Genomic DNA, 71,918 nt, shown 5'->3' with positions numbered 1-71,918 from the left:
TCTTTGTGCTTTTAACATACAAAAACTATAAAATAAAAATGTGATGACCTCAAATTACTAGGGATGGGTATCGAAAACCGGTTCTTGTTGAGAACCGGTTCCCACTGTTTCAATTCCTTGGAATCGTTTGCCATTTTTGCAAACGATTCCCTTATCGATTCCAGTCGCCCGAAAGACGTCACCACGCTTGGAGGCGTCATTTACCTGGCAGGGCGCGAAGCGGCTCAAACGCTCAAAAGTTTGGTTATACTTTACGAGAACGGATGACAACGGGGCAACTTGGAATACATGTAAAGTAGATATTTCATTTAAAGGAGGAAACACTACGAATATGCAAAAGCATTTGCTCACAAAACACGCGATGACCTTAAATGAATGTCGTGTTTTAATTCCACTCGGACTCGTGAATCTCAACCCAGCAGCAGCGGTAACGTTTACACGCCCTCTCCCGTTACGCGGCAGGTAAATAATCAACTAACAGTGCATATTATGTTAGCGCGGTCTGCCTTATTACAAAACCTGCCATTACTGTGCGCTGCATTTAGATGACCATGATGAGAGAGGCAGAATCTGGCTGGCAGTTCTCGCTGCAGTCTACCGGTAGCGTCTCCTTTCAGGTCAGGATAGACGAATGTCACCGAGCAGTGACTAAGTTTGTGGTCAAAGGCTTGCACCCATTTGCCACAGCAGATGCCCCCGATTTTCGGTAAGTGAATGTGTTTAATTGTAGGCAGGGACATTACTGGATATTCTTGTGTAATTGCTACAGAATAATTTATGTTATACTTTGTTATTGCTACAGAAGAATATTTATTTTATTATTTTACATTTACAATTTTTTTTCCTGGGGACCCTGTGACACCCCATTGAAGAGCCGTAGGCTGTGGATCTCTGAAGGATCTCACTGTTGGGTTTGTAAGGCCATGTTACTCCTAAATTTCTATCTTGTTCAAAGAGAAGATATAAAACAAAGTTCTAAGCTAATCGACCTTAGTGTTCTCCTTTTTTAAAAATAAGAATCGATAAAGAATCGAATCGTTAAACAGAATCGAAAATGGAATCAGAATCGTGAAAATCTTATCAATACCCATCCCTACAAATTAAAGAAACATTCAGAAACAACAGTCGCAGATATCAGAGCTGGTTTATTTAATGTTTTCTTTGCTGTGTGGGGAGACGCTGATATGCCGCGTTTAAAACAGGCTTCATTTTGCAGTGGATGACTTTTCAGCTGGTTGAATAAATTACTGTTACTGCTACTTTTTGCAGCAATAGTCTTTAAGGCATGTTTTGGTAATTATCGCATTTTGTTTAACATCCTCCTAGTGAAATCCAAACGACAGCAAGTGTCATTCTCTCACGCATGCTCAGCGCAGCATGCAGGGTAGAAGATTTTCCGGTTGGGAAGCGGGGTGGTTAATGTTGCATTCGCAGTATGTGGGATGGTAAATGGTTAATGGACTGATTCTTATATAGCGCTTTTCTACTCTCCTGGAGTACTCAAAGCACTCTAAACAACATGCCACATTCACCCAATCACAGCCATTGACGCAAGCACTTTCTTTCTATACTTAGTGCTTCCTAACTTCATTCATACACATTCAGATTCCGATGGATGCATCGGAGAGCAACTTGGGGTTAGTATCTTGCCCAAGGATACTTGACATGCAGACTGGACGAGCCTAGGATTGAACCACTAACCCTGCGATCAGTAGGTGACCTGCTCTAAACGATGTGAGGTGCTGCATGATTCATTACTGAAGAATGGGATTAATGGGTTCAAATATCTTTGTTGTTGGTTTTTGACACTGTCCATTAAACAGTTCTCAAATTTAACGTAATATCTGAGTGTTTCTTAGTTTTAGACAAGTCAACTAAAAAAATTTTTTTCTCTAAACTAAACATTTTTTTAGTCGACTGGGAAATTAGTTGCCGGAAGTATCGATAATTATTAATAATTACATATTAACATGTACAGCATTATAACTTGTTGTTTTCAGCAGCACAAAATTTTGCATCAACACAAAAGGCAAACTTCCAAATGCTGATTTGGTTCCTTTTGTTTATTGCAGCCACAACATACTCCTTTAAAGGCTTACAGACACACAAAATATACACTAAATGACTTAAACACGGAGACACACACACACACACACACACACACACACATACACACACATACATATAAACAGACACAAAATCCACCTCATCCAGGTGATATAATACTGTCAGAATGATTTTTGCCTTCTATTAATGTAAGAAAGCCTAATAAAGCCAAATTTAATTTATGCCTTAGTCTAGATTGGTGTGTACCTTATTTTATTTGACTGACCTTTGACTGTACTTGGGATTATTTTATTTTTTGCATTTAAGAAATGTATGCAGTTAAACGTAAAAACCTTATGAATTCTATATTCCAATCCAATGAGCAATTCATTTTGAAAGACCCGTGGGGTTTTTTCTTTTAATATTTATCAATTACTCAAATATATGACGGAATAAGTGATAGAATAGACAGATTACTAAAAATAATCCATAGCTCCAGTACTATTATTGAGTGAACACAGTACTTTGTATTACCAAATACCCATATCCAAGCCACTGGTATATTATAACTAGAATAAATTAAATTGATGAATATGCAACAACCTTAACATATCTGAACCAATAACCAAAAATTATGAAAATATATAGAATTTTAAAATACAAAAGTAAAAGTATCAAACTGTTACGCTTGAGAAGCACTGACATTTGAGGAAATTTTGGATAAATTGCCTCAAATGTGTCGCCAAATAACTGTAGTAAACAGAAAGTACAGCGTTCCCTTCTGAAACGTGGTGGAGTGTTGGGGTTGATGTAGTGGCCCAAGGGGCGGGACCATTAGTGCAAACACTCGTGGATTCATGTTGACGTTTATGCAGTTTTTCCAGCTATGTCGTGTTGGAGCGTCATTATCAATTAATTTACTATAGCAACCTCTATGTTTCCTTGGCAGGCTTGACAATCAATTATTTTGTAATAATTTTCGCATAGCTACTCACTAAGCAAATCGAAATTGACATCCAACTCCCATAGTGCACCTCTCTCCGCTTGCGTGATTAACCAGGCTTTGCCATTTCATGCGAACCTTTCTTTTACTCATGTTAAATTGACGTCGTTGTCTCCGTAGTTTCTGTACCAAACTGTTGTGAGTTAACTTGGTTAGCAGAAACCTTTCAGACACCATCAAGAATTAGCTCCAGTGTTTTTTTAAATGTAATTTTGAGTATAAGCCGAACAAGAATGTACAGTATTTAATTTACGTTAAAACACTTCCTCTTCTAAGTGGACATACTTGGCTGATATACGACAATAAGTTAAAGTTATGTATTTCTTCAATGGCGCTCAGCATTAATCGGGTTCCATTCTATGCTAGCATTAGCTAAATGACGTGGAGCAGAGGCCCAAGAGTAATGGATCGTGTAAATAGTGACCTAGTAAATGCTCTTCCTGTATTTCACTGGGTTGAGTTAGCCTTTAATAACTCCAAACTGTAACAATATGAAGTCACAAACCTCCATCGGTTGATTCCCACGTTAGCAGCTCCAGCAAAAAAGGGGTCTAGAATATAAACACAGCGCACTGCGTCCGCTCCATTCAGGGCCTCCTGCAGCGCAGGATTATCGTGCAACCGCAGACCTTTACGAAACCAGTGGACTGAATTCACCACCATGCTTACTTGTTATTCCATCGTTATAGTAAAATCCGAAAAAAACAGGGGAAATTAAGCAAAAAGGTTAAAATCACTGACAATTCAACGACTCCCAACAAACTTTACTCACTGTCAAACGAAAACCCACACTCAGGGGCGTGGCCTGTTCCGTGGGCATGGCTAGGATTGTTGTGTCGGTTTGCTGGTTGGACAGAAATGAAAACGTGAACATGAATTACAAAACTGGAGACTTGTAGTTGGTCGAAGCTGCAGATGCAGGCAGCATCAGTGAGAGGTTGTGTCGCCTTTCTGATACAGACCAGCACGGGTGCCTGCAGGGACCCGTGAAAACAAATATCACCTTGGGCCTCACCGTTTAATTTTGGAAACCATTCCAGCACTAAAACTATAGCACATTGCAAACATGGATATATATTTTGCTTAGGTTTTGATTTTGCCCAAGATTGTTGAGATATATGCCATTTTTTTTACATTTTATTTTTTAATGTTAATGTTATTTATTTATTTACTCATTCATTTAGTTTACATTGATTGGTACCTTATACCAAATAAAAAAGTAAAAGTATTTTTTTTACTCCTTAAACAGGTTTATGTATAATATTTAGTATTGGGAAGTATAATTTTAATGATCCTTTGGATATTAATTTTCAAACAAAGTATAGCCAACTAAAATATGTCTCTGTCCTTAGACCTAGTGAAACTCAAAAAGGTTTTAATCTAAAATTAAAAAAGGCCCTTCTGCGATTAGACACAGTGTTTTACATAAAAGAGCTCACCTATAACTAAGTCTGAGCCAGGGGTTTGATCTGTTTGGCCTGGCAGCGGGTTGTCAGAGAATTGATTTTGTGTACATATGTAGAAAGGGTCTGTCTGCACAGATTGCATGTTGGCTATATTAACAGAACACATTATTTTCTGTTAGAAATGAATTAAATTCAGTTCAATTCAATTTTATTTATATAGCGCCAAATCACAACAAAAGTCGCCTCAAGGCGCTTTATATTGTACAGTATACTCTATAATAACAGATACAGAGAAAAACCCAACAATCATATGACTCCCTATGAGCAAGCACTTTGGCGACAGTGGGAAGGAAAAACTCCCTTTTAACAGGAAGAAACCTCCGGCAGAACCAGGCTCAGGGAGGGGCGGCCATCTGCTGCGACCGGTTGGGGTGAGAGAAGGAAAACAGGATAAAGACATGCTGTGGAAGAGAGACAGAGATTAATAACAGATATGATTCGATGCAGAGAGGTCTATTAACACATAGTGAGTGAGAAAGGTGACTGGAAAGGAAAACTCAATGCATCATGGGAATCCCCGGCAGCCTACGTCTATTGCAGCATAACTAAGGGAGGATTCAGGGTCACCTGGTCCAGCCCTAACTATATGCTTTAGCAAAAAGGAAAGTTTTAAGCCTAATCTTAAAAGTAGAGATGGTGTCTGTCTCCCGAATCCAAACTGGAAGCTGGTTCCACAGAAGAGGGGCCTGAAAACTGAAGGCTCTCCCTCCCATTCTACTTTTAAATACTCTAGGAACAGCAAGTAGGCCTGCAGAGCGAGAGCGAAGTGCTCTAATAGGGTGATATGGTACTACAAGGTCATTAAGATATGATGGGGCCTGATTATTTAAGACCTTGTATGTGAGGAGCAGGATTTTGAATTCAATTCTGGATTTAACAGGAAGCCACTGAAGGGAAGCCAAAACAGGAGAAATATGCTCTCTCTTTCTAGTCCCTGTCAGTACCCTTGCTGCAGCATTTTGGATTAGCTGAAGGCTTTTCAGCGAGTTTTTAGGACATCCTGATAATAATGAATTATAGTAGTCCAGCCTGGAAGTAATAAATGCATGAACTAGTTTTTCAGCATCACTCTGAGACAGGATATTTCTAATTTTAGAGATGTTGCGCAAATGGAAGAAAGCAGTCTTACATATTTGTTTAATATGTGCGTTGAAGGACATGTCTTGGTCAAAAATGACCCCAAGGTTCCTCACAGCATTACTGGAGGCCAAGGTAATGCCATCCAGAGTAAGAATCTGGTTAGATACCATGTTTCTAAGATTTTCCAAGTAAAATAACCTCAGTTTTATCTGAATTAAGAAGCAGAAAGTTAGCAGCCATCCAGGTCTTTATGTCTTTAAGACATTCCTGTAGTTTAACTAATTGGTGTGTGTTACCTGGCTTCATGGATAGATAGAGTTGGGTGTCATCAGCATAGCAGTGAAAATGTATACTATGTCTTCTAATGATACTGCCTAGGGCAGGGGTCTGCAACCTTTTACACCCAAAGAGCCATTTGGACCCGGTTTCCACGCAAAAGAAAACACTGGGAGCCGCAAATACTTTTTGACATCTAAAATGAAGATAACACTGTATATATTGGTTTTTATCTTTATGCTTTGTGTGAACAACTAAGGTGTGCTGCTTATGAAATCCATGAAGTGCTACAGAGAAAATTAAATTGTGTTTATGTAATTAACACATTTTGAACTCTTAAAGAAATATAACAAAAGGAAAGACACCAACCTGAACTAAAATGATCCATGTAGCAAACAAAAACTGTTGTCAGCCGCCACCCTTATATCTCCTTTGGGCTTTTGGAGCCTTGACCTGACTTTTAAAAAATAATTTGAAAAAAGCACTATGCTGCTGAAAAATGAAAAATAGATATTTGCAAAATTCTGCCTAAATATGTATTTTACCTGGTTAATGCGTGCGGCAGGGCGTGGTTTGCAGCGCCGCTGCAGGGGAGGCGGAAGCACCTGAGCGACACCCGCAATCACGCCTCGCTGCCTTTACGTCTGTGCTATCTGTGCTGTTGTGTTGTTGGTGGTGTATGTCGGGCTGTGAGCTGAAAAGCTACAGCCGGCTGTATGCGTACAGCAACCGTGTGTGAAAAGTGCTCAATAAAGAGATTCTCAAAAGCATGCTCATGGAAACATCGTCGGGTCTGCCGTGATTTGTTTACAATAGGACTTCTGCTCCTGAACCTCTGTGCACAGAGTCCGCAAATCGGGGATATACGAAGTCAGTTTACGCAGGACTGTAAGCTGTCATCTGTCAGGCGTGAACGGTGTTTGTCTTTAACATAGTTCACGGTGGAGAACAGCTGCTGACATAATGTGGATCCGAAGATCCATAATTGGCCTACCTGGGGTTGAAAGTCTCGATAAATGCACGGCGTTTCGGCGGGTACACCGGCTTCCGCGAGTGTGACGCTTATTTTGAGCGATGAAAAAATAATAGAATATAATTTTATTTTTATATTTCAATATCACAATAATCTTCCAATTTAGAACTACGAGTTAAAAAGAACTAACATAAATAAAATACACTTCAGCTAAATACTTCTAATTTATTTGCCCAAACCAGGCGGAGCCGCAGTATAAGGACTAAAGAGCCGCATGCGGCTCCGGAGCCGCGGGTTGCCGACCCCTGGCCTAGGGGAAGCATGTATAATGTAAATAGAATTGGTCCTAGCACTGAACCCTGTGGAACTCCATAATTGACCTTAGTGTGTGAAGAGGACTCTCCATTTACATGTACAAATTGGAGTCTATTAGCTAGATATGATACAAACCACTGCAGCGCACCACCTGTAATACCTACAGCATGTTCTAATCGCTCTAATAGGATATTATGGTCAATAGTATCGAACGCTGCACTGAGGTCTAGCAGGACAAGCACAGAGATGAGTCCACTGTCAGAGGCCATAAGATCATTTGTAACCTTCACTAAAGCTGTTTCTGTGCTGTGATGAGCTCTGAAACCTGACTGAAACTCTTCAAATAAATCATTCCTCTGCAGATGATCTGTTAGCTGTTTGACAACTACTCTTTCAAGGATTTTTGATATGAAAGGAAGGTTGGAGATTGGCCTATAATTAGCTAAGACAGTTGGGTCTAGGGATGGATGAGGTAAGTGAAGTAAGCTAACTGATACTAGTAAATGTCAAACTGTTTCTTTCATGTGGAGCTTGCTATGAGTTGAATTTCCACTGTCTCCCTTTTCTTTTTTGAAACCCAGACTTTACTTTTAAGGTGCCATCCTTACTTTAATGCTCAGCATCAGCACCACTTGGACCAAACCAAATCATGAAATAAGGAGGGGGGAAGCAGGGTCAGAGGCTGACTTAATTTATTCTTTGTTGCCAAAAAATAAAATGCTAGGAAATCAACACGTTCCAGGTTGTGACGTTCCAAGTACCATGTGAAGCAAACATTATTTTATTGTGATAGGCTAATCATTTTCATTAAAAAGAAAAGAAAGACTGTACAGCCCCTGTCAGGACTGAGCTCTTTGAATTGTCATCACTTTTCTCCCCTTACCTGGGGAACAGCTTTATTCTAATACAGGGTTCAGCAGGTTCAATTAGTTTTATTTCTAGCAGTTGTACAAGACTATCATTGTAGCAAAACATTTTGTGCATGTGTGTATTTTGATTTGTGTGCAGATTTGCATGCAGTTTTTAAATGTTTTGAATAAATCGGTAAATCTGTACAGACATTTCTGAATTTTCACAGGAATCTGTAAATGTGTATTTATAGTTCCAGAGCAGCAACACTCAATTTTAGCATTAAAAAAAAAAAATGGCATTGAAAAATAAAACTGTTTTACATTTACCGTTTCTTTTTTTCGCTTTTGGCTGTAATGTCACATAATTTGCATCGGACAGACCTAATAGCTGCCCATTTTTACTGAACAACTTTGTAATGAATGTTTTGAGTTCAGGTGAGACTCAGAAAGAGCTATAAGGGTTTTTTGTGCTTTTTCCTTGTTATCACTTGGAGGTGGACTGGTTTACAGAGGTCCACTCTTAACTAGCTTAGTAGTTGCATTTGACAAATAGCTGCAAGGTGAGCTAGATGACCTTCCTGCGGTGCCCTTAGCCCCTAGGAGTTAAAAGCCATTGGTACTGCTGCACAAGCATCATAAAGCTGCCTGTCATTCTCAAGGCTCGAGTCAGACTATTTTAATAAAACATCCTTTAACCTTACCTCTGTGCCCACAGCAAGCTATATATAAGAAAGCCTCCAAGATGACAGTAAAGTCCATTTTGTCTTAGTTTAGATTGCATGGATCAACTTGACATTTGATCATTTTTGGACTTAAAGTCTTATATATATATAAAAATAGTGACAAGAGTGCCAGTTTTTGGAAGATTGCCTCATCAGGAAACATGGCAAAAGGCATCAGAATTGATTTAAACAATTTAAACCAAAGTCATTTATTGACAAATTTTCAGTCATAAGCAGCAGAGACACAACATTAACATCTGCAAGGTAAAGACAAGTCCATCAACCATCACTAGCTTAAGAAACCCAATTCAAAAGAGCTAGTCCCAGATCTTCCGTACACAGTTTTGACAGTGTGAGGATTGCCTCATGGAGAAAACATGTAGCTGGTGTATGGGAATAGCGGCACAGACAAACCAAGAGATTCTGTGGGGGTGTAGCGGGTTTGGGCGAAGACCGCTCTTCCTTTGTGGTAGCGTGAACGGGAACTTATGGAGTAAACTGGCTCCAGACCAGACACGTCACTGAAAACCAGCTTGTTTTCGTCATCGCCGATACCAGATTGAGTGTTAAACTGTGTAGGTCCTGTCTGATACTGACCCACCGCATATCTGTCCGATCCTACTCCTGGAGACCCATACTGACCTACTGCAAAGCCAACTGCTGGAGCCCCATACTGACCCACTGTATATCCCAAAGAACCAGCTGCTGGAGCTTCATACAGAGTATTTGGAGGAAGGCTTTGTACTCCATAGCCACTACTAGTACGTTGTGGTGCTTTGTCAGAGTCACTCCCCAGTTCAGAACTCCCCGTTCCCCTGAAAGTATACCAAGGAAGAGTTTGTGTTTCAGCACTGTTCAGTCCCAGCCCTAGAAGAGAAATTAATAGAAGCTAAGACTTAGCCAATACAGCCAAGTTCTAATTAACTTTAACTGGTCAATCATTTAAGTTTAGTAAACCGCTTACCTTTTTCCACAGGTGCACAAGTGATGCTTCCAGTGAGACATAATAGCCACACCAACCTGCAGACCAGGGGTTTTACTTACACACACACACACACACACACACACACACACACACACACACACACACACACACACACACACACACACACACACACACACACACACACACACACACACACACACACACACACACACACACACACACACACACACACACACACACACACACACACACACACACACACACACACACACACACACACACACACACACACACACACACACACACACACACACACACACACACACACACACACACACACACACACACACACACACACACGTTTATATGTAGTACACATCATTCAATCCACACCCATAATGCACCCTTCCTATGAAGCATCACTGCCCATTAACCGTTTTTCAAATTTCAGATTTTAATAGAGATACTGCTGGATTATGGCACTCTTCTTTAGTTGTTTTAAAGCATCACTTACCTCATTTTGCTGTAGTTAAGGAGTTTCAACCTCCCCAAGAGCCTGTAACAGGACCCAAAAAACCAAAAACATGTTAACTGCATAATAGACCAATAAACAAACTACACTGCATACTCAATACCAGCACTGTACCTTATTGCAACAGGAGCTTCCACATACTGACTAGAAACAACAAGAGCTGATTTTATATGATCTTTGCTGCAGAGGGGACTGATTGCTCAGTGGTAACAGCTGCCTGTGTAGTTAATTGGAAACAGGTAGCTTCTCATTTGTGGAAATGTCCCCATGTTTCCCTCACTTCCCTTTTATTCTACCATCTTAAGTTGTTTCTACATTGTCTTTCCACCAAATTTTGTCCTCTCTCTAAACCTTTCATCGCCAACACAGTTTTGTTCCATCCTTCTCACAGCTTCAAATCAGACCAGATGCATTTCACAATTCACAAGCATTTGGAGTTTTAATAAAGTTTGGGGAATTAATAAAATACTTATTAAAAATACTAAGTATTTCATTCTTTTTGTCAAATTTCTCATTATCTTTGATTATGTATGTGGGGGGGATCTGAATCAGTATCTTTTCCATTTAGTAACTGAATTGTTTTCCAAAATTTTAAGGGGGGTGTTTACATTTTCTGAGATAAAATATGCAGCCTTTGCATTTATTATTGCCACAATGCATTTATTGCAGAGCTCCATAAAGCATTTCCAATCTGAGCTAGGATCTGTTTTTCTGGTTTTGGCTCACACCACATTATGCTCATGAAGTAACTTTAAAAGAGTGAACCAGGTATTTTTACAACCTTAAAATCTCTATTTTTAATGGAGCATGTTTATCAATGATTTTAATAAAACCTTCATAGAAAAATTCCCATAAATTTTTCACATTTGGAATAAGATAAAGCTTATCCCAGCCAAAAACATGAACAACATTAACAAATCCCTATACAGAAAAATGTTTTATGTTTCGTTTTACAATAATTCCAGGCTTGGTTTTGTGAATTTGTATGTCTAATTGTAGCAATGACACAGTGGTCACTGATGACATTTTACATTTCCAGAAATTAAAAGCAGTAAGCTATTAAAAAACCTATACTTGAAAGAATCATGACAGAAATAAAAGTAATTCTTACTAAAAAATATTTTCACTAAATAAACAAACATAATTACACTAGAAAAAGGAACCAGATCCATGGAACAAAAAGTTACAATTAAGGTTGAGGTAAACTGATTAACCTTTACAAAATCCAAAGCACTTGAGTCGTCACAGGTTACTTAAGAAAATGTTGTTGATCCCACACAGAGTGAGGAAACAGAACAGCTCTGAAAACAGCCACATTTCTCTGAATGGTTTTTCAAACCTGTCTCAGTGCAGTGACAGTTCTATCCACTTCACTGCTGAGTAAATCCAGTCTGAGGTTTGTTCATCTTTATCAATGATAATAAGGAGAAGGGATATCACATGAAAACACAGAAAGAATTCCACCAATTAAAACCACAAAACAAAACAACAGCAAAAAAAATACTTGCTTGATTAAATGGCAGTAAGCCTGGTTGCGGCCTGGTGGCTGTACTTGGAAGCAGGCCTAGTGGCTGCACCTGGTGGCAAATGGTGGAGCCCAGGTGTGGCCTGGTAGCTCGGCCCAGTGTCTGATGATGAATCTCCATCGTAGCCCAGTGGCTGGACCCGGTGGCTGATGGCGGTGGCCGATGAGATCCCAATTTCCCCACCCGCAAATGCCCTCAGCAGCAGCCAAAAGTGTGCACTGTGCAGCAGGCAGTCTATACTCTGCAGCACACAGTTCTTGAAGTTCACGGCAGAAGTATTACAACAGAAGCAGATTCCTCTTTGTTGAATTATCCTTTTTGTCTTCTTTGAAATTTTTCTTCTCAATTTCAGTGTCAACAGAGAAAAGTGCGAATCTAAAAAGGGGAGACAAGTGAGATCACACTGCTCGTTCTGTCCCAAATGTATATCAGACCCAAGTGTGCTGAGGGGGCCTTCACTTACTGTGGTCCTGATCTTTGGAACGTGCAACCTGGCTTGCCTGAAGGCGTTATTGTAGATCAATGCATCTTTAATTACAAATTACAGACAAATGCCGTTTTGTCACTTTTTATTGACACATTCCAACTGCCTGCTAAGCACATGACAACCCCAAATTCTGAACACATGCAGACAAGACAAGGGTTCTGTTACAAATGTGGGTCACTTCTTACCAGGTAAATTGCAATGGTAAATTGTGCTGTTAACCCAGTCTGCCCTGGAACAGGTTAGGATAAACATTAGAGATCTGCAAAAAATAACTCTTTGAATAGACAAAAAAAATCATGGAACGAATTTTCACATGATTAAATTGCTTTATTTTAGCATTATGCAATTCTGTCATTCCAACTTAATGTACTTGAGTTGGACGAACTTAATTAATTAATGATGAATTAACTTATTTACTGCAGTCCAACTTAATTTAACTGAGTTGATCCAACCCATGCAAATTACGTTAGTCCTACAAAACAACTTAATGCTAATAGGAAGCCATTTATTAATGTGGAAATCCTTTCCAGGTTTAAAGAGTTAACCTTTGAAGTGTTTGAAAAAGTCTAGAGTCTGGTTAATGGATTTAACATTACCAACTTCCACTCCAGTGATCCTCTTATCTTTATCAGGGTTGCAGACGGGGGATCTGGCCTATCCCAGATGTGATAGGGCAAGAGTCAGATTACACCCACACTGTAAAATCTAATTAGTTCCCAGAACTCAAAAAAATTATGGAAACTCGTTGCCTCAAAAAAATTGAGTAAAGCTTAGCTAAAAATGACAAAGTTAGGACAACTTATTTACTTTGAGTACTCTGTACAAGCTCATTTGTTCCCAGAACTCAAAAAAATTGGATCAAGTTTACATAAGATGACCAAGTTAGGGCAACTTACTCATTTTGAGTACACTGTACAGCCTTGTAAGTTCCCAGAACTCAAAAGAATTATGGAAACTCGTTGCCTCAAAAAAACTAAGTAAAGCTTACTTAAGATGACTGTTAGGACAACTTATACATTGCAAGTCTGCAGTATTAAGAATAACTTGATATTTCTGACTGTACAATACTAATTGTTTACCTACTGACAAACATGTTAAGTTCAACTAAATGAAAAAACAATTTGTGGTAACCTGAATATGATTAAAAATAATTAACAACAATTTTTGTAATGATGTTAAAATGAGCCCAACTTTTATTTTCAAACACAACAAAGTATAACAGCCAACATACTGGACACTGTTCTGCTGAACAACAAACAATTATAATCTTACAATGAAACAAAGTCTCAGATGTAATTATTCTGAAAATAAGTTTAGGCCTACCACAAGTTTGTTGTGTACTTACATTACTTATATAATCAAAATAAAATATTTGTTGTTCTGTCACAAGTGCAGTCTCTAATTTAAACAACACATTTGTTTTCCATTCCAACACAGGAGCTGGAATGTTGTATTATTTTAAGGATGCTTGTTTCCAGTCCAGGCATTACTGCCTGAATGACTGTCATGGATCGAGGTGATCCAAATGTAGGTGCAGAAGAAAGTCTTTAACTTCCCTTAAGTACAGTGGCAGTGGATGTGGGTTGGAGATGCAATGAGCTTGAACCTGCAGGCGACCATCTTCACTGACCACACCATCTGTGACGGAGGACTCATCTCTCCTGTTGTCCTGCAAGCAAACAATCATCATTTTTGGAACATGAACTTAATTGCTTTCTTAAAACATTTTTTTCTGCATTTGGTATAAAACAGACTCCAATTTAGACAATCTCAGGCTCCCTCCCCACCGGAGAGGTGACATTCAATGTCCCAATTGTCAGTCTGGATAACCCTGACCACCACCCAACACACAATAATGTCATGAAAGCATCATTTTAAAAAGGGCTATGCAAACATGGCCAATAACTCTCATTCTGATGATGTGCAAAATGATTTTTGGCACAAAACAAATTTTGCTGTTAGAAAACTTGCAGACTTCACTATATACAGTGTAGACCCTCTAAACTAAGTTTGGGGGATGTGATCTTTCAAGAAATGCAGACCAAACTGTTGTTGTTTGTTTACTTACACAGCATGTCTTGTAGAATTAACTGGAGTCACAGCAACAGCATAGTGCAGTCATATCTCAAGTCTAATAACAGAAGACAGGAAAAGATCAGTAAAGAAACAACTTCCCCAAACCAAAGCACAAACAAAACAATAAGTAAAACAGGCTGATCTAAAGTATGATTAAAGTTCAGCCTGATTAATATAAATGTCACTGACAGTTGCTAATATATTGGAAAACCAAAACACTTACCACTGAGTTAATGTCTTTCTGTCCAACAACAGGAGCGCTGGTCCCGAGCCTCAAAGACAGTAAGAAGCAAGCAGAGGGAGAAAAAAAACAGAACATTGATTTGATCCTTAATGGCTGTGCAATCATTGTAACATAGTTTGCTAATGTTGTTAAATAAAGGCTAGATTTGACATTAATAGATGCCACAGATGTTCAAAAGCTGCCACAAAGCATGAAAAAATGTACGTCTCCGAAAACGTCGGAGATTTTTGCAAATATGTGATGTCTTGATAAATCGAGCAGATATTTGAAATTTACACAGCTACATTCTCGCCTGAAAATATCTTAAAAGTTTATTTTGTGACCCAGAAAAAGTAATAAGTTTTTCAGCGGCTATTATTTTCAGGCGAGAATGTAGCTATGTAATGCTCAAATATCTACTTAATTTATCAAAATATCACATATTTGCAAAAGTGCTTCCACGTTTTCGGAGAGCTCTGTTATCCACCCCCCACATCCCACACCTACCCCACCCCTAACAGCTGCACCTCCCAAAGAATTTTGTCTGGGCTCTTATCTCACTTATTCATTTCAAACGATCAACAGAAAATTTCACCGACATAGTTTTATGTAAGGTTTTTAAGGCTGTGGTGTTAATTTTTAAGTAACATGAGCACAGCGGCAGCAACAACGCTAGGCTAACACTAACTAGCTAGCAAGATTTTAAACCTGGTGCTAAACTAAGAGAAGCCACAAAATCAGTTTGAATAAGAGTAAACATTTACTCACCAAGTCAGTGTATCAGGTAAAGATCCACAGCAATGACAACAATAATATCTTGAGCTGACGCTTCTCCAGGTTTGCTCAACATATTCCATAAAAAATGCACCGTGAACATGCGGACTGATCCGTGAGGGAGGAGGACGGTAGTCACGTGGCATTTTCAAAACACATCTTTCATCCTTCCGCACTGAGAAGCAAAACTTCCAGCTTACTTAGTTTTTCTAAGTTAAGACAACTCAAATAAATGGAGTTTATCAGCGTTTTTGCATAAAAAGTACTGGTAACTTATTTAAATTGAGTTCTAATAACAAATTGATAAAAATTGAGTTCAGCCTATTTAATATTTTTAATTAAACACAATATTACGTTTTACAGTGCAGGTCTAACACAGAGAGACAGACAACCATTTGTACTCACATTCATTTAGAATCACCAGTTAACCTAACCCTAATAAATGCATGACTTTTAACTGTGGATCTGCTGCAAACTCAGCCAGAGCGCAGATTTGAACCCTAGACCTTCTTGCTGTGAGGCAACACTGCTAACCACCATGCCACCAAGCTGTCGATACAGCCTTTAAAAAAGTAGGAAAGCTGTAATTACAAGGCTTGATATGGAATTTTGGTCATTTGGTTTTTGTACTTGTCAGATTAAACCACACTAAATAGCTGCCTCTTTTGACTCCAGTGATTTTCCTGTGGTGTGAAATCTCCCTCTAACTGCATCATGGCACCTCAGCAAGAACAAATTGATTATTTGAATTCTTTTTTCCTGATGGCAGTAAACAATTTAAAAACTATTTTAATGTTTTATAACCCTTAAAATATGATCTTAAAACAGGACACTTAGCCTACACTGTACTTGCTGACTATAGTTGAGTCTCTTTTATTCTGCTAGAATTGCAGCTAGAACACAGGACACATCAAGAATATCTGTTCAGTCAAGCAAATTAATTTTACTTTGATCTGCATCAGACTGGAACGATTTCCACATCTGTGTTATTGTAATGTAGGACAGTAAGTTTAATGTTTTAATAGTTTCAGAGCTCTAATGTGCAGCCATCACTTGGCCTTGTATATTGAAGGGAATACATGCATACACCAGTCATTTTCTTTTTCATCCTGGTCTTTTTCCATTGATGAAAACCCTTGGACTGATAAACTATGCTTTCTGCCTGAGCTTGCGAGCTCTTTCCACAGCTGGCCACAGCAGCACTCTGGCCTTTTTCTCATCTTTTCCTTCAGTCCTCACCAAAACAACACTTCTTTTTCAGGAAGGACCTGTTCTTTGCTCTCTTCCAGATGATGTCTCTCACAGAGCAAAAGGCAAATGGACGATGATTGCACACTTGTACGTGTGTTCTGAGAGAACACACACACAGATTTCAACAGGCACACACAAATCTTTACAAAATACACACATGCAGACTAAGATAGGCTCACACAAAAATCTTTTTGCTACAATAGTCCCATAAAGGTCAGCATTTAGACACAGACTTCAGGTATTAATAGTTAGAGTACTAAGTAGTGATGGAAGCTGAAGCTCCAGCACATTTGTCAAAAAAAATCAATACACTGCTTCAGAAACACTATGCCAGGACTTTGTTAGTCTGAACAGTCACATGATCAATGACGTCCGGAGCTTAATTCAGCACGTCACTACCTCAGTACCCGATTCAGTGGTTTATAAGGAATTGAATCATTAGCGGGATTTGTGCTGTGTTTGGGTGATTTTGTGTGAGCGGGAGCGAACCAGTGTGCGTCATAATTAGAGACATGGAGCCAGGAAAAGAGGACACGCTGCCTGTTCCTAAATAAAAACCAGTTCATCAGCACTTGTGCTCCCAGGTATAAAATGTACATAAGGATTACACTACAGGCTACTTATAGTTATAATTATGGAAGTTATAGTATATTATAAATCAACATACCTGTCCACTTGTTAATTACATAATCACGTGGAGGCAGGGACTTCACAGCACAACTCCCAACCTATTATAAGATTGTGTTGTACATTGTTATATATAGTGTATTTTAGTTTTAGTTAAAAAAAAACCATCAAGATGTCACAAGAAAAAAGGAGAACACACCGTGGCACATGTTTAAACAAGGAAGGTTTATTTGTCTGAATTATTTATTATTAAAATAGACATAAGATAATTTTTTCACCCCCCAAAAACATATTCAAAGCACCATTGCTCTGTAGAGTGGGCAGTCATAATGAAGCAGTTCATTATAAGTTGAGGATTCAAGCTGCTCTTCAAATTTCTGGCCACCAGATGTCCCTAAAGAGGACTGTGTTAAAAAGCTTTGAGTAATGAGCTGTTTTTCAGTACAAACTTCCTTAAACCTCAACTGCTGTTTTGTAATACAGAGCTAAGATGGTTATCTGGTCCATTTATCAGTGTAAATAAATGGATCGTCAATTATAAGGGTAAAAGCGAGGAAACTGAGAAGCCGACTGTTTGCAATTAACTTCAAAGGCAGCTGTTATCACTAAGCAATCAGTTCCTGCTGCACTGAGGATCATATAAAAGCAGCTTCTGTAGGGTGCAATAACTAAGGAGAAGCTCTTGGGACAAGTTACAGGGTTGGTATAAGCTATGAGTTTGTGGCTGATTATGTTGGCTGGCATTATTGATGCGTTATGGTTGACCAGGTTTTCCCCATTTTTGTATTAGTACAGGCTCTCAGGGGCAGGTCAGAACTCAAACTGTAGCAGAATGAGGTGAGCAATTTATGTTGAAGTCTAAAGCTAAATTTTAAAGGGCCTGTCTGATGCATCAAGATAAATGGGTACTAAAGCAATGAGGGTAAACTGCTAAATATTGGCTTAAAACCTTATGTTCTGAAATTATTGTTTACAGGGTTTTGTGGATTTCATGTATGCTGATTGGAAGCATCGTCTGTGTTCCTGTAGAATATGGTATGATAACACTAACAAAATGGAAAAAGCTGAACAAAGTTAAGTGGCCTCGAATAAATTCTGGGTCTTGCCTTGTTTCTCCTCAGATTATGGATTTGATATGGAATATGAAGATACGGGCACATATCCCATGCAGGAGGGAGCATTTTTTTATGACCATTCCCAAGAGAGTGCAAATTATGAGGCAGATGATGGCTATGACCACATCGCCACAGGCTCCAGTGCTGGTCCTCGTAGCTCCCGGAGTAACGAGATGGTTGGGGATGACTGGTTCACTAGTGGCTATACAGGGGGGAACAGTGCTTACGCTGATACCAGTGGTGAGGAAAACAAGCCTGTTTTTAGTGACGTGTCTGGTCTGGAACCAGTCTACACTACTGGCTCTCGTTCACGCTACCAAAGAGGAAGATCAGTGTTTGCCCAAACCCGCTACACCCCCACAGAGTCTGTTGGCTTCCCTATGCCTCTATTCCCGTACACCAGCTACACACTTTCTTAACATGCAATCTTCAAACTCCAGTCAAAGCTGCCTATTAACTCTTGGTGAGTTCAGTTACTCTTGGCTTTTCATTTGAGTGGTCTGAATGTTAACTGGTTTAACTTGTCTGCTCTGCTTCTCTATTCTCAGGTATGTCCAAAGAGTCTTTGCCCAGTTGCCAAAATACTTAATAAATTGCTTTAAACTTAAACAATGGCACTTATTTCCTCCTAAGCAGTTTATTTATACTGGTGTTTAACAGGTTAAGGGTTAATTGCATATAGATGCATGTTTGACAGTTCTGGAAGTTTGCCAAAAATATCAAGTGTTAATATCCAAGCATTAGGCTCTTTACAATAAAGAATTATAATCATACTTTTTTTTTTTTTCTTTTCTGGAAGTCCATTTAAACTTAGAAAGCTGCTCTGTTGAGCATTTAGACATGTGGTGTATTGTAAGGCACTCTCGAGGTGGCGAAATGCAGGGTGGCTGCCTGGGTTTGTTATGATAGCTGGTTAAAAGGTATTTGACTTTTTATTCCCTCTGCTCAAAACAGGGCAACTGCAAAGAAATGGAGAGCTTAACCTCCTAGTGTGCCCTGTTGGACATGGCTAATGCTAGCATGTAACCTAATGACCATAGACTGTCCTACAGTCATTGCTGTAGCCCCACTCTCACACTCGTGTATGTGGATAGATTTCTACGGCCATTTCTCAATGTGAACCGTATCCCTGGTATTGGTACTGTTTATATGGTTGCAGTCAGCTGAGAGTGAGGTCACTTGGAGATGACGCTACGCTCCGTCCAGATGAACAGAATGAAGTTTAGGGGGGAATCAAGGTTTTATGTCTGGAGACATTTCCACCCTACAAAGAGCTTTCTTGGCTCAGGCCCAATGGAAATTTTTAAATTAAGAATTTATTTTTGCTTCTTTACCCAACATATTTTAAAATGTTTCATAAGCCATTATATATGCAGCTCTCATGACTGATCATGGTGCAGTTTCTGTCAATTTAAAACCTGAAGCAGAGTTAATATTTATACAAATATTGGACACTTAATGCAAATTTTTAAATGAGTATTGCATGTTGGTGAAAATATTCAATTGTTCAAATAAAAGGTTAAACTAAAGGTGAGCATCTTATTGGGGGGGGAGTTGGTACTGTCTACGGCAGGAAGACAAAGGCCTTTTATTTCTCAGCTTGAGCTATATCTGAAAAAGAAATGTGACTGATTTGAAAACAGACAATCTTGACTCAGTTTATAAAAAAGAAAAAAAAAAATGGCTTTGTCAAAATCACCAGGACAGAATGGTTTAACTGATTTATCAGTATATTCAGACATGTCAGAATTTATTTTTTTGAAGCAATGAAAGAATGTGTACAAAATAATTCACTTTTAACAACGGGGCAAGGGAAATTTACTTTAATTAAAAAATATTGATAATTTAAGAACATAACTTGATGTTGATTAAAAAAATATTTACTACTAGCTAATTGGGTATCAATAAAATTATTAGTGAAGCAATCTGGCTTTCTCCACAATGGACTAATCTGTAATATCTGTCTGATGCTAGATCTGTTAAGTTATGTAGAATGGATAGAAGATGATTGGGGGGGATTTTTTTTTTTTTTTTACAAGAGAACCCACTGAGTGTCTACATGTTCTGTCTCTGGGACACTGTCCCTCTCCTGCCTCATTGGTATGCTGACTGGGAGGTGTAAGCTCTTCCTCATTTCAAGCCATGTCTTCTCTCTCACACTTGCTCGCTCTTTTCTCAGTCTCTTCCCTTTTGCTTTTCTCTATCTTTATAACTGATATAAGTACTGCACATGGTACTGTTAACTGACATTAAAAAATCTTGAAATAACATAAATTTTCATTATTTTCTTGTTATTAATAGATTTTTGTAGCCATGTTATTTTAATTAGTATGGCTTTTTTTGGTTTTGCCTTTTTGTGAACAGCCAAAACTGTTTTTAGCTAGTGGGTCTCAGTAACTGTTCAGATTAACCCTCATATATTTCACTGTAAAAATACATATATATGTATGTAAACACGTAATTGTATGTGTTATGTAAATAAGAGAAATTAATGCATTTAATAATTTCCCAAAAGTGACTGTGTCCATTTAAAGCAGCGATAAGCACTGCTGGAACTGTTTTAAGTCTCCGTGCATCACGTGACACCCCGAATTCTGAACCCAATGTTGGGAACGACCCTCTGGCACTTGCCAGCCAATCCCATGAAAGGAGCGTGCTGACGTCTTATTTCGGCGCCCCTTGGAAATGTTTTTAATAGCCTTAGCCGTCTATATCCGACGATCATCTTATTCTGTCTTACTTTAAATCAAACGCTGAAGTCGTACCCAGACTTGGAATGTAAAATTTGTAATCTGTATGAAAGTCAAATGACTTCCGCGATTATATGTGCGATAAACATCCTCACCAGACCTCTGAAAGGTAAGTGGACTGTTTGACAGCGTTAACCTAAATAAACGCATGTATTCCGGAAGCACATCGGTTAAGTACATTGAATAATGTATAGCAAATATTTTAGCTGTCGTAACTTTTGCCTTTGGTCTCACAGTCGTGTAGAGAACGTCTTTGGTTTACGGCTACAGCTGATGATTTGTAAAAACAAACAAACAAAACAAAAACAAAAAAAAACCCAAGTTGATTTATACATTTTAATTTATTCTCCAATACCTGCTTATAGAATTATGATTATGATTTTGGAAGCTAAACATTTCAAAATAGTGCACCCCTAAAAGTCAAAAAGGATGACAGATGTACTTGAGGACATATTTAATGTGTATATTATGATGTTTAGAGAAAACAAGCCCAATTATTATATATTGTTGTAGGGTCTACCTTACAATATAAAGTGCCTTGAGATGACTGATGTTGTGATTTGGTACTGTATAAATAAAACTGAACTGAATTGAATTGAATTTACTATTTTTCTCTCATTAAAAAAAAAAGTTTATAGTGCTGTATAGAATTTTTGTGGAGTGTGATGTTCTGTATGTCTGCAGAGGTATCTGCACATGAGGCTCAACTCTCACATCAGGAGGTCCTTCTGGCAGCTCTGGGGGCCAACCGGGCCCATCTCCTGGAGCAGCTTCAAAGGGAGAGCAACTTTGAGGATGTGAAGAGGCTAAGGGAGGAGGTCAAGGGAACAGCAGATTGGTTCTGTGCTGATACAGATGATGCCACATGGGCTTTTGTCCAGGAATGCCTCCTGCTGCTACTCACATTATCACGTCACCTTTCTGATGAACTGGAGCGTTTCCAACAGGATCAGTCTTGCTTGGCACCAAAAAGTCGTACCCCTGAGATGGCCCCACCTTTAGCCCCTGACGTCCTCAGCATCACCCAGCAGAAGACAATTGGAGCTGCTCTGCAGTTTGTGGTTTGTCTGGGGCTCTGCCCATACCTGGCCCCTGGAGTGGGTGTCCCACTAGGACGGAGGTCAGCTTTTGGAGCCATGGTGGAAAAACTAGTCCATGTGGGCCCGGTGTCTGCAATGACACGCCGCCTTCTTACCACCACTAAGGTCCTGTTGGAGCTGGCAGAGTTGTCGTCTCTTGCCACGCTCGTGTTCACACGATATCTGGGAGACATTATTGCAGCAATATGCCAGCTTGGATACATGCCACGCCACAAGGATGAAAAGGTAATTATTGTTCTCACTGTCAGGATTATTTTTGCACAAATTGAAATGTCAGGGAATAATGACTTAACTGACTTAATAGTGGGGTAGGCGGGGTGGGACGTGGGTTTTTGGTTTTTTTGGTTTTATTTTTTGAGACCCAGCGGTCTCTCTGGTAGATACTGTTTTAATTTTCTTTCGTTCTTCTTGAATGATTTTAATGCAGCTGCTCAGTGCTGAGGAATGTCAAACATGTAAGGAGACCCTCAAGACCCTCCTTGGAAAAGTGTACCAGCCGATTGTCATCAAAGAGCTCCTTATTCTCCAAGGAGGAGCCAAACAGGTGATAATGACGGCATAGTTTTTATTTGACAAATATAAATTTGTGCTGCTGGATGGTGATTTGTTTGCTTGAAATCACCCCAGAGTTTAGACAAATGTCATCAAGGGTTATTGTTCTGATTTACTCATTTGGGCTGCTGTGTAGGTCATGTTTTTTATTCTTATTTGATCTTTGTAAGCCTGTTTGTTTATCACATAATAATAAATATGTTACTTCAGAGGTCTCACTTTAGATGTCGCCTTCCTTTTCAGCCTGGTCCAGTTCAGAGCTCCAGTGGTTGTAGCTCCAGGGCTCCAGCTTGGCTGAGGCGTCTGTGTGGTCAGCTGCTGTCTGAGCGACTAATGCAGCCCAATGGTGTGCAGGCTGTTATCAGAGCAATTTTAGAGGGTGGCACAGGTGAGAAGTGTAAATGCAGCCATCATGCACAGTATTTTGAAAAGAATTAGCACAAACATGCTTGTGGAAATGTTGTGGTTGGTGTATCACCAGCTTGTGATCACTAATTCATCTATGAAATCTGAATCATATCAAATACTGCCAGAAGATAATGTGAGCTCAGAAACACAGCAGCAAAAAGGCTTCAAGTGCAAAGTCCAGAGACCAGTGGGTGATGCCATTTGTGCCAATATATGTCTGTGGTTCCAACCAAACAGAAGAACTGTTTCTGTCCTGTTTCAGGGGGTGAGTCAGACTGGAGGAAATGTGATGCTGTGGCAAAGATCCTCATTGCCTGCCCTCAGCAGTCTGCCTCAGCTGACGCCTACTTCAGACACATCTGCCCTCAGGTCATCCTCACATAGTTGTGTTTGTGGAGAGTACATCACAATGACACTAACCTGTGTTACACCAACCTTAATCAGTATTTGACTGATCCTTACCTTTACTCTAACCTTAATCTAAAACTAACGCTCTCCTTATGGACTCCTTCTTGCTTTAACCAGTTTTCTTTATTTAGTTTTCTGTCTAGTCTATTACTAGTTTATTACTTGTAATATAATGTATTTCTCTTTTATCTAGACTCTTAAAAGTTGAATAAAATATAATTTTTGTTTACAAGGATGCAAAATGAAATGCATACAAATATAAAACTATAAAAGCTATAAAACATTTTCAGGTCAAACTGGACAATTTTTCCTAAATATTACAAGCCAATGAAATGCATTTGATTAGTTTTATCCCCCCCCAAAATTACAAAGTCTTTTTATTTCTTGTTTAAATAAATCAACTTGTTTGTTGTTTGTGTTGTTTTCCAGATCCTCGAACTCCTGCACTTCAAAGACAAGCTGACAGCCCGTCAATTCCAGCTTGTGGCCACCAGGGCGGTGCTCTTTATGGTGCAAGAAAGATCTAGCTTTGCTGAAAAGTACCTTCTCAGCCCTCTACTTGCTGCACTGCACCGTTGCACCACTATCCCCAGTCAGTAACACACCATCTTCATCTCTATGTCATAATATGACAACATAAAATGAAAAAAATATATATATATTTTGGGTGTAAGTAAGTAAGTAAGTAAAATTTTATTTATATAGCACATTTCTAGATAGAAATCACAAAGTGCTTTACAAGATATAACAGATTAAAAAGACAAAATACAAACAAAGTTAGCAAAAAGCAATTTTAAAAAGATGTGTTTTCAGCTGTTTTTTAAAAGTAATCAATGAATCAGCGGATCGTAAGTCCTGAGGAAGGGAATTCCAGAGTGTAATTTTTTTTATTGCCCAACATACTTCTCTAAAAGGTTCTGCAAATTCTCTTCTGGAGTCCCAAAAGGTTGATTCTGTTCACCTGGATGTAGCATTTTTAGTGGTAGAAATGTTTAGTCACTCATCCAAGTTACTGAATGTTTCTCCCATTGAAAATGCTACGTCCAGATGAACAGAATCAACCTTTTGGGATTTACTTCCCTGGATGATTGAGCACGCATCAAGACTTCTCTTCTGGAATTTAATATATGGAATAAACTGTAATTTGGCATCTTAATAAAAAAAAATAATAATGTGCTGTCTTGGTAGACAGTAAACAACAATTGTATTTTATCATGAAAGTTTTGATTTGCTTAAAGAGCTTGAACACACTAGTGGATTGACCATTGTAGAAACATCCAACATTTGTTAATACCAAAAATGGCAATACTATTAATTTAGGCCAGCTGTGGCATAAAGCTCACATTGGGTTAGTAGTCTTATACATTTGTTAAGTAATGCACATGACTACGGCATATGTTAACAACTAAAGCCAGTATCAAAAGGTGAGTTTAGATTGAAGATGAGGATTTACTTTGTGTAATTCATGTAGGAAGATGTGCAGGCTGTTTTGTCAGCACTTTGCATCACCTGAGGTTCTTTAAAGGTGCTTTATAAATAAAGGTGGATGGATGGATGGATGGATGGATGAGCAGTATATGGATGATAAATCAGTTTATGTGCATTTTTCCAGATGAGGGTGATTCCCAAACTGCTGTGGAGGAGTCAGAACTGACACAGTGTGTGGAAGATGTATACAAGGTGAGGACGCAAGGCCTTTACAGACATGTAAAAGCAAGAATGTAAGAGGGGTGAATTTCTTTCATCTAACAGAGCTCTTTGGGAAGGATGTGTCTGGCATTGAGGATGTTGGTAGAGTAGAATAGGGCCATCAAGATGATCTCTGAATGTCCCATCCAGCATCTTCCTAATAACTAGGTCCAGTGTATCCCATTTTTTAGCCAGGCTACCCATGCTGCATTTTTGTATTGCCTCTTCCTATTCTTCTGCTTTAATCCACCTGAACTGTGGTCTTTGAGTAACCTGGGTTTGAGTTTCATTGAATTGCTGTTGCAGATGAGTCAGACATGTCTTCTCAGTGGTGTTGAAGTAGCATAGAAAAAAGTGCTTGTGCGAATGGGTGAATGAGGCAAGTTGTAAAGCGCTTTGAGTGCTCAGAGTAGAAAAGTGTGATTATAAGAACCAGACCATTTACCATTTACGAAGACCACAGATTAACTTTTGTAACAGTATCCGGATAGTGAAAACTGCAGCTCTTGAATAAATTGATTTGAATGAAATGCCATGAAGAAAGAACCATCAGCTGACTTCATGCCTGTTCCTGCAGCTTGTGGCTTTGATAAACAGAATGTTTTCACGGGGTGAATCCTTGTCGTGCTGTTTACTCGATGCTTGTCTTGTGTCTCCTGTTGCTGTCAGATCTGCATGGTTGAAAACACTCCCTCAGCTTCTCTTCTCAGAGCTCTAGAAGAAGTTCTTCCTGTTATCTTCACACTCTTCTGTTTTACCAAGAAGAATGTTTCTCACCTCCGGTAAATATTTTCTGTGTTTTTTAGCTGCGATTTAACTTTGTTTCACTCTTCAGCTTCTCTTTTCATCAGTTTGTGTATTTAAATGCATTTATGCCTTAGAGTGTGTAATGGATGCAGCTATAATAATATTACCCATTGCCGTGTGGATCACTGCTAATAGTTTGGATACTTTGACCGGCTCTTTTTTTTTTCTAAGCCTGAGTTTTGGAAGAAAGGGTGGAGACACAATTCGAGTTCAGTTTTGGTCTTAGTGTAATCACAATTAAAATGTCGCCCAACAAACATTTTTTTAGTCACTAATTTTGTTGAAAAAGTTCAGCTGATACTGGATGTAGAACACAGTAATTACCTGTGTGCGGTCTGTGCTCCACAGCGCCCCCTGTCAGGAAATCTTGCTGTGGTACTTGACCCACGCTGAGATGTCTGCAGCCTTGCCAATGCTGAGGCAGCTTTCAGGCCTCCAGAGAGGGAATAACCAGGTGGCAGCAAACTTCCACTTCACTGCTGGCAGTGAAGGAGGGGTCAGGCTCAGCTCCAGAGAGAGCTGCAGGTAATGATGTTAAACATACAGCTGACAGATCTTAAGTATTAAAAACCTCTATTTACAGTAAAAATAAAAGTACAGCAATGTAGAAATGTTACATTACAAGTAAAATGTTAAAGTATTACAAGTTAAGTGTTTATTAATACATCTTTAATGACTTGCAAAAGTCTGAATTTATTTTTGATTTTCGTCTAATCCACAAGGTGTCGACGGTATACAAACAACTAGAAGCACTCGGACAGCACAAACCTGACAGGCAGTGTTTAGTTTTAAGGGAATATTGTTATATTTTGCTTTGAAACATTGTGCAAACAAGTAGATAATGAACATTTGGTATTAATTTGTAAATAACTGTACACGAACCACTTGAGCTTATTATATAATTTTATACTATAGTATATTTCAAACTAACTAGGCAGCTTATTCTTTCAATACAAACACAGGCAGTATTTGAACTTGCAGAAGAGGTCAGAGCTCCAAAGTAATATAATATTTAGAATCTCAATATATCGTTCCCTATATGCTCACGTAAGTTGTCAATATGAAGAAAAAAGCATTAAGAAACATAGTTTCAAATGCCTCTGTATTTGAAAATCTCATATCATCTCATATGGGAGATGATTTAAAAATGGGGCAAGTTAGAATAATGAGGGCTGTAGGTGTGTGATCACTTATAATGACTGGTTTTATTTAACCAAATATTAATGGGGCGTCCAAAAAAACCCCATAATGCTTAAGCAGAGTAGTATATTAAATATGTTATTTTCTTTCTGATGCTGTTTCCCAGTGATGAAGATGATGAGATGTATGAGAGACTGTCAGGGGACCAGTGGAGAGTGGAGTGTCTGATGCACCTGCTGGCTGAGCTCAAAGACTGTGATCTGCCAGGAGACTTTTTCCTTGACCTGCTGCAGGTAAACGGGGATGCACCAGGATAGACCGCTGACCTATGATGGCTCTTAGTTCCTGCAGTGCAGACATGATTAAGTGAGGGTTACTTCCAGCATTCAGTCATTACCTCTGAGTCTTAAATGACTGATGACATATTATTATCACCCTGCCAGGTGGGCGGGTGGTGTGGAAACCCAAGTTTGTGAATGCAATAACTTGAGAACAAGGCAACATAGGATTTTGAAATTCATACCATAGGTACCTCTGCTAAAAATCTTTGATGAGTTTAATTTCAGTGACCTCGACCTCAAGGTGACCTCTGACCTTGACCTCATGTTCGAGGCCAGAAGACAAGCTTTCTGAAAATTTTGTAAATGCAGTAACTCAAGAAGAAAGTCACCTTGGACTTTCACACTCATGCCATGGCTGCTACTACTGAAAATCTCAGTTTGAATCTCAGTGATCTTGATGTCAGAGGTCAGGTTTGGAGTTTTTGGGGGGTTTTCCCTACAAATTTTTTCCAAGAGCCTCAGAAAAGTATTAACAGGTGTCTTGCACCTGCAGGTGAAATTGGCAGCAAACTGACATGTCATATGTACTGTACTGTGTGGACACCTCCACTCCCATCAAGATCACCTAAATCACCAGATTTCAAACAACGCAGAGTGTTGATGATGTTATAAGAACCCACAATCTGCCCAGAAACCCCAATTGGTCACAACCAAAAGCAAAAACCAAGAAGCCAAGAACACCAGAGTGCTGTGTGAGAGAAAAGTAGAAAAGTTTCCACTAAGGTCCACGGCCTCTACGGAGATCCAGTACAAGCCAACCAGCACATACAAGGTGACATAGTTACGAGAGAGGGGCCCGCAGCATCGCTGAAGCCAAGGGACAGTGAAGCCCCAAAGGGACACCAGCCAGCACGATCCGCCACGGCAGTCCAGTCCCACGGGTCCCACTGGGCCCACTGGGCCCACCCACACTCACCAGACAGACCATAAGCACCGGGACAAGGAGAGAGACAGTGGTAGTGAAAGACAGTGACACGGGGGGCCAACGGCACAGCTCCCACTCCCAGGACCCCACCAAGCTGGACAACGATCCAAGTCAACTCTTACATGTCCTCCAATTTCCTGATTTCCTGAAATAATAATTAATCTAATTAGTTGAACAAAAAAATTTGCAGTGAAAATCAGAACAAAACGTTTTAATTTGCTTTATTTATCTTATTTTTTTGGCCATTTTCATTTAAATATGGATCAGTTTCAAAAGAACTAAAACTCATAAACAATGCTTATGTAAGCATTCATCAGCCTGAGTAGAAATTGGTAATTTTATGTAGTTACCATTGGGAACGGGAGCGTTTTATGTCTAGATTATATTACAGTGTTTGTTCTGTGAGAGAAAGTAACCTCAGATAACTTTGCTCCTTCTGTAGGAGCTCACCAGCTGGGCCGTTGCAGATGAAGAAACAAAGGATGAAGAAGAGGTTGACATGTCGGCCATGACGCTGCTGGAAGTGGAGCAGCAGCTACTGAGTCGAGCTGAGAAACAAGCCCAAAGACTGGCTTTGCTTCATGTACTGGCTATGATGGTTGAGTCCCTGCAGCACACTCATCTACTGAGAAAAACAACACAGGTGAGTGGAGACATACAGAAACGCATGAAATTAGTCTTAAAAGGTATACAGATCTGTACGATGTGATCCAGAGGTGTAAAGTACAACAATTATTGTGTATATATTTTGAGCACAAATGAGTGTACCAGTCCATACACTAATAGAGAGCAATTTAAACACATGTAGCAGTATTTTACAATCGCTTATATGAAAATGTTAATAGTGATAATTTACACACAAATTTTTAAGGTCAGTGTCAAAAATCTGATTTCTGCTCTCAAAAAGCTTCTTGTGCATAAAAATGTCTTAAAAAAAACAACCCATTTCTGACATTTCTTTTTGCTCACTTGCGGATTCTGCACGATACACACAGGTCACATGTGTAGATGGGGTTTGAGGCTCCTCAATGTTTCAGTAATATAATGTGTGTTCAACTACTAGTAGGAAACGGGGAATTCAACTTCCTGTGAATTCCTGTTTTTCTAAATAAACAGAACGACTGATCACCCCTCTACTAGAAAACATACATTTACCAATACCAATATTTTACCCCATCTCTGTCACCTGTATAATCTGTCACTATTAACTATTTCTTTTAAATTGCTCAGTATTAGTGTATCAGTCAGAGCATGCATGTGTGAGTACTCAAAATGTAAACACAACTGTACACATTTTAAAATCTTAGTTTATCCTTGTGAATCTTTTTTTACATTTGTAAACCTTTGTTTTTACTAATTTTGCTCTATACAAGATTTGTGAGTGGAGATAATGAGATCTAATGCAGCACTCCATCACTGCTTCTTGGTCAGACAGACCTTACTCACCTTGGGGTCGTTTTCCTGCTGAAAAATTAATGATTTTCCCAGTAAGATCAAAGCTGTGCTGCAGCATGTTGTGGTAGCCATGCTGGCTAAATGTCACCTTGAATTCTCAAATAAACCTTCTGGTCCGGGCCTTCTGGACCAAACACAACATTTATACAGCAAGCCATTACCATATTAGATTTGAATTGACTCGATATATGTGATTTAGTTTCTCCTAGTCAGAAGGAACAGAATGGATGTCTTCAGTGTCATTTTTCCTAAAGCAGATTACTTCAGTTTTACACTGTCTTTCAGTTACAGCCACTAAAAAGTGTAGTTGTAGTACAGTAAGCGGCTCTGATCCCATGTAGTGCTTATAGTTCTTTCTGTGAACGATGAGCAGTGTTGGGGCCACTGCTAAAAAATGTATTGCATGTATTACACATTATTATTTATTTTTAAATAATGTTTTAGACTACAGTCCCACACTAACACGACTCTTGAATTGTGATCAGAAATGTGGATGTTTGGGGAAAAAGTTGACGGCACAAGTGGAGGCCTGTTACTGGCTTTGGAGCAGTTGGGACTTTTTTGCAACGTTCTTCATGCAATTGAACCGAAAGCAATATCAATATGTGCAGTCCTCAAAGTTGTAGACCACTATACTGCCCTACACAAAACCTGAAGTCAGGTGAAAGGACACATTTATTACCCATCAGTTTGTGGAGGTCACATTTTTGAACCTCGCCACACTTACCATGTTAGTTTTTGGAGGTCGTGCTTGGATGAGAAGATGGAGGGCTACATTACTGGTCTATGTTAAGAAGCTTGGTTATCAAGATGCATCCACACACTGCACAGGTGCAACACACACACACTCATTTCTGCTCATTTGTACTAAGTGAAAGGCTAAAAAATACTATAATTTTACTTCCCAACAGTGAAGCATAAACTTCTTAGAAGTTTCAAAGAAAAAGAAAAATTAAAAAAATAATCCATCTAAGAGTTATTTTTCAGTTTTGAGTATAAATTTTAGTACTTTATTAGTATGTTATTTATGATATGAGGTATTTATGATACACCTATGCTAGCTAATATCTTAGCACATCACCCTTTTAAAATGAATTTTGTCACTTCAGTTTTTCAGATTGCTTTTGTTGTTTTTAGTCTTTCTACATTTGCCTGCCTGAAGTTTAATCACTGAGTAACTTACCCCTGTTTGGGTTTGTTATAGGTTGTGGACTTTATGATGTCTCTGCTCCAGAGGGCCTGTGTGGGCCTGGATCAGACCACTGGGCCAAATGCTGGCATTGCAGTAGAGAGCCAGACACTGAGAATGGGGATGGGTCTGGTGTCTGCGCTGTTGTCTGAACCTCAGGTATGAACAAGTGACTGACAGCTCCATTCTGGTGCATGTGGCTCATTCACGTACAGTTCATCATGTTCTGTAGTTTCATTTTTTGTAGCTTTGATTATACGTTATATTTGTACAATAACAGGGTATCTGCTGTCTTGAGCATTAATTTAGCTCAAGACAGCAGCTTTAATTAAATTTCAAAGGTCATTTTCTGTGTTTTTATAGACGGCTACAGTTGGTAGTTTTTTGTTGGGTTTTTTGAAATGTTTTTATTACCTCCAACCATAAAAGGCGATGTAGGAGCTTCATATTGTTAATATGGGCATATCTACTAAATATCTCAGATCAGTCCAAATCTCAGTGACCTCAACCTCTCAGAGGTTTTCTGAAAATCTTGTTAATGCAATAACTTGAGAACAAGGAGATAAAGGATTTTTAATTGATACCATAGGTGTGTCTGCTAAGAGGCTGAGGGGTAGCACCGGTGGTCACCAGTATTTTTAAGTCATTCTAAGCCTGTGATGTTCATATGTTATTTAAGGAGCTTTTGAGACTCTAAGGATGTACATATGCCTGTTATATGGAGATCTAATCAAGTAGTATAATTCCAGCTTTAGCTATTACGCACTTCTGTTTGTGTACATGTGCAAACAATTTGACATCTGTTTCTTGAAGAACATTAAAGCAACATTAAAAACAAAGTTTTAGAATTTTAACACACTTTATAACAGTAAATGCATAACAGAAACTCTCAAGAAATCCTTACATTTGACTTTACAGTTCAGTGCGGACGACTACTTGTCGATGTCAAAGCTGCTGCCACCTTTGGAGATACTCTCTCAGCAGCATCCTGACGTGATTATTCAGGAGCTAGCGTCGAACCTGAGAGCTGTCATTGCCACTCATGGGGCCTACCGCCCTGACAGCAGCAGCGAGGCTATCTCTGTCACTGATGCACCGCCCCCCAGAAACCATAAAACAGCTGTAAAAAATGTAGTGAAAGGTGAAGCAAACGACTCACATAAACCTGCCAAAAGCCATGAAAGACTTACAGCATCTTCTGGAGGGTCTGGAATAAGTCCAGGATGTGAAGGACAGATCTCTGGCTCCAGTGACTCTTGTCCTCCTTCCAAGCCCATCTCTGATTGGCTGCTAGAGGCATGTGACCCAGACGTGCCAACAAGAGCATACGCCCTGAGGATACTGACACAAATGGTGCAACGTAGAAATCCAGAGGCCATCCAGGCACAGGAGAAAATCCTGACGGTAAGTTACCTGGTAGATGCTCTGTTTGTTTTTTTGTTTTAAATATGTTTTGGCTTTTTTGGCATTTTTGATTTTTTTTTTTTTTGTTCTGTTCTTTTTTTGTTTTTGTTTTTTTAACTTAGGATTTTCTTTTCTTTTTGTTTGTCAAGTTCAGTAGATGTTATGTTCTTCACAATTTGCAAGTTCTGTATTTGATTCAAGTACTTAATTTAAAAATTAAATAAATGATTATCCACACATATAGTATGCAGAAGTTGGAGGGGAAATGGCTCACCTATCCCACTTACAGAAGAGTTCTTCTTAAACTGCTCAGATACGAGGGTGGGGTTGTGGTGGCCTGTGTAGAGCGGGCGAGATACTGAAGCGTTAGTTGCTCCCAGTGTGTTCATCTTAGTGTGACTGTATGTCAGTGTTAAATAGAAAACACTTAGACATTAAATAGAAAATCAGTATATAAGAACCAGTATCTTTGCCATTTACAGTACTGTACAAAGGTCTTCAGTTACCCGTCATTTCTTTATATATTTTGCTAGGAAGGTTGGAACTGCGTCCAGCAATTTATTAAAATTTGTTGAAACTGGTCACGAGCTGTGGGTAGTGACCGAAAGAACGAGATCGCGGATACAAGCGGCAGAAATAAGCTTTCTCCGAAGGGTGGCTGGCCTCTCCTTTAAAGATAGGGTCAGAAGTTCAGCCATCCGGGAGGGGCTCAGAGTAGAGCCGCTACTACTCCACATCGAAAGGAGCCAGCTGAGGTGGTTGAGCCGTCTGACCAAGGATGCCTCCTGAGTAAAGTGTTCCAGGGATGTCCCACTAGGAGGAGGCCCTGGGGCAGACCCAGGACACACTGGAGAGATTATATCTCTCGGCTGGCCGGACAAGCTGGAGGAGGTGGCCGGGGAGAGGGAGGTCTGGGCTTCTCTGCTTAGGCTGCTGCCTCTGCGACACAGCCCAGGATAAGGGGCAGAAAATGGATGGATGGATGAAAAGACCATAAGTAAGGGGAGAAAAATGTTCTAAAGCTCTTCCTAAACATCAGTGTCACCACCTTGACGTAGCCTCCGCTGTGTGGCTGTAGACACTCACTGTACTGTCCTTACAGACCTCATCTGTACATACTGATGACAGTTTTAACCAAGTTTTGATTGTTTTTTTTATTTATTCATTTATTTATTTATTTTTACCAGCCACTTTGTTTGATTTGGCATTAGTCCCCTCCCCACACCCCTGTTTTCTTCTGATTTGTCACTAGGTCATTTTTTTCCCCCAAAATTTTTCAAGTTTGGATTCATCGCTCCATAAGACCTGTTAAGCCTCCCATAGTGTACTAGTTAACACTTTCACTTGGCAAGTGAAAGGTCACTGCAAGGGCATCCAGCTTGAAGCTCTGCCAAATCATGCAGGGGAGCAGCCAACGTAGCTTTTACTCCATAAAACCTGTTGTCACTGATTCTCTGCCCAGTTCTTGAGTAATTTGGCGTACCATAGCTTTCCTCCCAGTTTCCCTTCCTATGGAACCACCTCTTCCATTGAGACCATTTCTGTTTAGGCTTCTGTGAACAGCTCTCAAATCTGTGTCAAGTTTTAAATGGATTTTTTTTTTCTCTTTTTCATGACTTTTACTGTTCATCTGGTGTGGTTTTTAGGCACATATATAATAACATCTGTCACAGCATCTTATTGTTCTTTGTCTCTTGAGACTTCTATAATAAATGAGGGAGCTGAACCTCTTTGAGACAGCTCAAAAGAACTTTGAGCTCTTGGGGCTTGTTAAGATGGTATGGGCAAGAGAAGATACCAACTAATGTATTATTCTATTTGATCAGAAGCCCATCCCCTTCAACTGTCCTTCAGCAAAAACCCCCTTTATTGATTTTTCTGCTTTGTCACACAGTTGAGTTTTCTAGGACTTTGGAGGTCACTTTTCACATGTATTGTCTTTTCTCCTTATTTTAACTGAAACTACAGTTGTTGTTTTTAAAATATGTTATTTGTTTGTTTGATTAATGTATGGAGTGGTGTGTATTCTTCTTGGCTCTGCAGTTTGTAAGTGTTTTGATGTTTTTTTTACACAGTAGACCGTGTGGTTATAAATCATGCTGATGGTCTATTTTTCTCCAGCTCTTCTTAGAAAACCTGGAGCATGTCGACTCATTCGTCTACCTGTCAGCCATTCAAGGTAATCTAGTGGTTCATCCCAATGTTGATGAAGTATTCAGATGTTGATTGATGGACTCGTTATAAACCTTCTTTAGGTCTGGCTGCATTGGCTGATTCCTACCCTGACAGAATACTGGAAAGGCTCCTAAAAGACTTCCAACATGGACCCCCCCTCCTTTCCTCCAACAAAGAGCGCTCTGTGGAAACCCGCCTTAAAGTGGGAGAAGTTCTGATGAGGACAAGCAGGGCCATGGGTGAGCATCATCAGATTCAACCTAACAATTATGCTGTGATGTTACTTTTTTGGTTGTTGTTGTTTCTGTTTCATGTCTGTCGTGTCTGGTTTCTCTTGTGTGTTGAATCAGGATCTGAATGCACTGTTTTGACAAACATATTTGCTTTTCCAAGATCAGCTCCATAGACTCTATAAGCTCATCTTATTTCTGTATATATAAAAGAAGAAAATGGGTGAAAAGATAAGAATAAAAACACGTGTCTCTAACTGCTGCACCTGTAAGAAAAAACACATACAAGAAGGCAGCAGCTGACAACAATCTTGTCAGTGTATGTGTGTGTTTGTGTGCCTGTGTGCCTCTGCATGTGTGTTTGTCACCAATTATACTTGGTAATGATGGTTAGAAGCCACACTAACTGCGTCTCAGGAGCCAGAGGCAGACAGAGAAAGACCCAGGAGACCTGAGCCATCTGCAGCCTCCAGACTATGAAAAATGTTACTTAAAATTAGAATGAAATAAGATATAAACACTATATAAACTAAGGCATAAAATGTACTTGTTCTCGACCTCTTTGACATTAATAAAAGGCAAGTTTTTGTGTTGCTGAAAACAGATGGTAATTAATATTAACAATAGTTCACTTGTCACCGTCAAATCCTTCAAGTCAGTGGCTCAGAGTTTTACTGGCCCATGTACATCTTTATTGGCTTGGGAAAATAGATTTTATTCTATTTTAGTTCACATTTTCAATGCAATTTAATGAATACAATATTTTATATTATTTCACTTTTAATCTTAAAAATGTTGTGAAATCCTTGAAATATATATGGCCTAGTACACCCGTGCCCCCCTTTAGACTCGCCCCTGTTATGCAGAATAGGTCAGCTGCCGTCAGCCTTCAATAAGCTGTGTAATTTAAACATGCTATCAGACTAAGTTAACAGTTCATCTGCATATTTCTGGAGGCTTTCTGCACATTTTTCACTGTGTAAAACAAACGGTGTGGATGGAGCAGCTACAAAGTTTGTTTTCTTCATATCAGAGTTTGTTGATCAGGTGCTTTGATAAAAGACTCCTGTTAGGTGTTTCCCAGTAAAGGTTTGAAAGGTGATTACAGGAGCAGTGCTGCTGCCTGAGCTCAGTGTGTCGGTAATGGCTCTGCCTCTTTGCTCTTCGCGGTGTGTAAACTCTGGCTCCACATTAAACTACACGAGCATCATTATCACTGCTGCTGTTGTGTTATCAGGTTTCTAACAATTGCTTCTGAATATTTTTGTATCACAGGTCTGTTTTTAGTTGCAAATGTGGGTGACACGCTTGCATTTACATTGTTTAACACAACGATCTGCAGCATAGCTGTGCCTTAAACCAGGGGTGGGGAACTCCAGGCCTCGAGGGCCGGTGTCCTGCAGGTTTTAGATGTGTCCTTGATCCAACGCAGCTGATTTAAATGGCTAAATTACCTCCTCAACAAGTCTTGCAAGTTCTCCAGAGGCCTGGGAATGAACTCATCATTTGATTCAGGTGTGATGACCCAGGGTGAGATCTGAAACCTGCAGGACACCGGCCCTCGAGGCCTGGAGTTGCCCACCCCTGCCTGAAGCATCAAAGAATTTCTGTCTAGAATTTTTTATAATAGAATTATTTGAATTACTTGTTGAATTGTTACAGCCCTAGATATAATGTTCGATTTAGTCATACCAGCTGCCAAGCTAATGTGTGTGGTGGCATTATAATGTTAAAGCTGTGTTCAACATACTCAAAAAGCTGTACAAAACAGGAAATGGCATTCTCACACCAAAAAGTGCTGACCAAAGAGCTAGCTGCCTGACAAGTTGGTAAAACATGGCACATGTCTGCATGGTGTGCTGTGTGTCCTTAAAAAATGGAGGAAACTGGACAAGTGAAGGGTAAAAGTAGTGTAACGTCTAAAAACTATCCACAGCAGATAAACAATATCTGAATATCATGTCCTTAAGAAACGGGTAAAAAAATGACTACTTTGTTGTAGTCATCACAGCCACACAAAAACCACAGTGCATGCTTGTTTTCTTTGCAGATCCCCATCAGAAGGAACCCTGTGTATAAAAATCTTTCCTGACAGAAACCCCCCCACCCCACTCTGTTTTAATGTGCCAGATTGCCATCGTACCACTTCTCTGGGACAATTAGATGGTTTATATCCTTGCAGAGAGATTGGATTGAGATTCAGTTTGTTGCACAGGCACCCAGAGAGCTCCTCTGTTTGGCTAAAATACTCCCACAAAACTGGCCAAGATTCGGCTTTTGCCAGGCCATCGTTTTTAAGTAAGAAAGTTCTGTTAATTGACTCGCCTGGTTGAGCAAATGTTTAATAAATGAATGTTTGGTTTGCTAACTGTGGCTGGCTTAATGGCCTTGCACAGTCCTGTGAACTCTCATAGTAACCAGTGAGAGGACGTACTGAAAGGGAAGAGCTCTGAACCAGCTGCTGTTCTCAAAACATGATGTTTATCAGGATGTACAGGAAGAGAACGTGCAGATTTATTTGTTGGAGTGCATCAGTTTTACCAGCTTTACCAATGTTGAATATTAATGTGTGTAGTTGAGACACACACTGATACAAGTATGGACTCTAAAACAGCAAGAAAGGCATTTCTCTTTCATGGAGTCTGTTAGAGCTAGTTGTGACCAGCTATTGAAAGATGGAAATAAAGTGAGAGCAGCTGAGCTGAAAAAAGGCATTTGTAGAACAAGCTAACATGATTAAGGTGCAAGGTGTCTGTTTCTGAATAAGACAAATATAACTAGCTCTGTGTAGCATACCCACCCACATGAACATGGGTCAGGCGAGTCTGATTTAGGCTTCTGTGAAAACTCTACATCATAACTTATGACGTAACCAGAAACCCCCTTTGACCCTGTTCAGTTACTTTACTTGTAACTTTACTTGGGCTGCCACTTTGTGATTGAGTGGTTCTGAAATGCTTTCACTTTGCTGTAATACCGCTTACAGTAAATTGTGGAATATCTAGGAGAAAAATTTTTACAAATTGATTGTTGCAGTGGTGGCATCCTATTACAGTACCATGCTTGAATTCACTGAGTCCTTTAGAATTAGCCCACTCTTTAACAAATGTTTGTAAAGGCAGACCGCATGACTAAGTGCTTTATTTTTATACGTCTGTGAAAATTGGACTGAAACTTTTGTCCATATAGTGTATTTTCCACAGAAGATGACTAGAGTCACCTAGAGAACCACAGACATGACATCATCTGATAAATGGTCAGTTTTATGGAGCCTTAGATCTAACCTGTCTGCTTGATGTTTCTCCTTTAGGGGAACTAGCTCCCCACCTTGGCCGTCCTCTGGCAGGAATCTTCCTGCGAGAAACCAGAGACCCTGACCAAAGCATCCGGGCTAGCAGTCTGTCCAACCTGGGGGAAATCTGTCAGAGACTGGACTATTCCCTGGGGCCGCTAGCTCAAGAGGTAGGGTTAAACAATAGACAACAGAAAATAAACATATTAACATTTTAAGGAACCCATTAAGCAAAAAACAGGTTATTGTTGGATTATAAATTAAATGATATGAAATTCTAGAGGCTTCATCTGACTGTTCAGTGGTTGTTGCTGCTGTTGCTCAGGAGGTAGAGCGGGTTATCTACTGATCAGAAGTTTGGTGGATCGATCCCAGGCTGCTCCAGTCTGCGTGACAGATATTCTTGGGCTAACCCCATGTTGCTCTCCAATACATCCATCGAGTATGAATGTGTGTGAATGTTAGATAGAAAACTATGATTCTTGTATGAATGGGTGCTTTGAGTGCTCCTGGAGAGTAGAAAAGAAACAAAACAAACAGCTGTACAGCTTCAACTGACAAAAATAAAACCAACAAGATTTTACAAATAACCATTTTACAGCATTATATAACTCATGCCTCATACAGGACGACAGATGAAACAATGTAAACACAGGACAATAATCTACAATAGAAAATGTGAAAAGATAATTAGTAAAAGAATTGAGTTGAACAGGCGGGTTTTCAAGAACTTTGGTTTAACTTCACTCTGTAAACTGGCTGACATGTTGGTTCCATGCTGCAGCCAGCTGGCATGAATGAGCAACCTCTGTATAGGTCTACAGCACACAAAGAGATCTCACTCTAAATATACTGAATGTTTGTCCTGAGATGCACAGCTCAGCTCTATAGTGACTAACTCTCTGTAATTTGTAATTGTTGTTAAATTAACAACAGACGTCATGTCTGTAATAATTACATGGCGTCAAAATATTACACTTTCTAAATAAAAGAGCTGCATGTTGTATGTTACAGTTTTAATTTCATTTACAGTGTGCGAGACAAAAAGGTCGGTGTTGAAATTATTTAACCCAGAATGTGAAAAAATGACAAAGAATACAGCAAGTTAAAAACCCAAAAGACGCGTGATAATGAATCTGTCTCACTAAGAAAAACAAAAGACCTTAAGCTCTCATGGGAAATGTTGGCCTACAGCTACTAAGATGACAACTATTGGAAAAAGGGGGGCGGAGCCCAGCCAGGCTTTCAGAAGCTGATGGAGGGTCTAGCAGTCCCTCCTAGTTTGCCTGAAATGAAAACTCTAAAGCACACAAAAATACTTAAAATACACCAATTTTTTTTCAACCAGGCTGCAATAACCAACAGGATGTATTTGTGATTCGTGGTTATTTTGATTTGGTAGGTGATATTTTGAGAGCAGCTCTGTGCAAGATAAAGATGGTAGGTATTTAAAATAAATCAAACTGCACTAAGTCCAATTGGGAAAATAATTTTGTGTTTCTGAAATATGAGACTCTATGCTTCCACAGTTATCTACAGTTGTGTCATCTGTGCTTGTTGGTTTAAAGCATTAATAATTAAGCATTAATTATTGTGTAAAATAGGAACACATTCATAGGACATAGGAATAAAATCATTTACATTTGACTATTTCATGCAAAGTAACTCAATTCATATTTGATGACAACAGCATAACTAAAAAAGTTGGGACAGGTGCAGCAAAAGGCTGTAAAAGTGCTTAAAAAGAACATCTTGCATTCTGTTTTTGTGCAGATTAGCTCCTGTCTGACGTCACTGATAAAGACTGAGAAGGAGGCAGAGGTGAGGAGAGCTGCTGTCCACGTTATTGCGTCGCTGCTCCGTGGTCTTGGGGACAAAAGCACACAGGTACACTCTCACAGCTCACTGGGTATTTTTTAAAATGTCTTAAGAAGCATTGAATTCGGTTTTCTAAACCCAATGCCAGAAGACCTTAGGATGAGATATTACTTCAGATTTGGTAGGTGTATTGCTGGGGACCCACATAAGGTACATCCAGACATCATGTTGTTAATGAGAGACTAATGTAAGGTAGTTTCAATTCTCAGCACGCTCTTTTCATTTCCTAAGTCCTTTTCAGATTTCCTACTCACTTTTGCTTGACCTCAATGATGTTTTTATCAATGACATTTTTAACGAGGTCAAGGAAAAGAGGTGAGGAAGAGGAGATAGGAGGTACTTTTGGAATGCACCAGGCAGAGTAGAGAGGAGAGATAAAAATAAAATCCAGTGAAGTCGCACAGAGAGGACTGAGGGACCATGACGTAAAACTCATGTCTGCAGCCACTTTCACGCTGTCTTTTTAGCTGTAAGTGGTTCTTCATTGTTGTCTACCTGAACTGAAATGGGAAAATCCATCTGTTAGCCTTAACGTTAGGTTTTGTAGGTGTAGAGCACTTTGTGAATGAGAACTATGTGGAGAATAGACTGTTTGAGTCAGCTACACAGGTGATTCACTAGACCAGCAAGCTGCTCAGCAACTAAATCCAACGGTGAAAGCAGGGAAACAGTCACAGAACTAACTAGAAACATCTGATGAAATAACAAAAGAACACCAAAGAGTCCTGGGGTCTGTTTCTTACACAGAACCCCCCACCCCCACCTTGCAACCCATAGGAACCAATCAGCACAGTACATCCTTACAGTTCCTCTGTCTATGGCCCAACTGATCAAAGCCATGAAAGAGAGCTAATAATAATAGGATAGGCTGGCGGTTTTAAAGCTGTAATTGCTGGTTGTATGTAAAAAGCTGGCTCAGGTGTTATACAGCTTTTAATAGCCTGTCATGACCCCAGTGATGTGGCTAGCTGTTTGACTTAGTCCAGGTTGTATAATTACTGGAACAGCTGGAGAATGGTGACACCAGCTGCACAGCACTAATGACACACAGGGACATTATTGGAAGATAAGACTGGGAAGAAACCAGAAGGACTGTTTAACCCCCCTCACCTCCCCCAACGACAGAATCCGTTTGAAGGCTGGAACATAATTTTTTTTGAATCATAGTTTTCGAGGTAAATTAGAAATACTGAATGTCGTGTTCCTACTTTGTTTAATCAGACACTAAACCAATTTATAACAATAAGTCAGATTTTTTTAAAAATTCCAGATTTTATGTAAACTGGTTTCCACTTTATGTAAAAATGGGTTGTGTTGATTAAACTACTTTAATGAATTTTCCAAGGTAGCAATTGCCTTACAGTATACGGGGCTGAATTCAGGGCAATTATCAATTGGTAATATAACTGGAAAAAAATTATTTTGGTCAATGTTGAGACCAACAAATAAAGTTTTCCTTGGCTTCGAATTTGACGATACTTTAAATAATGTCAGCTGGGTAAATATGAATGAACAACAGTTGAAGTACAAATAAAAAAAAGGAATGTAATTCAGTTAAGCAGACTTTTTATTAAGTAGCCAATTAATATTGTGCTTTTTTTTTTTTAAATGTATGGGAGGATAAGGAATGTTTTGAGTCATATGGTATGAAATGTACTTGGCAGGAAACTCAGCACCCCCACATTTGTGTCACTTTAGTGTCACCTATTCCAAAGTTTCATTAGTGTCTGTCTCCTCCAGGTTCTCAGTGATGTTTTGCTGGACCTGTACCGAGCTCTCAAATGGGTGGTTAACTCTGACCTGGATGAGGTATCTGTGCTTCATGCCCACCTGGCTCTGGAGGAGCTTGACGACATAATGAGGAGGTTCATCTTCCCTGAGCAGAAGCTGGAGAAGAAGATTGTCGTCCTACCATAATAAACTAATTTCCGTGGGCTCTTTGCACTACTATTTATGCCTCCATGTATTGAGGATTTAGTCTTTAGAAATGTAGTTGACCACAAAGAACAGAAAAGGACTGTTACCTAGTGTTACCTAGTGTACCACCCTATTCCACAATAAATATTTAAGCATATTTTCTGTGATTTGTGATTTGAAATATGCAAAATATTTTAACTTTTGATTTATGTGAATAAAATACTGTAATAATACTGACTTTAATATATATTCATGTTAAATAATAATCCCAAAAAGGTCTATTCTGTTCATCTGGACGTAGCGTTTTCAGTGGGAGAAATGTTTCGTCACTCATCCAAGTGACTTCTTCAGTTTCAGCTGACTGCAGGTTTCTCCAATCTTATAAACAGTACATTTGCAGAATGACTGAAACTAGCACTCCTGAATGAACAATGGGCTGTGAGGTCAGTACCTTGATCATTAATATTCAAATTGTCATGACCATTGATTAACAACCACTGATCAATGGCCATAAGTACAATTTACACAGAGTTTGGGAATGGCTGCAATCAAGGCATTGTAAGAACGTGAAAAGACCCACGTCTGTATGATCAACTCGGTCACCTATAACAGCTCAAAGTTTTTGGCTTCAATCCTCAACCCCTTGGTAGGCAGCTCTAAACACCCCCACCCACTGAAAACGCTACAACCAGAAGAACAGAATCTACTTTTTGGGATTTCCTTACCTGGATGATTGAGTATGCATCAAGATGTTAAATATTAATCTTATTGTAAACCACAAAAACTATGAAACTTTAAGCCCATAGAAAACCTCATGCCACAGTACCTCCCTGAACTTCTGCACATTATCACACCCATTTCCACTCACGGGTCTTCTCTCCACTTCACTACCACAGGGCTTTCTGAAAGTGTGGGAGGCCATTATCATAAACAAAAAAAAATTAATTGAAATTGTCAAAGAAGAAATTTGCAAGATAGGAGGAATCCAAATTATGATTGAAATATGGTACAATTACATAGTAATAAAATAATTAAAATAAATTTTTATGAAATAGCGCTAAATCACAGCGACAATGGGAAGGAAAAAATCCCTTTTAACAAGAAGAAACCTCCAGCAGAACCAGGCTAAAGGAGGGGCGGCCATCTGCCACAATTGGTTGGGGGTGAGTGGATGAAGACATGCTGTGGAAGAGAGAGAGAGTTTAATAACCAGTATGATTTAATGCAGAGAGATCTATTAATAACACAGTGAGAAAGGGGACTGAAGAAGAAATACTCAATGCATCATGTTAATTCCCCAGCACCCCCAGCTTAACTAAGGGAGGATTCAAGCTCACCCGATCCAGCCCTAACTAAATACTTCATCAAAAAGGAAAGTCTAAGCCTAATCTTAAAAGTAGAGATAGTGTCTGTCTCCCATATCCAAACTCAAAGATAGTTCCACAGAAGAGGGGCCTGAAAGCTGAAGGCTCTGCCTCGCATTCTACTTTTAAATACTCTAGGAACCACAAGTAAGCCTGCAGTGTGAGAGCAAAGTGCTCTAATCGGGTGATGCGGTACTACAAGGTCATTAAGATAAGATGGGACCTAATTATTCAAGACCTTGTATGTGAGGAGCAGGATTTTGAATTCAATTCTGGATCTAACAGGAAGCCAATGAAGGGAAGCCAGCATAGGAGAAATATGCTCTCTCTTTCTAGTCCCAGTCAGTACTCTTGCTGCAGCATTTTGGATCAACTGAAGGCTTTTCAGGGAGTTTTTAGGACATCCTGATAATAATGAATTACAGTAGTTCAGCCTAGAAGTAATAAATGCATGAACTAGTTTTTTAGCGTCACTCTGAGACAGGATGTTACTAATTTTAGAGATATTAGGCAAATGGAAGAAAGCAGTCCTACATATTTGTTCAATTGAAGGAGATGAGTCCACTGTCAGAGGCCATAAGAAGATCATTTGTAACCTTCACTGAAGCTGTTTGTGTACTGTGATGAGCTCTGAAACCTGACTGAAACTCTTCAAATAAACCATTCCTCTGCAGATGATCTGTTAGTTGTTTGACAACTACTCTTTCAAGAATTTTTGAGATAAAAGGAAGGTTGGACAATGGCCTGTAATTAGCTAAGACCTTTAAGTAAAGTAATGACATTTTCAGTAACAGTTTAACTAGCTCCAGCTTGAAAGCCTGTGGTACACAGCCGATTATAGAGATAGGCTGAGCATATTTAAGATTGAAGCATTAATTAAGTCTCTGAGCAGTCTTGTAAAAATGGGGTCTAAAAGACACTTAAAGAAAATAGTAAGTGGTGAGGAAAAAGGCTTTGTAGAGAAACATATAACGTAATCTCTGCACACTGCCCCTGCTTACCTTTTTATTTATTCAGTTACAATGTTTTGGTCTTTGAGACCTTCGTCAAGTACTGAAATGTTGTAACTGAATAAAAATAATGGCAGTTCAACTCAGTTCAATTTTATTTATATAGCACAACAACAATCACAACAACAGTTGCATCAAGGTGCTTTATATTGTAAGGTAAAGACTCTACAATGATAGAAAGAAAACAGAAAACCCCAACAATCATATGACCCCCCTATGAGCAAGCGCTTTGACAGCAGTGGGACGGGCGAGACAGTGTGCAGGGTTATATTATATGTTAGTATAGCCAACTAAAACATATCTCTGTCCTGAGACCTTGTGGAACTCAAATAGGTTTTAATCTGATTTAGCTTACTGAAAGATCTCATCACCTGCAACAGTCACAAGCAGTGTGCAAAATATATGTAGAGCAAATACACACTTCTCTGTTTATGTGGATTATACTTTTGTAATAATGGATTGTTATTACACAATGAATAGTGTGTGGAATAGAATTAATTTCCCAAGGAACCTCCTCGAATTAGACACAATTAGACACAGTGGGGCTGGTTCAGTGTCAGGAGTGTGGGTATGGGGAGATGGGAGTGGGACAGCTAAGCCTGAGCCTGGGTTTGTCTGTTTGTCACTTAACTTCGTGTTGTGCGCATGCGCAGAAACAACGGGTAGGATGGTTTCTCAGGTAGGATGGATTCCCAGAACACCGGCACCAAGTTGTCACATAAGTTATTTAGTGTATGGAAAGTCAAGTAGTTTCCTTCATGTGGACTTCTCTATGAGTTTAATTTCCACCTGTCTCTCTTTTGTTTTATGAATCTCATACTTTGAACTTTTCACAGAGCCATCCTCCAGTCTTACCGCTCAGCATCAGTCCGGAGCGCGTGCACCTGGACCAAACCAAATCGTGTAAGAAGGAGGGGGGAGGCGGGGTCAGAGGCTGATTGGATTTTATTTTTTGTTGCCAAAAGCAAAACAAAACTAATGCTATAAAATAATCAAGTTTACAAGTATCCTTGTGAATCAGACATTATTTTATGGTGATAGGTTAATAATTTTCTTTTAAAAGAAACGACTAATTGACCGTTTTACTGTTTTCTAGGGCCCCTCGTCATCACTTTTCTCGCCTTACGGCGCCCCTAGCTAAAGTCATGCGACTTCTATTACAATAATTACTACATCTCACTATGTGTCATAGAGAAAGATAAAGTGTACAAGTTAAGTGTATTCTGTTACCTGGTATGGATAGTGAAATGTGTTCAGATGGCTGTGTTTAGATCGCTGTGCTTTGCCAGCCATCTATCGATTCTCCAGTGCATGCTGCAGTTTGTCCAGGTATAAGCGTGTCAGCAACTCAGCCTCGAAGAGGAGAGGAAAAGAGAGGGAGGGAAGATAAATAAGCCCATAAGGGCTGCTTTGAGTAAGGTAGAGAAGTGAAAGGAGCACCCAGACTTGTTAAAGACTGCTGGCTGCATTGCAGAGAGATCGGGTGCTGGTTAGGATGCCCAGGGAGGGGAGGGGAGCAGGTGGTGAAGGAGCCGCTCAGCAGTGTTGGGCTCTCAGTCGACCAGATTGGACAGAGTGATAAAGGAGGACGCTTTCAGTTCTGCTGAAAACAGTAGGTGCAAAATGAGCAGAGACTGCAGAAGAGAGAAGAGAAGCTAGAGAAATCCCCTGACAAAGAAGATGTCAAAACTAAGGCAGAGACGGAGCCTCTTGCTTTGAATCTCAGGCATCTTCACTTTGCTCTGACCATGTCCATGGGATGGAGAGCAACACACGCAGACGGCAGAATAACTGCTGCTTAACACCGACAGAGACTGCACCAACGCCAGCTGCTGGCTGAGCACCTCTGATCACATCTCAGCTTGGGGACTTCATCCCCTGGGAAACTCCTGGAAGATCGAAGGAGAAGGAGGAGGGTGGCTTACAGGCGCGTTGGTTGGAGTGTGGTGGTCAAAGCTGCCTGGTGTATTTTTGGATGTGAATTAAGCAAGCAAGCTGGAATAAAGATGTAGTGTGAGCTGGAGGAAGGAGGGGGAGAGAACAAGGAAAGTTGTGTGCACAGGAGAGGAGAGGGCTGGATGTCCTGGCTTGACAGACTGAAAACTGGAAAATACAGAGGGGGCACTGGTTCAGGAAGGTAAGGTCTTTAAAATGTTTTTCACTTGCCCTCAGGATAGAAAAAAACAGTCATTTCTTATTTCTGTAACATAACTACACTAAAATGTGGGTTTATCTTACAAAAGCTCATTAAATAGACTATGATTAGGTTTCAGTTTTGGATACCTCTTCAGATTTGGTATGTAGTTATAAAGATTAACTAAATGACAGTATAAAGAAAAAGGTTGAAGAGAGACAAAAACTGAATGAAAAGTTAGAAAAACTGGATTAATCAATAGTAACATTGTAGGATAGTGTTCAGGCATGTGTGGTGAATGTTTGCAGTGTATGGTAGAGATTTCTTTTTCTGCCCTGCACTGCCAGTGAGTTTACTTAGCTTGAATTGCTTAGCTTGTTCTGCTTTAAAATTACACTGAAAACTAAAAAATCAATGTGAATCAGTCTGAACATAACATTGTTATTGTGTCCTTGTGTTAGCTCCTGGCATATGCCACATTTTTCCCTGTGTGGAAGAAGACAGCAACTATCTGAAAAAATAGCCAAAGAGTACCTATTTGAAGCTTCTGGTGTCTCCAATGAAAAACCTTGTACTGTTTGATTTTCCACAGCATCACTGCTGTGCTGGACCGCCCTAATGTGCTGGTCCTTTTTGCACAATGCCTGCCATTATTAGAGAGTCTCATTGCATACAGTAAGAACTTAAGTAAAACTAAAATGCCTAAGACTGTGGAACTTAAATGCAAGAATCAAAATATTCTTCCTATTAAAAATATGAAATTAATCGTTCTTTGCTACAACCTTATTTGGTGTGCTCTGTTATGTGATGGTAGCTCTAACAGTAGCACATTAGCAAGCTTTAATTGACTTGAGACAGATGTCAAAGATGAACATTTCAGAGTATTTTAGGCACAACAAATTCACAGCGTTGTGTCAGGGCTCTTGGTGTTTTGTGTTTTGTAGCTTGGGACATAATGCTGTTTGTTTTTTAATAATTATTGTGATTCTTAGGTTCATAATGGTCTTAGTTCTCCCTCACTCAGTGTTTATCTTCTCCTGTGTATAGTCAGTCCCTGTGTTAATTTACTCGTGTCTCCCTAGTCACCGTGTTAAGCTTGGGTGTCTTGAATCTGAGTTGTGTGTGTTTCCTGCTTTATTTTGATAGTCCCTTGTTGCGTGTTCAGTGTATTCAGTTTTGCTTCCTTCCTGTCACATCGTGTCTGATTACGTCCGGCTGTGTTCCCTCCTGTTATCCTCTGTGTATTTAAGTCCTCTGTGTTCCTTTGCTTATTGTTGTGTCGTCCCATGTGCTGTGTGTTTTCCTGTGTGTTCCTTGGTACCCCAGTTTATTCCTCGTTGTTCTCCCTAGCTGTTTACTTCTGGTTCCTTGTTTTTGAGTTTTTGGTTATTAGTGCTTCTATGTTTAAATGTCGTTATTTCAGCAATAAAGCTGCCTCCTTTAGTTCACTCCTTTGTTTTGAGTCCTCTGTTTGGGTCCTCATCCTGTCTGCCACACAGCGCCACCATGACGCGTTGGTTATTGATGAATTCTCTGAGGCAATTGATGAGCACATGATTATTTTTTACAATGAACAAAACTTCCCATAAGTACAACACAATAGCAGTTCTGTGTTACTGTTGGCTACCATTACAATTTAGCAATCAGGGTTACTAATAGACAATAAAAAAGGCTCATCTGTAACAAAGTTTGTTTTATAACATTCACTGAAACCAGCAAATTTCTTTTTCTTTTTGTTTTACACTACACAACAAACATATTAAAACAACTTCAAGAAAAATTTTGAAACTTGTTATTAATGCTTAAAATATGTGGGGTGCCACACCCTGACCTATTTGATAATAAAACTCTGTTAACATGTTTTCTTTTTCATTACATTTCTTTTCACTCCTAGTGCCTGTCCCTGAGTAACAATTATGGTTGTAAACATTAACTGTTCAATAAAACATTTTCCACACTGTGTTACGTTCACCAAATAAAACCCACAGTAGCAGTTAATCATCAGGTGTCTTTGCCAGGTATACATTATTTTTCCTGTCAAGATCATTAAACAAGTTCATCACATTAGTATGAATTTTCTCCTGTAACCAGACTCAATATTCATCCAACAATACGCTCTACCACACTTATCTTTGTTTGCATATTAATGCACTTCTGTTCATCTTAGTGTCTTCAGTCTGCATCAGTTTCTTATTACTGTCTCTCACACCTTGTATGTATATCTTCAGTCCATCAAGACCTCACAGTCCCTGGGGGCAAATAGCTCCCATCTTAATACTTAAACAAATATTAAAAATTAATACGTTGTTGAACTTCTTCCTCCTTTTGTCTCAGGCTTGTCTCTTTTTTTGTTTTGTTCCCATCTGTATGGTTTTTCCACAGGCAGGCTGGTACATTGATGGAACAGGTTCCTGTGTATTGTGTCACTCTTTCCTCCCTTTTGTGGTTTGAACTCATAAACTGGGATGTCAGGGCTTTTTGACTCACTACCACATACACTGCATCCCCCCAGTATGACCAAAGCTTGTCTGGACTTCTCTCTTTGAGATTGCCAAGCTTCTTTTTGAGCTATAATAGGTGCAATCTCATAAGCCTCCTTCATTTGAGAGTGCCATTTTGTCACATACTTCTTGTAGCTGGCTTGCTGGTCCTGTGAAGGCAAGTTGAACAAGACATCAGAAAGCCGAGGAGTGTGGCCAAACAACAAATAGTATGGGGAAAACCCAGTAGCCTCCTTCCAAGTGTAGTTGTAGGCAGGCACTATGTTTGACGGTGACTCTTTCCAATCTGCTTCTTTAGATAAATTCAAATAATTTCAATTGAATTAAACTTAATTTATATAGCGCCAAAACACAATAACAGTTGCCACAAAGTTCTTTATTTTGTGAGGTAAAGACCCAATGAAAACAGATCATATGACCCCCTTTGAACCAGTGCTTTGGTGACAGTTGGAAGGAAAAACTCCCTTTTAACAGGAAGAAACCTCCAGCAGAACCAGGCTCAGGGTGGGGCGGACAGGGGTGAGGGTCAGCATGCATTACGAAATGGTCCACATCTCTTTGCATTCTCTGAGAGCTTGGACAGGAGTTATTTCAGCTGGGTCCTCAGTATGTCCTTTTTCTAGCACCATCAGACTGAGGAAATCCAGTTTCTTCTTGAAGACATCACACCTCTGTGATCTGAGTTTGCCACCATGTTTTTGGTATCTGATGTGTTCAACATGAGTATCAAATGAAGGAGAGTGGACTAGGTTGTCTTCCAAATACAGCTGACAGATTACATCCTGAAGCCCTCTTAAGCAGTCCTCCATGCTCCACTGAAACTCTGCTGAGGCTCAACTAAGGCATAAGTATGCAGTTCTCCTGCCACAAGCCCCAAGGTGTGATGAAGGCTGTGAGGGGGCAACTTTTAGGGTCCAGGAACCCCTGATGATATGCTTTGCCCTGATCAAGAACAGAAAACCAGAAGCTGCCGTGAAGGGAATCTATCTTATCTTGAATTCTGGAAATGTTTAAATTCTGGGCCTCTCTGGCACTGACGTCCCGTTGAGTCCCCTGTAATCTCAGCACAAACTCAGTTCACCTGACTTTTTTCTAATACGGGCAACTGGGGATGAGTCGGGTGACCAGGACTCTGAAATCCACTCATAGTTCAGCAGATCTTAAAGATAGTCTTTCACTTCAGAGGTTTTGAGACTGATATGTACGTCTTCAGTGATGTACCTGTCTAAAGTGCAGCTGCATCCAACATATTAATCATCATAAACAAATGCATGACGTGCTTGTCTTTACTGAGATGGGTCTAATTTATCTGGAAGGTCCCACTGAGGTGGCTTATGGCTGGGGGCAAAGGTGGATAATAACTTCATCTATCTGTATATGCGGCTTTAAGGAAATTGGTCCTACTGATCCTGATGTCATGTCTTCTCTGCCAGGACGTTGCCCAGACTTTGGCTTGGGTCAGGTGTCACAATAGTTTAAGCACTGATTTAGCAGTATTTACTGACAGTGAGAAGATTTGGATTATTTTTCAAATGTTGCCTGATCTTTGCTGCCGCTTGCTCCATTTACCCACTCAAATCTGCAACATTGGGATCACCAGATCCCAGAATTTAAACTAGAACCCTGTTCTCAAGGTGACAGTCCAAAAAAACTCTGTCTCTATCCATTCATCATATGGATTTCACTACCATTAGTTGCTAGAGCTACCAGTGGTTCTGTTCCCCAAAGCTCAGCATACTTCCTTCCTGGCGCCTGTTACTCTTCTTTAACCATTTCATGCATAAATTACGACAACCTCAGTCAGGATTTTTATTCATCTTTAGGCATAAAAAAAAGATTTTTGAACTTCATTTTTTCAAACATGTACTTTTCAAAGAGTTTTTTACATGTCCACTTAGGTGGAAAACATGTGTTTTGACTTTGGTATGGAGTGACACATCAGTGTCTAATGTAGTGGTTTATGTGCAAGTATACCATCAACACTGACACAAATACAAGAAAACAGCCTTTGAATAGCTGTTCACTGTAGTGACCACTATGTGTGAAAGGGTTAAAGACCAATGCTGTGGATACCAACTGCTTTATTGTAAACATTGGTAGAGTCAGTAGGTTGCAAAATAGTTGTAATATTGCAATTGTAGTCTATTGGCAATTTTTACAGTTGGAACACGTTTTGTAGTGCATCTCTATCTGCATCACCAGAACCTGAATAGATTTTCTGGCATTTTAGCATTTGCATTTTCTTAGCATTGCATTTAGCATTTGGATCATTCAGCCATCATTCAGCCATCATCATTCTTGCATATTTAGTTTTTGTAGAAAAAAAGCATGTGCTAATGTGTACAGAAACAACAGGTCAAAAGGTGAGTGTGAGAGAGAGTGTGTGTGACTGGCATTCTGGGGATTTCTCTATATAGTTTTGTTAGTGTTGCTATGACAAATTGTTGTGGCTGTAATGTGGTATTGAGGATGTCATGCTGCTGCTGTTAGTGTGAACTATATAATGCTTTTGTTAGCTTACCCACCCAATATCACCAACTGATAATTACTGACACAAATGTAATATTAGTTACTGTCCACTAGTGCACAGCTTCATGCCAAGGAGTCATAGGAAGACAAAAATATTGCAAATGCATGTAAGATATTTCGTTTTTTGGTTTTCTTTATTGGAAAAGTACTACATGAAACAACAAATGACTAGAATTAAGAACTAATGCAATATGTGATATTACTTTCTAACACCCAACAGTGATTACTAATACGTCAGTGATAAATCAATTTAATGGTTAGCTGAAAGCAACACATAGCTAAATGTAAATAATTAAACAGCTATTTAAAAGTTATGGTTAGCGTGTTTTCAGTTCATTCAAAAGCGAACGAACTCATCAGTTGAAAGTCAAAGTCCCTCTCTCACATCTGATAGAAAAACTTTGGCTGTTTCTTTAACTGGGTCAGGGCTGAGCATCTCATTCGCAATGACTTTGCAGGCAGATCATATTAATGTGTCTGCGATGGTGTATGGCTTTTTGGATTTGGCTATAACTTCAGCTTCTAAGTAGTTAGCTTTGAGAAGTCTGCCAGACATCTTTGTGTGTTTTTCTCATTAATGTTACCTGTTTCTCAGAGTGTTAATGCAGGCAAACAAGAAGCTTGCGTTCTTATTTTAAAGTGAGGGTTGTTTTGTTTGGAAATGGCGTTAGAGCATTTTTGGGACCATGGCACTACTGGAGAGCTTTTCCCCACGCTAAAGTTAGCATTTGCTGTATTGCCTCGATCTCACTATTTTTACTTTTCACTACCATCATATTAGGCTACTCTGGATTCAAATGTTTGTTCAGAGCCTAGAATCTGCATTTTTTCTTTTCAGACACTTAACCATTGTTGATGTGTCATCACTGCCACCTGTTGCACCCATCACTTATTCTACCAACTGCCACCCAGTGACATGAAAGAGTACTCTACCAGTCAGAACATTGAACGTCAGTCGGGGGTCACTAAAATTAATATTAAATTGGTGTGTAAATTTGCCAAAACAATGTCGGACTCTGTAGTTTTCTCTGGACCCAGTTTAAGTAGTTTTAAAACTTCCAGCTTATCATCTGCAGAGGAATGATTTATTTGAAGAGTTTCAGTCAGGTTTCAGAGCTCATCACAGCACAGAAACAGCTTTAGTGAAGGTTACAAATGATCTTCTTATGGCCTCTGACAGTGGACTCTGTGCTTGTCCTGTTAGACTTCAGTGCAGTGTTCGATACTGTTGACCATATTTTATTACAGCAATTAGAGCATGCTGTAGGTATTAAAGGTACTGTGCTGCAGTGGTTTATATCATTTCCATCTAATTGACTTCAATTGCTTTAATTTGTAGTTTGAATCTGTTTAGTCTTTTTCTATATTTCTTCATATGTTGATTTTTTTCATGATTCAGACTACTGTAAGCACACTGAGCACAAGGGGAAAGAAATGCCAAAGTGAAAAGGAGAGAGGAGATATTTCAGATGAATTAGAGCTAGTAGAAACGCTAAATTGTTGTGTAAATGACTAAATGACTCATGAAAACAGTGATTAAGAATATAAATGTTTTGTGATGTCATGTGATCCAACACCTCTATTTCCTAAATTTTCCTTTCGGTCAGGAGCGCCGATAAGACAGATTCTCCTGATGTAGTCTGCGGGCAGAATGCATGATGCCATGATGTAAATCTGTAAATACATTCAAAAAAGTGTATAAATCTGCTTGTCCAACAGAGCTGAATGTAATAATGTAAAGAATACACCAGTCTCTCCTGTGCAGTAAGTTAACCCTAACCCTAACCTGGAGAGTTGGAAGAAAGGAGCACCAGAGGTTCTAATGGCAGAATGGGCGATTTAGTTGTTTTAGTAGTTTTTGCTGTTTCTGAGACGTGCGTAGCTCAATTCAGTTCAGTTGCATTTTATCTATATGGCGCCAAATCACAGCAACAGTTGCCTCAAAGCGCTCAACTATTTTGAAAAACACACAAAGAAAATGGCAATTCTGCTTGTATAAATTGATGTTGAGTCTGAGTGACTCTCAGAATAAAGTTTGTGCTTTTTCAAAGCATTTCTTGTTTCATTACTTCCATATGACAGCCAATTAAGATTACACACGTGAGTTTTTTTTCTCTTTTCTTGACCTCTTCTTCCCTCCACAAATTGTTCCCTCTTTTCCTAAACCCATCTCCACTCACTCCCTGGTTCTCATGTTGACATCTGTTGTGGACCCCTCTGCCTCACTACCTGCTCCATCTTCAGATGCCCTCTTGCTACAGGAATGCGCTGAACATTGTGGTCACCACCCTTTTTGCTGCGGTGGTCCTCTTCACCATTCTGTTGGCCTATGTTACAGGTTCATTTCAATCACAAACACAAAAAGTATATGATAATTAAAATGTATGATCATATTTACTGATTTTTTTTCCCTTCTTCATTGTGAAGGCTACCAGTTTATCCACACTGAGCAGCACCACCTGTCCTTTGGCCTATATGGTGCCTTCCTCTCCCTCCACCTCTTTCTCCAGAGCCTCTTTGCATTCTTGGAGCATCGGCGGATGAGGAGTCCTGCCCGACCGCAACACCTCCGTCGTTCCGTGGCCCTCTGCATCGCAGCTTATCAAGAGGACCCAGACTACCTAAGGAAGTGCCTGCACAGCATCTGCCGAATCTCTTTTCCAGGCTTGAAGGTGGTGCTGGTTGTGGATGGAAATAGACCCGAGGACCGCTACATGATGGACATTTTCCATGAAGTGATGGGAGGAGCGGACCAGGCTGGCAGCATGGTGTGGAAGGGGAACTTTCACAGGGACGGTAGTGGAGGTGAGGGGAAAAGCACAGCGCACATGGAAGAGATGGCACAGGTGTCAAGGATGGTCAGAGGTTACCGCTATTCTTGCATTATGCAGGAGTGGGGAGGTAAAAGGGAGGTGATGTACACTGCCTTCAAAGCGCTGGGGGACAGTGTGGATTACGTGCAGGTAAGGGCTACACAGACACCATCACATATACGTACATTTGCAATGGCAAAAAATTCATTTGAACAATTTAGACTGATCTGATATATAATCTGAATGTTCATCCTGACCACTTATTATGATCTGTATAGTTTGTATAGTCATTCTGACCACTTAGCTACTAACCAATGTAATGTAAAATGGGGTGGCTGTAGCTCAGGAGGTACAGCAGGCCATCCACTAATCAGAAGATCGGAAGTTCAATCCCTGGCTGTCCAGCATGCGTGCCAGATACTAACCCCAAGTTGCTCTCCAATACACCCATTTTTAAATGCCAGAGAACCATGTTTGGTTTGTAACAGATGCCATTTAAAACCTGCACTTATGTCTACCTATGCCAGCTGTTTCTTCTGAACTACATGCTAATGCTAACACACTAATGTTAAAAACTGGGCAAAATACTGCCTTAGTGCAAGAAGCACATAAGTTCTATGTGACCAGTAGAAAAACCACACTCACAGTGAAATAGGGTACACAAGATTTATTTTTATTTCAAAGCCTACTAGTGGGCTGACAGTGTAATTCTGACCTGCAGTCCAGAGCCCAAGGATACCACAGTCAGAATTTCAGCCTGGTTTCATACAGGAAAAGGTGGTCACTCAGAGGAACAAGATGTCAATCACACATCTTAATAATCGTAATCTTACATCGTCCTAAGAGAGTTTTCATGTACCTTAATAGGCCTTGTGTTAGTGGAACATGAGTTTCCATACCAGATCCTTGGAATAGAACTCTCTTCTTCTCTGGATCCTCTGGGATTTCAGCACGTTGGCCACCTCCTAATTGCACAGTAGACTTTTGCTCAGAGCCCGACTGCACACTAGATCCTAATGGCAGATTCAGTCCAGTCCTTTTTTAAAAACTTCACATAAACCCTGATTTAAATTGATCCTTCTGTCAAATAAAACTACGTTATTTTAAAAATAGGACCAGACCAGGTTACAAACTATGTTTTATAGCCCCCTTCCTTCCTGTTTACCCACACCCAGATCCCCCCCCCCCCCTCCCCCCTTTATACAAGGGCCCCAAACTAATTTGAATTCTCTACTTCCAGTAGTCTACTCCAAATAGCTGGCAGCTCTCAATTTGAGTAATTTTAGTATATTAATTGATCATGCTAACATTTAATTCATGCTTAATTATTGTAGCTGTAGTATTGCAGCTGAGGCTGTTAGGAATACCAATTTTGTAGATGCTAATTTGTCAGCACCAATTGTAACGCACGACTTTTCTTACTAACTCTGTGAAATGTGTTGTCAGCAGTATAAAATCCTGCACACCCAAAAATGACCTCTTTTGTATTTAACAATGCAGTAACATTACTTGTGACTTTTTTCATAGTAAAAATGAACCATCTGTTTATTAGAAGAATGAAATCCTTCACCATTAGTGAAGGGCTTGCAATGTAATGTAAACCAAGCATGAAATCCTAACTACTTTACACAAGTAATAGTCAAGCAAGACTGTTGAAGCTGTTGTTGGCGTTGTTTAACTGCTCATGTAAAGATTTTTCGGGTCTGCATCCAAACCTGTGGGTTAATGTTGGAGATGTAGTTCCTTCTTCATAGCCAACTGTTGCACGCCTTTGTCCTTGCTGAGGGCAAAGGTCATGTCCACAGCTGACCCAGGTGCATTTAAATTACAGAGAACCAGCTGGGATGTTTGTCAGCAGCCTCTCATTTTTCTCCTGGATTTTACAATCAATACCAGCCTGTGTTTGGCAACACCTGGGCTTAGACTTAGACTGCTGGTTGTAATTGTCTGAGCCTGTGTTTAAACCCCCACTAGGCCTCACCTTTTGTTTTTTATGTCATCTTTTTTTTCCCCAGGTGTGTGATTCAGACACAGTTTTAGACCCAGCATGTACCATAGAAATGCTCAAGATCCTGGAGGAAGATCCAATGGTGGGAGGGGTTGGTGGAGACGTGCAGGTAAAACAGCACTGCGGAGGAAAAGTGAAATGAGAAAGTCAACTTGAATTTCCTCTCTTGTTATTGATTAAACTCCTAAATATCAGAGTTACAGAATATGGAAGTTTTGGTTTTTTTTAAAACCCTTTATGGATCAAAATGGCTTTTATCTACTTTATTACGCTGGGTCTGTGAGTATGCAGTTCATTTTTGCATCAAAGTACAGGGCAAACTGCAGAATGCTAATGTGCTCGCTTATGCCCAAACCGCCTCAACTGGCTCCTTAGCGGTGGGTGTTGGACTCCGCCAGGGCTGCCCTTTGACACAGATTGTCACTTTGTCTTCTAGTGTACTTAAATCCTTCTCAGTTGTACAGTTATCATTTTACACTGAACACATGTAAAAATAGGAGATACTGTGATTTGGCAAGCAGCCCTACAACTAACTGCCGGATGGATTCACTGCAAGACAAGGCCTTGTTAAATCATTCAGAGACAGATAATCCATTTTCTTTGTCCTTTACGTGGCTATTAACACAACAGTGGCCATCATTCACAAAGAAAAGTTCAGGGTACTTCAACCAAAAACTGAAATTATAGCTAGCCTAGCAATTGCCAGATGCCAGTCCTGTCCTGGTGTTTTGCCTTGTTGTCAGAAGACTATGGCCATATTGTGAAGCTTGAAGGCTCTACCTGAAATGCAAATTGGTCTCATGGTGTGCTAAAAAATGAGTCAATCAATCAATAAATAAAAAGCAAGAGAGGCTGGAACAGACTTACCAGTAGCTGGGGGATAACGAAAAGGAGATAAAAAGAAGAGCTCTAAAGATCAGCTTCACATCCAAAGTGCTGTACAATAAAGGAAATGCCAAAGGGGGAACCCCCACTGTTACTGGCTCATCTTTCTGTAGCCAATTCCAGCAACTAAGAGGATTGAACAAGACAATTAGTATTCACAAAAGCTGAACTTGACAGCTATGGACACTCAAAAACCAAAGTGCTCAGTCAGGCCTCAAATAAGGACACTAAGGACACTGTAATGCCAGTTACACCCACATTGCTCAACAATCTCTCCGTAAAGGGAATGGCAGGTCTGCACTTCCTCTGGCAGCCCAAGCCCATAGACAACTCTGAAGTCCCACACTAGCTGCTGCTCAAGTCAGGCAACTTTACAAGTAGACAGTTCAGTGAGCTACACTTAGGCGAATCATCAGAAGCAAAACACTGTAGGCATAATAATCTGGGGAAACCCTCACAGACATAACTGCTTAAAGCAACCATTACAGGCAAGACCACAGGCCACGTCAAGTGTGGCCAATGCAGGCTATATATCCATATATAGTATGGCTGCAATGTCAGAAGGCGTCAGCTGGAAACAGAATCCTAAAAATAAAAATCATATTAGTGTATATCTAACTAACAAGCATACTGTCTCCAAAGCTACTCACCAGAGTGAAAGGACGCTGTGTCGCAAATTAGTTATATTGAAGCTCCACAACGACTGGAAATTAATAGCCAGTCACACTATAAACAAAAGTGTTGATAAGCTGTCATAACGCTAATTATTTAAGCCGATAGAATCAAGTGAACAGACATGCAGCCTACCTATAGCTGGTTAAGCTCGTATATTGCTGACAGCCAAAATCATGCAAAGAGAGACATGAGAAACAGAGCAGGGAGAATAACTAGCCCAGCTACAGCCACAACCTTGAATTACATCAAGTTTTACATTAATTAATGTAAAGGAGTTTAATGAGTTAGATAGATTAATTAGAAATTTAATGAGTTAGATACAGAAGTGAGCTGTATCTATCTCAGAAAAGTGGGCTAAGCATGCATATTTTTGCACATTTGAAATACTCAAATGTAAAACCCCCACAGAAAAAACTACAATGCAGAAATGTATAAGACTTCATTTGAAACGTCATCTATGTTCTGAAAATGTGTCTATTTTATTCTATTTATATCTGGAACAAAAAAAGGTGAAGGCTCCTTGGACAGTTTCAAGACAATGTTCCCTGAACCTGAAAAAAAAAAAAGGAAAAGTTGATGGAAAAATCTTAGTTTTCAGTAACTGTTAGGATACAATGAAACCTGACCGTTCCTTTCTTTCAATCTTTAATATATTCTTATGCACTTTCCTATCTTCCAGATACTCAACAAGTACGACTCATGGATCTCCTTCTTAAGCAGTGTGCGCTACTGGATGGCCTTCAACATTGAGCGTGCGTGCCAGTCCTACTTTGGCTGTGTCCAGTGTATCAGTGGCCCTCTCGGGATGTACAGGAACTCCTTGCTACAGCACTTCTTGGAGCCATGGTACCACCAGACCTTTTTAGGCTCCAAGTGCAGCTTCGGAGATGACCGCCACCTCACCAATCGGGTGCTTAGTTTTGGGTACAAGACAAAATTCACAGCTCGATCACAGTGTCAGACTGAGACACCAACCCAGTATCTGCGTTGGCTCAACCAGCAGACTCGATGGAGCAAGTCTTACTTTCGTGAATGGCTCTACAATGCCTTGTGGTTCCATAAACACAGCCTCTGGATGACTTATGAATCCATGGTCACTGGCTTCTTCCCTTTCTTCTTGGTTGCTACAGTCATCCATCTCTTCTATCGTGGACGGCTGTGGAATATCCTGCTCTTCTTATTGACAGTCCAGTTGGTTGGGATGGTGAAGGCGACCTACGCCTGTTTTTTGCGTGGCAGTCTGGTCATGATCTTCATGTCACTTTACTCACTTCTCTACATGTCCAGCCTTCTTCCTGCCAAAATATTTGCCTTGCTTACCATAAACAAGGCTGGATGGGGCACATCAGGCCGCAGGAAGATTGTGGTCAACTTCATTGGAGCTGTGCCAGTTACGGTTTGGGCTATGGTGCTGCTTGGAGGTGTGGCATATACAGTTTACTGTGAAACACAGGAGCCATTCAGTGAGACTGAGAAAGCCTTATTGATAGCAGGGACGATACTCTACGCCTGCTACTGGCTTATTCTTGTGGTACTGTACTTGGCAATTGTAGCCAAACGGTGTAATAAGAGGGAAGAACAGTATCATCTGCCATATGAACAGGCCTAAACTGGAAATATTGCTTGTCTGAGTTTCACTGCAGTATGATACGAGCAAGGTCTCTACTCACCTTGCTGGAAATATAAACATTGAACAAGCAACACACATCTTCATCGCTGGTGCTACAAAACTGTGATTCTTAAATTTGAGAAGCATGACTCTAGTGGTGGGGACTTACAGATCCATACAGTTCTTCCATTTATCCCATGTTTTATGGTGCTTCACAGTGAAAACCTTAACCAAGCAGAATAGTTCATAATGTTATAAAATATCCATATACTTGCTACGAAGAACATCAGGTAATTGATGGGTACAGGTTACTTTTTTTGTAATGAAAAGTGTCATACAGTGTTTTACATTTACAAAAATACATGTGAAACTTTTATATTTAAGATGTTTACTTAGATTAGTCAGAGCACCTGATTTGGAAAAGAGAAGGGAGGCTCAGTAGGTGTAGAGTCCAGACAGAGACAAAGCAAATTTAAAAAAGAAATATGAACATGCCAACAAATTCCACTGAAGATGTGTTTAACATGGAAGAGAGGAAGAGACGAATTTGTCCTGGCCAGTCAGCATGAATTTAAAAATATAGAGAGGTAGGAAGTAGGAAGAGTCTTTAAGAAATAAACAGAAAATACACTAGTGTGTGAGTTATACTTAAAAAAACATCCATACTCTGTAACATCCTAAGATCTGTACCGTTGGTGCATGAAAAAAAAATTACATAAATATTCTGTCTTAATTTTGCTACTTCCATTTTTACAATTTATACTTTAATAGTATATACATTATACTATGTATCTACTAGAGTAGTGTGTGAATTTCAGTAAAGTAACATTGTCTCAAATTGTCTGTGTAGGTTCTCAGATGTCCAGGTGATGATAGTCTAAGGAGCTTGGAAAGAAATCGTCTGAACTTCTTTAAGACTTTTAGGCTCTCGTCTGAGAAGCTTCCTCAGTTCCACTGCTCATTCACAGTGGGCATAGATGAATGACCATCTTTGTACAGAGGGGATGGCTTATGACACCAACTGTCTGCCACTTACTATGCAGGTCTGAGTTCCCTTCCCAGGCGCCTCACCCTCCACTTAGCTCTTGCATCAGGTGATCTCAGTGGGTCAGATAATAGGGTGAGGCGAGGCCTCACAATGGTTTCAACCGAAGCCTCTGCTGATAGTGACCCTTTTTCACACCTTGGCGCATGTTGTGAGGCACGAGATCAAGTTAGTTTTAGAACTGAAGAAGCTTCTCAGATAAGATGTGAAACGTCTTCAAGTAATTAAGAAGTCCAGTCGTTTTCTTTCCAAGCCATTTAGATCATTGTCTCAGATAACAAACAGTAAATTGTGAAGGTAACAAAAATAATGTTCGTACGGTTTTACCATGATTGTGCACCAACTGCCACCTTTTGTAATAATTTGAAACATTGATCCTAAGATGATACATATTGCTAAATTCATCACCAAACACCACCATAACGTGTTGTATTAGTGCTTGAAAAAGATCTGCTGTGTTTACCTCGTTGATTAGCATTGCCACATAGCCATGTGTGTTGATAAAGAATCCTTCCACTAAAGATGCTTTTTCACACTGATTTGTTTAACTCTCTTTCAGTTATGTAGCCAAGAGTAGATGAAAAAAAGTATAGTTCACTCTTAGCTTTGACAGGTACCTGTAGGGCTCTTGAGATTTAGCAGGTGGGTGAACCACAAGATTTAGTTTATCAGCCGTTCATAAATGGACTGGCTGGATGATCATCCTGCTGCAAAACCCAAGTGCGCTTTACTTTGAGGTCATGAACAGATGGCCGGACATTCTCCTTCAGGATGTTTTGGTAGACGGCAGAATTCATGGTTCCATTTACCACATCAAGTCTTCAGGTTCTGAGGCAGCAAAACAGCCCCAGACCATCACACTACCAGCACCAAATTTTACTCTTGGTATGATGTTCCTTTTCTGAAATGCTGTGTTACTTTTATGTCAGATGTAATGGGACACACACCTTCCAAAAAGTTTAACTTTTGTCTCATCAGTCCACAGAGTATTGTCCCAAAAGTCTTGAGGATCATCAAGATGTTTTCTGGTAAAACTGAGACGAGCCTTTATGTTCCTTTTGCTCCACAGAGAGTTTTCATATTAAAACTCTGCCATGCAGGCCGTTTTTTTCAGTCTCTTTCTTATGGTGGAGTCATGAACACTGATGTTAACTGAGGCAAGTGAAGCCTGCAGTTCTTTAGGTGTTGTTCTGGGGTCTTTTGTGACCTCCTGGATGAGTCATCAATGTGCTCTTAGGTTAATTTTGTTCGGCCGGCCACTCCTGGGAAGGTTCAAAACTGTTCCATGTTTTCGCCATTTGTGGATAATGGCTCTCACTGTTGGCTGGAGTCCCACAGCTTTAGAAATGCTTTATAAACTTTTCGAGACTGAGAGATCTCTATACTTTGTTTCTCATTTGCTCCTGAATTTCCTTGGATCGTGGCATCAACTCTGGCTTTTGAGGATCTTTTGGTCTACTCCACTTTGTTTGATTATCTGAAACATTTGAGTGTGACAAACAGACAAAAACATAGGAAATCGGGAAGGGGGCATTCAAGACATTAATATCTTTTGTGCTAGTTAGCAAGCTGGCAAATTGACTAAAGCAATAGGCCTACAGATTTTACACTGCCGCAAACTGCCACTACAGCATGGCACTACAATTCTGAAATTCCTGGCCTGGGGATAACCCTACAAACGGGCGTTTTTCCAGTAATGTGTTGGCATGCCAATATAAACAACTGTCTTGAACATTGTTGTGATAACATTTTGAAACAACTGATTTTGCAGCAGCTATGAGGAGAAAAAATCCATATTAATACCTTTAATGATTCAAAGTATGTGGTCGAGGTGCAGTTGTCATTTGCTCTACTGGGGTATTAAAGTCTTCTTGTCAAAATCTAAAAACAGTGACCATCTTATAAGACAACAGTATGTTGACACAGCTGTATTCACGTTTAGTGATGTTTTGAAGTTATAGTTATATAATCATTTTAGACAGTACTATGAACCTCCCTTCTGCATACATGCTAAAGTGTGTACTGTATCAAAACCAGACCTGAAATCTATTCCTATTGAGACAGTGATTGCATTTGGAAGTATACAGGATAGGTGTGGAAGTTTTCTAGACCTTGCGTGTTTCTCATGAATCATGAACAGCATTATCATCCACTGTGATTTACCAGAAAAGAGAATCCAAACATCTCTGAAGGTACGGCTGCATTTTGGTGTGGCTGAGCAGTGTCAAGTTATTGTTAGAATTGTTATTTTACAGTTCTTGGTGTGTTGTAGTTTAATTCAGAAGTCTTTTTTATATAATGAAAAGTTGCCATATTATACCTATGTGTTTTTCTGCTGGATACAGTTCTGTTAATGTGGGTCATTTACACGTTTTACACTAGATTTTGATTTTGTCTGTTCACACCATCAAAAAGATTAACACCAAAGTTTTCTTCTAGGATATGTTCCAAAACCTTATCTGTACGTTAGGTGTGAGAAACATCTGCATAATGGACACTTTAGAATATTTAAGTTTATTCATATTGCTTTATTTTGAGATGTAAAAGTTTCAACTTGAAAGGTCAAAAGGACACATACATTTAAAGGAACTTATGTTCGGAGGCCAACTCTGACATTTTGCAGCTGTTGTTTCTTGATCTTCTGCTGTTTCCATCTCTGGCATCAACAGGATGCTGAAAGTCATTAAAATGCTTTCTATTTAGGACACAAAAATCCTATTCATATGATACAGAAAATGTCTCATTTAAATGACTACATGGATTTTCCCCCTGTTTAAAATAATTTTCTGTCTGTTTTTTCCAATGTATTGTTTGTTCACTTGAAAAGATAAAATTCAGTTTTAATAATTAATTCTATTGTTGTTAAGTCACTTTGGAATCGTTGTTTAGTGTCTTCACTCTTCAGTCTTTTTTTTGTGTATTTTCTTATCTTTTTCTGCAATCAGCAATATGTTTGCCTTTCTCGCTGCTATTTGGTCCATTAACATACAGTACAGACACAGAAAAAGCAAAATACACATTAAACAAAGATATACAGAGACATACAAGACAGACAGACAGACTGAGTGAACACAGCATGTTGCCCAAAGATAGGTTGGAGCAGCCAGGGACAGAACCACCAACCTCCCCATTTGTACATGACATGCTCTACTACAGCTTTCCCAGCTGAGAAAACTAAAAGTGGAATTGAATTAAAGAGTTGATAGGAAGACACAATTTCTGGTGGAAAGACTGTGTTTGGAGAACTCTAAACATTGCAATAAATCTGCAAAATCCCTTGCCAACCAGATAAAGCAAAAATAGGGAAAAGTTAACGGGATAAATTACATAAACTGGGAATTCTGATAAGCGGTTCTACACAAATTTGAATTAAGTTCATCCTTCCAGGCTGGATCAAAACATTATACAGTTCTTTATAGGATCAATCCTACTGCACTTTATTTGCATATGAAACAGAAAATTCTCAATTTCAGTGTATTAACTCTTTATAAATATTTGTAAATATTCTAAATTTCTATAGGTTTTATTTTTTGCTTTTTTGTACAGAATTTTTTTCTTATTCATTTATTTTTTCTGATATATCTTTAATTCGCTTTTCCTTGCTGCTATAATGTGAATTTCCCAAAGTGGGATTAATAACGTCTATGTCCTGTTCCTCGTGAAGCTTTCTGAAGGAGTCATGTGAAGGACAGTCTTGGATTCCACGCAAATGATTTCAAAGTTGCAGCCCTGCTTTTTCAGAATCAGAAGACTTTATTTATCCCCGAGGGGCAATTAACAAACACTGCTCCCTGCACTTCCTGTAAAATAAAAGCTTTACAAATTTCTGATATATACAGTGGAAATACAATTTACTAATTACAAGAGAAAGCTGGAGTGGATACTCCAGCAGAACAGCATGAGGCATGTGGAGTGGCCTGAAGACAATCACTGGATTCCTGCCATCCAACAGCAGAAGAGCTGAGGGTGGTGAGGACAGAGCCAGTCTTTAACAGATTCAACACTGCAGTTAATTCTCAGCCCCCTGCTGACTTACCCGTAGTCAGCCTGCAATCCAAAGCCATGCTGCTATAGCGTCTTTTATATTAGCCCTGTCACCCCAGGGCTGTGGTCAAAGCCTTGCCAGCTGGTAAGGATCCTCACCAAGCTGTTCAACCTCTCCCTGACTCATGCCAGCGTTCCCACCTGTCTGAAGGCCTCCTCCATCATTACCTGCAATTCATTTCAAGCTATGCATGTCTTCCACAGTGTCTTTTATCCTGTCTTCCTTCCATCACCTCCAACTGACTGTGGGAGATGGCGAACCCTCCTTAAAACTGGTTCCGCCAGAAGTTTCTTCCTGTTAAAAGGGAGTTTTTCCTTCACACTGTCACCAAATGCTTGCTCCAAGAGGATTGTTTGTTGGGATTTCTCCCTATTATTGTAGGGCCTTTACCTTATAATGTAAAGCACCTTGAGACAACTGTTGCTGTGATGCTATATAAATCAAACTGAACTGAATTGAATATCCAGATAAAACAAAAATACATTAGACAATTACAGTATTACATATTGAATTTATTCATGTACATACTCTTAAACTGCCCATAAACCTTTATTTTAAACTGTATTTGTTTCAAACATCACATTTATTCAGTTTTAACATCATTCAATTTCATCATCTACACTTGAATTTGTTACATTACAACTGCTGCATCAATCCAAAGACAGTAAAGAAACACAGAAGGGATGAGAAGATAGCTCAGTGACCTCCAGTGTGCATGTATCTTTGGGGAATATACTGAACCCAAATCCACGGCATCTGTGAGAGTGTGTGTGTGCTTAAAAAAACAAAGTCCTGGATAACTGGGTGAATGTGTGCTCAACTTGAATACGAAGATGCTAGTGCCAATGCCAAGTACCAGTCCAATCACAACATCATCATGTACCTGCAAACATTTGGTTTCTATTTAATTAAAAACACTTCACCAAAAGATGGGAACAATGATTCAATTATTAAATTAGATCTGAGACAAGCAGACACTCAGAATTATTCAAAACGCTCTCAGACTCTGGGCCACTATGTGATGCTAGAACAAATTCAGTGTGCACTGGCAGATTTCCCAAATCTCTGGAATGATCAAAATGTTTCTTTAGCAGAAAAATGAGTTACTCCGAACAAATGCGTATTGATTTGCAGTGCCCTTTCCCTCCAGAGTGGAAAAGCGAACTCAAACCACAAAACAATGAGCGTCATCTGTTTTTTATCTCGATGAATCCATTTTAATTAAATCTATTTTACCAAAAATAAATGTAAAACACAAAGTGAAAGTACGTCTAATTTCTGGTTCAAAGGACCTAAAAAGTTTGTCTGCACCAGTATTTCTTTATAATATATATATTCATGACTGCACATAAAAACTGCTGTTACAAACATCTCTTTCACTTATCCTTATCAGGGTCACAGGTTTAAAGCCTATCCCAGCTACCACAGGCGGGGTACACCCAGGAAAGGAAATACGGACAGGACAAGACCCACTGACTGCAGGCCTTCATCCTGCGGGAGGAAGAGAAAACCTTCTTGCTGTGAGGCACCGCATCAGTTATTATGTATAATAAATGTAATTTTTGCCTTCAGACATGCTTCACCTGTCCATCAGTCCGCCCTGCCTATACCGTCTTTCCTATAGTAAAAAGGAAATGAGAATTTTCATTTGTTTTTCTTAAATTTGGACAGAAAGTCAGGTAGTGACAAACCCATTGATATCTTATTTTGCTTTACTCAAGCCAGCCGTAAGCTTGAGGTTTTGTAGCAAGTAGCAAAAACTGCCTTCAACAACATTCAGATCAGAAACCATCACAGTATAAATACTTCTTAGAATAAGACAAGTCAGACAGGGACTCTGTCCCAGCAATGAAATCTAGTCCTGCTACACCTTCTTGGGTACATTAGTGATGATAGGTTTGGGGCGGATCTTAAAAATCAGTTTTGTTTTAATGAGTGCAGACACAGAATAAGATGTGGAAGCAGAGCCTTGTTGGTCTGTTTCCATTGCTTCCTGCGTTATGTCATCGTTGTTACTGTTGTGACTGCCCTGTGAATGGCCCGAGTGCTTGGTGAGAACAGCAAAGGGTTTCTCCAGTTTGACCTGCTTCCCGTAGATAATGTGATGTCCTACAATCAGCACTGGCACCCCCTGGTGGATGAGAAACAAAATAATAATTCAGTGGCAGTGGATTCTTAGCTTTCCCCTAACATGATGACCATTTACAAGTGGAACTTAAGAACCACTTTTTCTTTGATCTGATGACTTGGTTGTTTACTGACACAATAGGACTCGTGGGTTTATTTTTGGAAGTCTGCTGTCTTAGCACTAAAAAGGGGTATCATAAAAACAGACGCTTAAGTGCCAAGTTGATGGCAGTCTTGTGCAGACACAGACACAGCCCAACTGAGACAAGTGGAAGCGAATATTGTTGTTACTTCAGCTGCACATGTTGATATTATCATCAAGTACGCTGACTTCACATATGTACATCTAGAGTACTGTAGAACAACAAGTGCCATCATGCTTCCTGCTTTCAAAGCTATTTTCATAGTTTAGTTCATAGAAAGCTACGATTCTGTGTGGCTGGTATGACCGTGGTGTTTATGCTGGGAATGGAAAAATCCTAAGCATCTAATTTTCTCTCACCAGCCATTTTTGCACTGATGTGACTGCATTTTGAAACTGAATTAAATTAATCAAAGTACGCAGATGTTTTCGACATAGCAGCTGTTTCTTCACATTCTGTTAACACTCTTACCTACGTTTCTAGTAGGGGTGGGCGATATAAACGATATACGATAGAAACGATATAGATTTGGCCAACGATAGAGATTTTGACTATATCGTGATATCGCGATAGCGCATGTTGATGATGTCATCAAGCTGCGCCTGTTTTGGTAGAAAGTATCACAGCGGCTACAACCATTATCATCAGTAAATTATGTTCTCCTGACTGAAGTTTGGCCCGTGTATAGCATCCTGCTATGCAATTGCATTTGTCCCTGACCACCAGAATCCCTCACATTAACTTTTATCGAGTGGAAAAAAAGTTGACGTTCATCCTCCAGCTTCACTGTGTTAGTGTTATGCTAACATAGCTGTGTCGCTAGCAATCACGTAGCACAACATTATATACCAGGTAGTCCAACTTCGGTAACCCTGCAAACGCCACTGCTGTTTAGTGTTTCTGTCTTCACTTATGTTGGAAGTGGTAGCAGAGCTGTACGTTTTAATTAGTTTCAAAAATCTCTGTCAGAACATGGTATGAAATGTTTAGGTGTAAACTAGCGAGCTAACTTCCTGTTAACTTCTAACTCCGTTAAATTTAATAAATTCTGTTTTCATGGATGCATGGATGTTAAACTTAATTGTTACACCCGATAAAGCAGCAACGCTGATGATTTTATTAAAGATGAAAGAATTTAGACTGTTTTTAACTCTCAGTGTTCGTTTGACTTTGGGACCTGAAGAGGACAGAGTTTTGGACCCAGATTACTCCTCACTACGGCAGCCGTAATGCTCTGACGATCCATCAGGAGGTCACGTGTTTCCGGTTACTGTGGAGGTCGCAATATGGCGCTCCCCAGTGGCTGCAGCCAGGTGCTCTTGTGTCAGCAGGCTTACCAAAGTTGTACTAAAACATTTTTTAACAGATTTCTACACGCCAAAATCGGTTCAAGGTCAGTAAGCACAACCAGAATTCATACATAAGGCACACTCTCGATTTTTGAGAAAATTAAAGGATTTTAAGTGTGCTTTATAGTGTGGAAAATACGTTATACAGAAGAAAAGATTATATCGTGATATATATCGTTATTGCACATGCTTCAAATTATATTGCGATATGAATTTTAGGCCATATCGCCCAGCCCTAGTTTCTAGGCTCTAAGGCTGTAAACTATTTGAATTTCTTTAATTCATCTTTGTATTATCCAAAACTTGCATTTAGGTGACACAATGACAATTCAAAACAAAACTGAAAAGAAAAAAATTCGGAAAAAACAATAAAGGGAACAAAACAGCAAATTTTAAATCAAATCATCAAATTTTAAGGAAAAAAAAAAAAACCGAGGGAAATGATTATTGTTTTTTAATGTCATTGTTTTTTCTATTCTGGTTTGCATTTTCCAAAACTTTGTGTTTTTCTTTTTCTTGATTTTCTTACACTTAAAAAGCCAACATATTTGGTATTAGTTTTTTCCTTAGTCTGGGATTACCTGACATGGCCACTGAATACGTTTCTGAATTATGGTTTGCCTCCAAATTCCTAGAATTCCAAATGAGGCAACAGAGCTTTTCATGTCAGTCTGTATTTTGTACCAATACTGTCCCATTTCATAAATAAACTTGCTTTATTACTACCTACAGTACTTGCTTCTGTGTGAAATTGTGCTATTCTCATATAAAATTAATTGATCAATTGATTTATAAACACTGCTATTATTTTTGTTCTCCATCTAAAATACTAATTGAGGGAAATGATGCTGGTTTTGGTAAATGCATAAATGATCTTTTTTGGGGGGGGCTATACTGTGTTTTTCAGCATGTTGTGTACCTCTTTGGTATACAGTAGATCTCCCATCACATTTCCTGCCAGACCAGAGTTGTGTCTAGACACCATCTCCCCCTGTAATTCCACCACCAGCCATTCGGGGGGACTGCTGCCATCCGGGCTGCCTCTGCAAGAGCAGATGCATATCAACAAATATAAAGCAGTCATACTCAGCCTGTTTAATTTGGTAGATAAAAGAGCACATGTTATGTAGTTTGTTTTTAATTAACATAAAAACCCATCAGATTAAAAGTTATCTTTCAAGAGCAATACAACATCCTTTCAAAGTTGTGTCTAATAATGGCAATGCTGGACAATTAAGCAAAACTTTCTGATAAAATCCTGCCACCTTGTGGTGAAAGATTTCAATACATTTTACAATTATAATTTTCTATAATAAAAAGGTACCCCTAAAAACTTTATTATAAAAAACAAACATTCAAGTGTCAATATATTCTAAAAAGAAAAAATATAGATATTCACACTGTTAGCTCTACCACTCAGATGTACGAAATAGATTCAACTTTAGACTTAAACCTTGACTTCCCTCATTCTCCTACAAACTTATTGAGCTAAAACAAGTATTTTGTCTCCGCATGTATAATATGATCGCAATACTGTATACTGCTGATATAAATTTCCAAAACCTAAATTTGTTAAAATGAAAAAACAAAACAAAACAAAAAAAACCATCTCATCCTCTCATAAATGCACCTGTCCAAGCCTACACAGGGATGTCTAACATTTCTCTCCCTCTCTGTCAGCATCGTGGCAAAACCACAGGAGGATTTACTGGAGCTTGAATACCCGGGTCCTGAGTTTTTAAGAATGAGCCTTTTCTTACTTTTAACATACAAAACATTGAGCCTTTCAACGGTCTAGTCTTTGTAAGAAGTGTTGCTGGACCATAAATCCCGCTTTAATCCTACAGTATAAATTCTATTGTCCTATTAAAATGTCGCTAATGACACTATAGTTGTTCCGATCATTAGCATGAACCTGCCTTTAGTATTTCCCCCATAAACATATATTTGGCACTACGTAATGGAAAGATAAAGTTCGCTCTTCACTCTTACCTGATCATTATTTGAACCATCCTCCGGTCAATAACGATTAGCAATAACACTAATTAATTTGCTACCGATGCAGCGCTTCTGCTGCACTCACAAACCAGCACTCTTTACTCGGTTCGTATTCCGACAGTATTTCCCGCCCACTGTGAGCGTTTCTTCTTCGTCGTCTTCTTCTTCTTCGGCGGTTCGGCGGACACCAACAACCAGGTGTATTACCGCCACCCACTGAACTGAAGTGATGTAACAAGACTCCAGAATGTAATCTACAGCACATGATGGGAGATTCCCATTCCACAAAGAATCCATGCACCAATTACCCACTCCCTGATACTTGGAGCAGTTGAATGAACCATTCCAATAAATCCATATGCAACTACTATCCACTACATTTTATCCAAGACGTTGTCCGTACTATCGACGTGATGACGTATGTCCATGAATCCACTACCGGTTCAAAGGGTAACAACGTGGGTCCTGGCGTGTCTCGGTTGGTGTTCAAGATAGTTTGGCGACAGCGAAGAGGCACAGTTGGTAACTTATGTTTTAAATTAATAATGAATGCAACTGAATTACACGACGTGTTTTTAATGAGCTGTAAGGTGTTACACTTTGCCAACGAATAGGTTGCCGTAGTTCGTGCTTCTTATATTAACACACAGAGCGAACACTTATCTTTTTTTTTTTTAACCTAGATGTGTGAATTTAATGATATTTGGTTGATAAATATATTCCGCGCAGCGTGTGAGAGATTTTAAACTCGTTTACTCATTATGTACCTCAGGTGGCAGACCGGTGTTACAGTTCACATTAACTGGTTATGTTTATCCACATGTCAGCCCGTTGTAATGAACAAAGTAGAACATCTTAGGCTCCCCACACCTGGGGGGCTGAGATGTTCTAAGAGAAAGGGGGAGTCTAAGACACACAGACAAACAAGCACACAGAGACACAAACATGCATTCCCACCCTCATGCACGCATATATAAACACTCACCCAACATGGAGACACAGAGATGGACGCCGTACACTCTCCATACAAACTCTGAAGTCCCCAGGAAAAGACCCTAGGCCTCACTCCGTCCACTCATATGTGGTGTTGATGCAAAATCCTGTTTTTCCTCGCTTTTTCTCGAACGCGCTAACTCGGGAGTTCGAGGTATCTGGACTGGGCATTCAACATTCCCTGAGTTAGGGTCCGCAGCAAGATGGTGTAGGGAGCAGATGTATTGTAAACAACTCCACATAGCAAGATCCCGATGCACCAGAAGTTGTCACCCTCGCACCAAGCTCCTTTCTGATGGTCTAGTAGCTCATCAGAGCTCATCTGACATCCTTTGGCAGCTGTTTTGTCTCATCTATGGTGATGGAAAGCTTTATACACATGAATTGAGATGTGCCACAAGGGGGCATAGCCAATCTGTGGGAGCCAGAATTTTGACTGGGCTTTAAGGCATCAAATAGTCGTTTCACTTTATCATGTACAAATAATTTTAGCATTTGTATCTAATCTGTTGTTTTCCTGAATTTTTGGATGATATTTTTTTTTATCTCCATTACAGTGAAAAGACTGCTCATTTCTGTGTATTTTATGAACTGGAGATGGCGAACTTTTCATTTTATTGTTTTGATACAAGGTCTTAATCTTGTCAAACTGTGTGATATATACTGGCAGGCAGAGGTGACTGCTTGTTGAAAATGACTAAGCGTTTTAAATGATAAAACTGCAAATTGTAAGAAACGTCT

At 39.6% G+C, this 71,918-nt stretch overlaps 5 protein-coding genes across 5 annotated transcripts in view; 3 read left to right on the top strand and 2 right to left on the bottom strand.

Annotated features, from left to right (window-relative positions):
- The window catches only part of cry2 (cryptochrome circadian regulator 2), a 19,822-nt gene extending 15,957 nt beyond the window's left edge, over nt 1-3,865 (bottom strand). The window contains exon 1 of the mRNA XM_031753500.2: nt 3,555-3,865. Within this exon, the coding sequence (XP_031609360.1) occupies nt 3,555-3,712 (158 nt within the window). The 5' untranslated portion in view covers nt 3,713-3,865. The remainder of the gene's footprint in view (nt 1-3,554) is intronic.
- Nucleotides 3,866-20,965: 17,100 nt separating this feature from the next.
- Nucleotides 20,966-42,106, top strand: tango6 (transport and golgi organization 6 homolog (Drosophila)). The gene is made up of 18 exons (XM_031753519.2): nt 20,966-21,148; nt 21,724-22,364; nt 22,567-22,683; nt 22,935-23,079; nt 23,362-23,468; nt 23,937-24,099; nt 25,120-25,187; nt 25,866-25,978; nt 26,352-26,528; nt 27,310-27,436; nt 28,852-29,052; nt 31,069-31,212; nt 31,972-32,457; nt 34,579-34,636; nt 34,713-34,871; nt 38,173-38,324; nt 39,928-40,041; nt 41,773-42,106. The coding sequence occupies exons 1-18, from the start codon at nt 21,097-21,099 to the stop codon at nt 41,947-41,949; spliced, it is 3,201 nt and encodes a 1,066-aa protein (XP_031609379.1). The 5' UTR covers nt 20,966-21,096; the 3' UTR covers nt 41,950-42,106.
- Nucleotides 42,107-46,396: 4,290 nt separating this feature from the next.
- Nucleotides 46,397-60,049, top strand: has3 (hyaluronan synthase 3). The gene is made up of 5 exons (XM_031753485.2): nt 46,397-46,460; nt 53,732-53,825; nt 53,915-54,450; nt 56,316-56,417; nt 58,548-60,049. Exons 2-5 carry the CDS (start codon nt 53,732-53,734, stop codon nt 59,475-59,477), a joined length of 1,662 nt encoding a protein of 553 aa, XP_031609345.1. The 5' UTR covers nt 46,397-46,460; the 3' UTR covers nt 59,478-60,049.
- Nucleotides 60,050-65,058: 5,009 nt separating this feature from the next.
- On the bottom strand, nt 65,059-70,476 carry chtf8 (CTF8, chromosome transmission fidelity factor 8 homolog (S. cerevisiae)). Its single transcript, XM_031729002.2, has 3 exons — nt 70,179-70,476; nt 69,106-69,229; nt 65,059-66,698 (listed from the first exon to the last, which is right to left on the bottom strand). Exons 1-3 carry the CDS (start codon nt 70,196-70,198, stop codon nt 66,432-66,434), a joined length of 411 nt encoding a protein of 136 aa, XP_031584862.1. The 5' UTR covers nt 70,199-70,476; the 3' UTR covers nt 65,059-66,431.
- Nucleotides 70,477-70,594: 118 nt separating this feature from the next.
- The window catches only part of utp4 (UTP4 small subunit processome component), a 15,080-nt gene continuing 13,756 nt past the window's right edge, over nt 70,595-71,918 (top strand). Inside the window, exon 1 of the mRNA XM_039615101.1 lies at nt 70,595-70,706. The gene's annotated coding sequence lies outside the window, so the exon portion shown is untranslated. The remainder of the gene's footprint in view (nt 70,707-71,918) is intronic.

Source organism: Oreochromis aureus, linkage group 7 (genome assembly GCF_013358895.1).
Source record: "Oreochromis aureus strain Israel breed Guangdong linkage group 7, ZZ_aureus, whole genome shotgun sequence".
Classification (NCBI taxonomy): Eukaryota; Metazoa; Chordata; class Actinopteri; order Cichliformes; family Cichlidae; genus Oreochromis; species Oreochromis aureus.
Note: the sequence above shows the minus strand (reverse complement) of the source record. Positions and strands in the feature narration are given on the sequence as shown.

Coding starts and splice junctions, on each gene's coding strand:
- tango6 (XM_031753519.2), top strand. CDS start 21,097: ATGACTTCCGCGATTATATGTGCGATAAACATCCTCACCAGACCTCTG. Junction 24,100..25,119: donor CCGTTGCACCACTATCCCCA/GTCAGTAACACA, acceptor GCATTTTTCCAG/ATGAGGGTGATTCCCAAACT. Junction 40,042..41,772: donor TTGGGGACAAAAGCACACAG/GTACACTCTCAC, acceptor TGTCTCCTCCAG/GTTCTCAGTGATGTTTTGCT.
- has3 (XM_031753485.2), top strand. CDS start 53,732: ATGCCCTCTTGCTACAGGAATGCGCTGAACATTGTGGTCACCACCCTT. Junction 54,451..56,315: donor ACAGTGTGGATTACGTGCAG/GTAAGGGCTACA, acceptor TTTTTTCCCCAG/GTGTGTGATTCAGACACAGT. Junction 56,418..58,547: donor GGGTTGGTGGAGACGTGCAG/GTAAAACAGCAC, acceptor CCTATCTTCCAG/ATACTCAACAAGTACGACTC.
- chtf8 (XM_031729002.2), bottom strand. CDS start 70,198: ATGGTTCAAATAATGATCAG. Junction 69,230..70,178: donor ATGGTTCAAATAATGATCAG/GTAAGAGTGAAG, acceptor CTGCTCTTGCAG/AGGCAGCCCGGATGGCAGCA. Junction 66,699..69,105: donor ATCTACTGTATACCAAAGAG/GTACACAACATG, acceptor CTCATCCACCAG/GGGGTGCCAGTGCTGATTGT.